The 72,089-nt window shown below is 45.8% G+C and overlaps 1 protein-coding gene across 1 annotated transcript; it reads right to left on the bottom strand.

The window, feature by feature from the left end:
* Positions 1 to 33,914: 33,914 nt before the first annotated feature.
* On the bottom strand, positions 33,915 to 56,075 carry LOC119386810 (alanine aminotransferase 2). The gene is made up of 11 exons (XM_037654084.2): positions 56,012 to 56,075; positions 55,080 to 55,207; positions 49,449 to 49,562; positions 47,482 to 47,611; positions 47,080 to 47,159; positions 46,076 to 46,209; positions 42,540 to 42,645; positions 40,935 to 41,000; positions 35,886 to 36,041; positions 35,525 to 35,637; positions 33,915 to 34,053 (listed from the first exon to the last, which is right to left on the bottom strand). The coding sequence occupies exons 1-11, from the start codon at positions 56,073 to 56,075 to the stop codon at positions 33,963 to 33,965; spliced, it is 1,182 nt and encodes a 393-aa protein (XP_037510012.2). The 3' UTR covers positions 33,915 to 33,962.
* Positions 56,076 to 72,089: the final 16,014 nt, after the last annotated feature.

Below are 72,089 nucleotides of genomic sequence, written 5' to 3'. Positions count from 1 at the left end.
CCTTTCTTTTCCCTGCGAAAAAACAGCAGAAGCGGAGTGCAGAGGAGAGCGTAGCGGCCCCTATTCTCTTTCACGCATGCAAGAGAGAGTGCGTAGTTAGCTCCATGCGTATACCCCCTCGCAGCATTGCTCGCCTTTGCGGCTGACGCTGTCGGCGCATGCGTATCCACCGACGCTTGCGCCGACAAGTTATAACCCGCGGGAGCATACGCTGAGCTGTAGCCAGAGATCTCATTTACGCGGCCCACACCGACGCGCCAATACTAATACTGCAGGCCGTCTATAAGGCGGCGATGAAGGGTGCACCTTTCTTTTATATACACCTGTCATAACTAACTCCTTTTCCAAGGCCTACTATAGCCGGGAGTTTTCCTGAGATTTGAAGCGTCCCGCCTACAGGGCATGCGTTAGCGAGGACTTGATTAAAAGTGTAGTACATTGTCCGTCCATGTGTTTGCCTTCTCGATGTGAAAGTAGCTGTGCGTTGTGGTCTCCAAACTGGAGAAAGATGGTTTTAAAGCCTTCGCTATTAAAGCGAGGATCACCAGCCTCTTCTTCGAAGTCGATATCAAGAGCAAGCAAGCGCGCTCATGTGAACACCTCATGCAAATTGCCTGCATCCGTGAGAAAACCAAATGATAATTGTCACCCGGTCATGCGTGCGTGGCATTCAAATTCAAATCAAATTGAAGGAGTGAAAAAAAAGCGCGATGTAAGCTAGCTGGCGCTGCTCGCTCGCAATACCACGGGCATACTTGTCATTATTTTTTTCAGGGCCTGCATTCGGTTGCATTAAAGTGACCGAGTCTTATATCAATGTTAGCTGGAAGAATAGCGCCTCTACAAGCCGCTGTTTCAATTTCCAATAAAAGAGCCAACGGATCCTGCAAGAATGTTACAGCCTGGGAAAGGAAACTATTGGACAAAAAGGTGCCACGGGCACTTGCGCAGCTGCACCCTTTGTAATGGATGTGCAGCTTTCAAACACTCATCTGGTGCAATTCTACGATTCTGCCACGCAATATTGCATGCGTTAAATGGCCCCTAAGCAGCCTCTAAAAACGAGTGCGTTATTCTGTCCTGGAGTTCCTCGCGTTTTCGGTGCCCTTCGTGACGCCAGAAGGGTGATTCACGTAACGTCATTAAGGTACAAACTGTCGGTTGTTTCATATACGAGGAATATTAGTTGTGAATTGTCTCCTACCCTGCTTTGTCATGCAGTCGTCCACCCGTTCTTTCATGTCTCACATGACTATCGTGCGCGACCAACTGATCTCACTTCGTCTCGTTCGTTTCCGACTGCGCAAACTGTCATAACTGCGTGTAGCCGACAAGCGCGAACTCCTGACCGGCTCAACGCTTAGTGTTGACGTTGTAAACGTATTTTATAAAGAAATAAGTGGCGAGGATGTGATATCGCCTGTCGGAAGCGTAAAGGCGAGGGAGAAATCACTCTCTCGTCTTTGAACTCAGAGTGGTTTAGGGGCCCTTTCAGGAGACTCCTCTCGCTACATGACATTCTTTAAGCGTTTTTTTTTTCTTTGCTAAGTAGTTTCAAGCACTTGCGTAGCTCCGTTGTAGAACACCTGCTTTCAACGCGGAAGGCCTGGGTTCGATTCTCACTCGGACTGAACATTAAAATTATTCTTTATTTGCATCTATCTCGAATTTTCTCTCCCGGACAACGCCGATTTCTCGCTCACAGCCAACGACGCCGCCGCCGACGCCGACACCGGAATTTCTGCGAAAGGAGCTTTTAACGCTATCGCGTTAAAACTGATAACGAAGGTGCATTGTCATATAGCAGACAACGCGGTAATTAAGCGATATTCTAATTTCTTATTGGTCAAGGGAAGGCATGCTAATACAGACGTGACCAGCACATGCTATTTCGGCCGCTGTCTGCTATTTAACGGCTCATCAGGATGGCTTTTTTTTTTTTGCCCAGTGCTTGTGTTTTTATGTTTTTCTCGCACAGGATAGCATTTATGTCATTACTTTTGTGTGTGAATTTCCACCGAAAAAAAAACTCAGTTGAAAGCCAGTTCCTGTCACCCCTCTTCGTCCGTTCGTTTCTTTTTTCTCGCTTTAAATTTCTTGTGCAATGAAGCACCAACTCCACCAAACATTCACGGTAAACGATCCTAACAATCAAGACAAGCCCGATGGAGAAAGTGTATGATCACGTACAAGTGTTCGCAGCGGAAACAAGATTCTCTATATAGTCGTGTATTTCAGACTGAATAACAGTTGACAACGTGCGAAGTGATGGAGTCTCAGCAGAATATGAAGCGTATTGAGGACAACCCCATTTTTATGCAAAGAACCAATAGCCGCAAAAGAAACATTGATGGGCAGGCCGGAAAAATATTTAAAATGCAGCATTCGGGGATGCTCTGATACGAGCAATAAGAAATGTGCCTTACCTCAGAAACAGTTTTCTCTCTCGGAACGAAATTCTTTCGGCCAATAATACGAGGGGCGCCGTAGTGGAGCGCTCCGGAAATTTCAACCACCTGGAATTTTTTGACGTGCACCTAACCAACAACCTTTAACGTGCATCAACCCACAACCTTTGAAGGTTATGGGTTCGGATCCCACCAACGGAATGGGTGATTTTGTCCACTCCAAGAAACGACGGAAAGGGTGATCTTCGTCCACAGTCAGGAAACCAAAAATGGTGGTGGTGGTTTTCACTGCGCCACCTGGGCACAGTAGGACATCTATACGCGTTTTAGGTGAGTGGCCGGGCGGAGTGGGCCACTGCTACACTGGAACGCTACCGTAGCGTTCCAGTGCGGCCGTACATGAGCATATCGTCGCCCCATAACTTAACATAGTGCCAATTGAAGAGCAATCACAGAACACAGACCATACTTTAGAAAAGGCTTGCAAAACATAAAAATACTTAAATGACTTGCAAAAAAAAAGCATAGAAAAGCAACAACATGACGAAGGGGGCATCATCATCGCTGTTTCGATGGCTTTGATGGAGTGGAACTGACTGCACTTTTTTTTTGTTCGCTTCCATTCATGACTGCCTCATCTAAACGACAGTAGGGAACCGGATTTGAGCGAATAAATGGTAAAAAGAATGAAAATAAAATGGACGCAATAGCTACATGGCACGAACCGAGTAATTTAGTATATTGTTGCACGTGGAATAATGCATATAAACGCCCCGCGAACTCTTTAAAATAAGCCTATTAAAGCACGCAAGTACGAAACTCATATAGCAGCCTCTATGCCATATTACTTTATATCCATGTTATTATTAAAAGCTGCTGAGAACTTATCTAAGAATAAATATTTGCTATACTGTCAGCGCTATGCGTAAACGATGTTTTCTTTTAGAAAATGCAGATTTTTAAAATAAACATGTTATCGCAGTAAGGCCCCTGTCACTTTCGCGCCGAAACTCTTCTTTTAGACGGAAATACCTTGCCGCAGCTAATTTCTCGTTGAAAAACTAACAAAATCTTTTAAGTAGCCCTGTTCATTATCGAATTGAGAGCAGTTGTTCATTTTGAAAAGTTGTGGGGCGTGACAGTTTATGGCATGCCCATTTTTTTAGAAACAAAGACAATTGCACGTAATTTCGGATGTTAAAAATCGAACTTTGAAGCTCGCTGGAAATGCCGACGCTATGTAACGTCAAACCGGATCTATGACACGTGATGTTCAAGTACAATTCAGGTCGTCCGAGGCTATATACGATATGGTGCGTAGTTCTTAATATACCAGGTGTATTTCCACTGCATTGCAATATGTCGTCATCATGACCATCATCAGCCTATTTTATGTCCACTGCATGACGAGGGCCTATCCTAATGATCCCTAACTTACCCTATCTTGTGCGAGCGGATTCCATTTTATATTCCCGCGAACTTTATTTCATCACCCCACATGACTCGCTGCCGCTCTCGGCTGCGTTTTCCGTCGCTTGGTGTCCATTCCATTGCTCTAACTGACCACTGGTCGTCTCCCCTATGCATTATGTGGCTAGCCCAGGCCCATTTTTTTAGCTTAATGTCAAGTAAAATATCGGCTACCTGTGTTTCTTTCCTGGTCAATTCTTCTGTCTTCCGCTCTTTTAGTGTGACGCCTTTCGTTTTCATTGCCCTCGCGCGCTGTGTGGTTCTTAACTGTTTCTCCAGTTTCATTGTTAAACTCCATGTTTGAGCCCAATATGTTAGTACTGCCAAAATGCAACGATTCTTTGCTTTTCGCCTTGTATAGGGAATTTCGTCTTCACGGGTTGACTCCACTGTTATAGTAACTGACCCCTACATATACATACTCTTGATGCCAGGATTTTAAACGCAGGTTGCTAATTTAGAACTCTTGTATCGGAAGGTAATTATTGAGAAAGTAATTTGTAAATTTTAGGTTCCTAGTGAGTTATGTGTTCCAAGTTTTTGTACAAGCAAGGCCCACCGCTTGTAGTAACCAAACTCACCTGCTGCAACTAAGGTATCTTTAGTGTAAAATGAGATTTAAAAAAATTTTGTACATACCAATAAACATAATATATTGTTGCATATTGTGCGGGCAATTAATTGTCCAGTCAAACAACGTTACCCAGTTTTTCTGTCGCGTTATATATTAAGTAACCACATAGCAAAGTCACAGTATCCCTTATTTTAACTGGGAATCTTCTAATCTGTTTCAAACGGGGCTGCAAAACCATAGACTCTTTCTAACAAACTACGCAGCAGGATAATACACAAAGAGAGAAGAGACAGACGAGCGCAGACTCACAGCTGATTTATGGAAAATACGTAGTAACCTTAGATAGTGTCTAACAAGGGTAACGTGTCATTGTCAAAGACTAACAACGTGATAAATAAAAAAACGAAACAAAAAAAAAAACAAAGGCCGTTATGGCTTTCAATCAAGCATACATGTGGAAGGTCGCATAGTCAACTTTGGCACGTGGAATGCATATACACGAACTGCTTGTCAGACAGACTGATCGAGGGGCGGGTAATAGACCCATCTCTCTTTCTCGTGATTTGAAAAGACTCTACTATACTCTGGCGGCCTATGTGTCCTCTTTCCCTGGAAACAACTGTCACATCATAAAATCTTGTCACATCATTATTTCTTTGTTTCCTGCCAACTTTGTCTTTGTTTCCTACCAACTCGCCCAACTTTCAACGCTAGTTTCATTGAAGCACGCGCACATAAGTGAATGTGCCAATTCATTTTGCTCAAGCGGCCCTTTCCATGACTCAAGGAACACAGCATGCTTCCATTTGAGGAGATCAAGTTCTGCACAATTCGGTGACGTCGTGAAGCTCCGAGATTTCTTGGTTCTGTAATAGTAGTACAGAAAAAAATTCAGCGTCAACTTAGCGGTACATCACGAGATGAATTCTCTGGCGTTACGTCGGGTGATAGGGCACCGACCTCGTCCAGCAACTCAGTATACTATAATAGAACCTTGTCACAATTGTAAAGCTAACTTTGCTGCTGTGCAGTTTGCCCAACTAATGACGGCAAGTCATTTACTGCAAACAACGTGTTCAAGCGCATTTTGCTTACGTTATGACGTGGAAAATGTAGCCTCGGCTCTCCTAACATAAACACGCATAACAGACAAGCCCCAGCACGTGCAACTAGGACCTCGTCTCCACTCTAAGCAAGACAGGTGCCGCCATAAGTTGGGAAAATATGCAGCGCAGGGAAGCGCACTTGCGGATTATGAAAAGATCTTAGTGATCAAAAATGCCGCCAAGTTACGAGGGGCGTTCAATAAAGATTTCCCCTGACTAACTTCCATTTATTGCAGGATGCTGAAACTGCGCATGTGTAATGACATAAGTCACTGTAGGTCACGTGCCAATTTGCAACTCTAAAATAGTAACGGTCTTTCTTTTAGAGGTGCTGAAGTGGTGTGAGGTGTGATAATGGACGCAGTGGAATACAGAGCAGCAGTCAAATTCCCGTACTTGAAAGGCCGCACTTCAAGGGAGACGTTCGATGAGATAAAAGAGGTTTATGGGGAGGATTCCCCATAATATGATGTAGTGAATAACTGGCATCGTCAATATGGTCTGATTTCCGTGGAAGCGGCTCCGATTGCGCGGGCGACCCCACTACGCTGTCAATGAATACACCATCCAGCAAGTGAAGGCCGCCATCTTGGAAAATCGCCGCATTAGCGTTCGAGACCTAGCCCAACATGTCAAGATTAGTGTGGGGTCCATGAAAAAAATCATTCAGGGCCATCTTCATATGCGTAAGGTATCCGATCGCTGGGTTCGCCGGCTGCTCACACCTTTCCAAAAGCATGTACGAGTCGAATGCTCCCAGGCTCTTTTGACCATGTGCCATGGAAACTAGCAGGACTTTTAGGGGCGAAGCTCCTTAAGGCGGCACCCGTTCGTCCCTCGTAGTCGTAGTCGTAGTGCGTAACCAGTCTTACGCTTTGACCTCCAAGGTGGTGCCGGTGGGAGATTTTTCCTGTGCGTTGTTGAACAATAAAAAATTCGCAGCGTGCGCATTAACTAAAAGCCGAATTCTTCTGTCTCTCATTCCCCATTAGCAGCCATTGGCATGTTCCAGTAGGAAACGTTAGTAGAAGTAGAAGTGTAAATGTTAGCTAAAAGCCGACTTCTTCTGTCTCTCATTCCCATTAGCAGCCATTGTTTACCTCCAAGGTAGTGCCTGGTGAGATTTCCCCTGTGCGTGAATAAACAATAAAAATTTTGTTCAAAACGCCGTTGATTGATGAAATAAACCAACGAAAGACGCCAGATGTTTTGTAAAAGCAAAACGAAAGAACGCCAGATGTTTCTAAGGCAAAACGAAAAAACGCCAGATTTTTCTAAAGCAATGGTTTTCTAAACAATGAAAATTCACAGCGTACATGTAAAATTAAAGTGAGCTGCAAGTCGTCATAACTCATCGAACCTTTAGTATAAACGCGCCCGATCTCACGTCGGTGATGATGTACTGGGCAGAATTCACGGAAGATTCACGGTTTACCGACGAACCTCCGCAGCTTCGCCCACTCATCATCATTCACTCCGTGGATATGCTGTGATTTTTTTCAGCAGACTGATTACACAGGATGAATGCTGGGTCCATCACTATGATCCGGAGACTAAAGTCCACTCGATGCAATGGAAGCACTTGGACTCACCGCCTCCAAAGAAAGCACGCACCCAGCCCTTGACGGGCAAGGTCATGCTCACAGTCTTTTGGGACCAGCACGGAGTAGTCTTGATGGATTTCCTAGTAAAGGGTGCCACGATTACTGGGGCATACTATGCTTCACTGCTGCGGAAATTGCGAGAGACCATCAAAAACAAGAGACGTGGCATGCTCACCAAAGGCGTCCGCCTTCTGCGAGACAATACCCCAGTTCACAACTCACATGTTGCCCAGACGGAAGCACGCTCCTGCGGCTTTGAAATTCTACCGCATTCCCCTTATTCACCCGACCTCGCACCATCGGACTTCCACCTCGTTCCAACATTGAAGTTATATTTGAAGGGCAAGCATTTTCCAGATGATGAGACTCTGATTTCTGAAGTTACAACATGGCTTTTGGAGCAACCTGTCGACTTCTACAAGTGAGGTGTTTATAGTTGCATAAAAAGATGGGAGAAGTGTGTGTCCCGGGGTGTCACCTATGTAGAGAAGGACTAATAAATCTGCAAAGTTTCGTTGCTCTCCGTCCACAGGAAGTGGGTCAGGGGAAATCTTTATTGAACGCCCCTCGTATATGCATTAGTCGGTCTCATGCGGTGTATGCACCACATCAGAGCAATGGCAAACAATCAGCGATGTGAAAACGCACCAAGCGTGTCAGCGCGCTGACTTGCACGAGGAAGATTCATGAGGAAATCAAGAGTAGAGGAACACATGCCAATCGTCTGAAGGCGCTTGCTTGCACCTGGGAGCGTGGCCTCCGCGATCAGCACCGGCAGTGACGCGCGCTGCCGGTGCCGATGGCGGAGGCCACGGTGGAAAATTCTTGAAGCTGTTCTATTCCGCCAGATCAATGCGCCTTTGGCGTGGTGGCTAAATCATCGAGCTGCAGTTGTAGAGTCAGAACTCAAGCTCACCCTTAGGAATAAATTATTTATTTAAGAACTGCACTTCACTGCCACCGCCGGCTTCAGGTCGACTCAAAGGACAACTATTCCGAGAATACGGTGCTGTTGCTAATGCAGTGAATATCCCTGTGGCGTGGGAATTTTTTTAGGTATTATTCCAGGAATATATATATATATATATATATATATATATATATATATATATATATATATATATATATATATATATATATATATATATATATATATGCGCGCAAGTAATTATATAGGAGCCAAGGGGCATGACTCTGGACAGCCTACAGTGCATCACAGCAGCGCCATCTCAAGTCTGCAGTAATGCCCTTCTTTAGGACACACGAAAGCGTCATTTTTGGAATACCGGTAGCCTATCTTCTCACGTAGGGCGGAATCACGTACAACAATTCCTTCCTTTTTCTGTCCCTTCTGCCTGAAGCTAAACTTTCGTCCCTACCAGCGCAAGCACGCGTGGGAACAAGCAAGATTTTCAGAGAAGCCGTGTTAGACACTTTTTCTGTTTACCGTAAGTCCCGTTTTATTTATTAGAAAACGAGTAGCATTGCGTTACACAATTTATTATCTGATCGGCTCATGACTCGATAAGCGCGCAGGGGTGCAGAGAGCTTAGTTGGTCTGCGAACTGAAGCGGGGGTTGAAGGTTGCGCCTGCGTCTCCGATTGGTTCGCTTCCAATTTGCTTATCGTGCGGTTGCTTCCACCTATTGCGGCAGCTTGAAGCGAGACATTAGAAAACGCATCTTCAGCAAAGAAAGGTCCGCGGAGCGATGCGGTACGCGCGAGGCTGGCTCGACGGCGTTATAATACAGCTAAAGCCTGAAAGTATTAGTTATGCTTACGCACAAATAAATTAAAGTTTGTTAGCAGCTACAAGCGACCGCTGCAAAAATGATCGGCAGTCAGCCATCTTCTATTCCGCTCGGACGGGGACACTGGCCGAATATTCCGTGAAAGTGTAGGTTCTGTTCGGCATAAATATACGCTACTTAGAACGTAATATTGACTTCGTGAGAGGTCATGTATTGCGACGTCACGCGGCAGGCCGGCGAATCAGCCCAGACCAAAAATTTCTGACGAATGGCGAAAGACTCAGGGCGAAGACGATACACGCTCATACTATATACCTAATTGCGCATAAGCCCTCGTTATTAAATGGGGCGTTTTCTTGACTTCCGTTGCATCACGTGACACACAAGCGCTGCGAGCATAGGCCAGAGGATTTCGGTTAATCATGGAGAGCCAGGGAGGTGTATGGAGTAGCTCTACGTTATTGCGCCCCCTTGTAGTCAAGGCGGCAGGAACACTTACTGCTGAATAATCAGACAACGTAAATCACTCCCCGAGAAATACTCCGGAAGAACGACAGCCTGTGCAGTAAAGAAATAAGCATTTTAGGTTCTGTATGTTGCCACGACGTGTAGTCTGCTCCATTTCGCTTGATACAAGCAATAAACAACTTATTTAACATCCGAGTTTAGAGAGGCGTGCTCGACTGATGTTTGCTGAGACTGAGCCGTACTTGTGTCGACATATTTATATTCTGACATGCTATGCATTCTAGGTAAAGACAATAACTTTTTCAGTTTTTCGTGCTAAAACCAAGATATGATTACAATGTACGTCGTAGTGGGGGACTCCGGATTAATTTTGACACCTAAATCTAAGTACACGGTGTTCCTGAATCTCGAACATATATAAATTTGGCCGCCGGGGCCAGGAATCGAACTCGCGTCCTCGAACTTAGCCGTGCGACACCTTACCGCTGAGCTACCACGGTGGATCTCTAGGCAAATACCACTATGGGAGCGAGACCGCATTACGTTATAAGCGCTCTATACCAAGCGGTCATATATATTAGCAATTACCTGAGAAAAACGTGGTGAAGCGTCAAGCTCGTAAATGCTCATATTTTAGTGCCCTTTTTCTTTAGTAAACCTTTATCACTTGACGACAACCGATAGATATCAGGCTCAGTGCATGTCGAATTTGGTTACAGTGATATCACGACTATCGAGCTTAGCTTCGTTTTATTATACTTTTTTAAAAGCTCACACGCTGTTGTGGTGCATGTCACGTGTTACTTCAGGTCTTTTAGAGCCTCTGAAATTTTAATGAAGAACTACTTAGAATCAATTTCTAGTTGCGGTGACTTCATGGCATGTGGTTAAGGTAAGCTGCAAATCTATGAATATGTGCAATGCGGTTTATTGCACTATACTCACGGATCTGCAAGGTTACGCATTTGGACGCTGAGTCACTCGCCTTAGTTGAATGTGTCTTCGAATGCGAATCTTACAGTTACTATTTTACTTTCAATACATTTTATGAGATTGCATTGTGTACTACCTACTCGCGATAGTATTTGCAAATCACGAGCGAAGTAAATAGAAACACAGTGCTCTGTAGAGGAGTTGCCTGTTCTGTTCAAGCATATTTCATAAAATCTGTTTTTCCTTTTCCATAAACTTTCGAAAAACTACACTCTCTCACAACACCATTACACGATCAGGCACTCTATATTTTATATATTTTAGCTTGCTAGGAAAAGTCGGAGGCTTGATTTCTGGTGCAGGAAGATTTTAATAATAATAATAATAATAATAATAATAATAATAATAATAATAATAATAATAATAATAAGTACCCAGGAAGAGCCATGAGGCCTCTACTGGCCCACTGGTTACATGTATATTCACAATGTACAGTAAGGAAAACACGATTAAATAAAGAACTCTTGATATAGGGAAACAATATATTGATTATAGTAGGAATAATAATGCGTGTTCTTGAAAGATCATAAATTGCCCCATGTCACGTACCATACATGGCCAGCGGACGCACTGATGTTAAGCGTTTGAATGGCGAATTAATTCCAACGGACTATACTTCATTTCCACATGCCGCCCACAACAACAAGAATTTGAGGAAATAATTACCTCTATAAACGCACATTATATCTGGAGATATCTGCAAGAGCTTTTCAACTATGGCAATACAAATACACAACGTATACGTTAATAAAAAATAACATGCAAGGTGCGTCTGAAAACTTCGGGGAATGTTCCCATATATGTTAGAAACCGAGCTGGTTAGCATAAGGCGCCAGTACATACGCCCTGAGATACATGTCAACAGGCGCCTACTATTGTGCAAATAACCGAAGTGAAGTAACGGTGCACGCTGCGACCAAGATAACGGAACAAGTGTGAGAATCCGTGTGATTGCGAAATGGACCGCTAAATGGAGCTGCGCGTAAACACGAAGTTTTGCTTCCTATTATGTGAAACGGTGACGGATACTCATGTAACGCTAGTTCTAGTGCAGGTGTTCAAACAGTGCGTCAAGAAAGTATGTGTTTGGGTTGTTTGAACACTCTAAAGACGGGAAGTAAGGTGTCGAGGAGACTTTGCGGATATCCGACAACGCGTGATCACGGTGCTTCGAGCGATTCCACAAGAAGCGTTCGCCGACTATTTCCCACCGCTTCGCAACCGATAACTGAAGTTGTAATTAATGCTGATTGCCTTTAAGGTCAATAAAGATATTTTGTTTGTGGCTTTTGTTTCCTTTATTTTCTGCGACCCTTCACTGAACTTTTCAGATGCACCTTCTTTATAAGCATCACATGGGAAATGCGCTTGCCGAAGCTATCTCCCTTTCCGTGCCGATATTGGTTATTGGTAGTCTGTTAAAGACCACAATAATTTGTGGGCTTACCCTTAACAAGTCTCCCATTGCACACAGCTCTCGAAGCATGCAAAGGCCAGTCAGGCAGTTGACCTGAATTCTTATTTGGGCAAGCGACAACTTGAGCTGCAGACAGCAGAGACAAATTACAACGCTGTTCCGACAGCCATACCCCACCACCACTATGCAAAGCGATGTGGTTGCTTGAGTTATTTTTGCTTCGTTTATTTTTCTTTATGTAATGGACTTTCAGGACATGGGCATTTGTGGACACAATTCGATAATGTTCCTGCTGTAGGTTGCTGTTCTAGCGCAAGGCTTATAACTATGGAATGAAAATGCGAAGTATGACTGAAAATGAAGCATTCGCTTCCTCAAATACACAGTAACCACAAACGGTTGCCTAAACATGTTCACAACATTACGATATATCCTGTTCACTCGCGCGAACTTGATATAGAAGTGCCATGATGGGCTACCATATAACAAGAAAAAAGAAAATACCAGACACAGTGAACGTGTCGCAACGTTTCAATAAGATTATTTTTAATAGCCTCTAAGTTAGCAGCTGCTGTGGTTTCTTGCTCCCGTTTAACTTTTGTTCCGAAACGCTAAAGAGAAAAACGGTTTTCCTAGTTTAGTAAACTGTCCTTTCGCAATACTAAAATGAACTACTCTTGCCTTGAGAAGACGCGTCATAGATTTAGATGGTGCCTGCTACGGCCTACATTGTTTTCAATCAGTAATAATGAAGTACATTTTCCTCTAAGAGGGCCAGAAACATAGCATGCCAAGTTTCTCAGGAAATTTAATAGAACCAATGTGGCAAAAATACAAAAAAGAAAAGAACACATTAAAATCCGTGGCGCACAGTTGCCAACATGTGCAGAGATTTCGGCGAGAATTATAAAAATGCAACATTGATCTTGAGCTTCCCTTTTCATCATGAACCTATAACTCACAAAATTAACAATAAAGTCCTCAAATAATAATCCATCAGTCTAAACCGGTTCCTTATTTCGCTTTATGGTGTCGCTTAAATGCCATTTAGCAACTATTTAATTTGACCCGTGATTTGTGATCATTTGTTTTTGCGATGGTGATTTGAATTCAAAAGATATTTTTCATTATGGGCAGAATATCGTTTTTTTTTCTTGTATATTCCGAATGAAAGGCGGCGTACACTCAATAACGAGTGGTTATTTTCTCTTGCTGAGGGAGCGCCACATTGTGTAATGTAGAGTAACGGCTCTGAACAAACTACATGTTTGGGAAGTTGCTGCAAGTGGAGAAGGAACGTATGCAAAAAAAAAAAAAACGTTGCTCAACTTCAAATACGTATACAAGCACACAGAACGTAAACAATACATATAAACTTGTCGGGTTACGTAGTGCTATGCGTTTTAGAAATAATAATTGTGTCATGTAGCCACATATTACGGAAAACGAAAGCACTACACAAACAGGACCCTGATACAAACGCTCTGCTCTTCCGGAAAATAAATCTGGCAGTCAGTTGCAAGACATCCTGCTGACCTCCTTTAAAAACATTTCCCGGTTTGAAATGGCTCCCCATTCTTCAGTGCTCGTCGCCATCATCGAAGAGCTGACGCTTCCTTTGAATCTCCGTGGCATTAATTGATCGCGATCTTTTTCAAGTCGACCGCATCGAGCTCTACTATGAATCACTCATCTGGGATGTATGTGCCGCCAGCATGTCTACTTTTCTACCGTGTGTGATCGTGAAGAAAAGGGGCGCAGAGAGGCGCAGCGTCGCACACGCTTAATGGAAGAGACTGATAACGAAGGCAGCAGGCAGCGCATTGCCCGAAGCATTCGTTCTACTATAGGAACGTTCTACAAAAAGTGTTACCAAAGAGCGGATCCATATTACATGAACCAACTCGAAGGTTGTGGGTTCAGATCCCAGCGAATGAAAGGGCGATCCTTGGTCCACTTTTATTCCTATTCCTTTTAATTTAGGTTAAAATCGTTACACTACAGTTTAAAAAAATGCACCCTACGCTTTCCTTGGCTTAATTGTATGTAGGCTTCATTAGTTGTGTCTGACAAAGAAACGAGCCCCTAGAGATATTCCCCGTCTTTCGTACCAAACATTCGCTGGAATGAAACATGTGAAGCGGGATAAAACATTTAAGTACTCTTCAAGTTCGGCTCATGTGAGATATACGAAGCGTCGCTAACTTCGAAGTCGCTACGTTTAGCTATTAGTGCGGGCGAAAGAAAAAAGCCTTCAGCTCAATGCAGCCGGTCACGATGGTCAGCTGTCCCATGCTGTACCCCGAAAAAAATAATAAGATGAGGGACAAGGTAATGATGCAGCGCACTTCCCAGTAGTTATTCAGTAGATCTCAACCTAACTACTACCAACAAAAGGTTCAAGAGCCTTACTCCATTGAGGCAACAGATCTACGCGAATTGTACTCTGTTCTCTGTAAACATCGCCTAAGGAAATAATCGCATAATGCTACACGAAGTGCATACACATATTGTTTGGAGGAGCTCTGTTCTAGCTGCCTGGTAAGGTATCTTAAACAGTAATGCGACGAATGGGGCTAGTTGGTTCATGTTGGCTTGGTGATGCGCTTACGGTAGGGCGACGCCACAAAGTATACAGGACAAAGTGTTAACAGACGCTCGTCCTGTTAACACTGTGTCCTGCGTACTTTGTAGCGTCTCCCTACCGTAAGCGCATCATCAAGTCGAGCCTATCTTAAACAACATGCTTTCATTCACTGGATTGAAAAATAAGTGATGTTATTGAATAAGATAAATATGAAATTTCCTTTCAACATTTTGTTAGGAATTCCACGCCTCAGCCACACAATCAGCACGCCGAGATTTCAAATCAAGTATACGTGTTTAAGTCGTTTCTGTACATCAAGCATCTCCCAACGTGTATATTGATTTTTTTTGTTTGTTTTTTGGAGACAAAGATGAGCTGCGGGAGGGGGGGGGGGCATGGATGGAGGGCGGCGGGGGCTGATAAATAGAGGGTCTCTTGAGAGGTGGTGTATAGCGATGGTGACTGGGCCGGACACGTATCAGCTAGAATTTTTATCAGAAAATGAAAACGGAGGGTGAGAATAAAGCGGCACGGTTGATCTTCATACTGTCGCTATAGCAGTGCTCACCTTAAGTTTATCGCTATATCTTCCTAGTACTGGCTCGTGCACAAATTTCTCCCGGGTGTTGTTTTTTCGCAGTCTTTATCCTAGTAATATTCTATTTGCTCACCTGCCATGGTGGTCTAGTGTTTACGGTGCTCGACTGCTGATCCGAAGGTCGCGGTATCGAATCCCGGTCGCCGCGGCCGCATGTCGATGTGGGCAAAATACAGTAGAACCACGCTGATACGTTTTTGAAGGGACTGTAGGAAATAAACGTAAGAGCCGGGAAACGCAGCAGCCGAAAAATTGGAAAAATATTTAGTGGTACAGAATTTTATTTCAATGCTTACACTTGAAAAACCCGTGCAGCGTTGCGTTGTGCGTTTACTCACGCCTGATCAGCACGAAAAGTTTTTAGAGGAACTGACGTCTGATATAATTTTAATAAATCTAGTGCGCCACCATGGACGGCCGACACGTGGCAAGCGATCACTTTTGGCGATACCTTCGCGAGATAGTCACCGGATGCATCAGCGTCACTGAGCGATAATGTAGCACTGCTGGCATAGTGTCGGACCACCGTGGCTCGTATATAGTAGACGGTCGAACGCCTCGAGAAAGTGAAAGCACTCCCAAAGCGATCGTCGAAGAAAATGACCCCTGCTCACTAACTCGTAACTTCCTCACAGGTGCACGAAATGGCGCACTCAGCCATGATGTGGTCGACGGATAGGATCGCGAAGCTAAGAACGGCGTCATCCACAAAAATGTAATCAACGTATGCGATTATTTTGGCAGAATTGAGCACACGCAAAACGACCAGCGCGACGAGTCCGACCGCGAACTGCGCAAACTTCTCGACAAATAGCGATGATGATGAGTCCACGCCAACATGACGGCGGAAACAAATGCCAATCTCGAAGGCCTTACCTTCGCGAGCGTCAAAAACAAGTCTAAAATCAATTACGTCATAGACGTGGTCTTTGCAATACGGAACTCTAAAGCTATGCTTTTGTTCGCGGCAACCAAAAGTACGTTATGCGTGTTGCTCTCATGCGGCTAATCTTTCAGTCAAGCCAGGTCAAGCTGCGTGAAAAGTCAACATGGCCGCTTTCTACCGTGATGTGAAAACCGGCTCCTCCAAGCTGGCCTCCATTCGCGATCCCGCAGCGGTGGCGCTGTAGTCGGAGGCGCCACCAGCTTGCTTTGTGGCAATGCACACACGTCGGCTGTTACTAGGTTTTCTCCGGTGGAAGAGCCTTATCAACGTCAACATTCAACAGTTTTACGAATTAACAGTGCACTCATGTCTCACTGAAGGATCACGACATTTGTGGGAACCTTTCGCTAGTTAACAGGTCTAATAGGCCAGGCAACCCTCCGTAATGCAACCATTTTAAATGCGAAGCATTTCTTAGCGAACTTCTGCGACTTTGACCGTATCTATCTATCTATCTATCTATCTATCTAGCCGCCTACGACTTTGTGCTCTCCTGGTCGCTTGGTTAATCGAATGTGCCCCAAAATTGGTATGGCGTAACATGACTGTATGACGAACATCTATGACAAGTCATAACATGAAAATCATGACACTAATGTCATGTACAGCATGATTTACATGCTACGCTCATGGTTCGCTGGCGGCCGTTTCGCTAGCTTGATATACACCAAAATTGGTATCTTGTGACGTGACTGTGTGACGAACATAAATAACACGAGTTAACATGAAAATCATGACACGCATGTCATGTACAGCATGACTTACGTGCCACGCTCATGGGGCGCTGGCGGCCGTTTCGCTAGATTGATATGCACCGAAATTGGCATCTTGCGACGTGACCGTGTGAAGAACATAAATAACACGAGTTATCATGAAAATCATGACACGCATGTCATGTACAGCATGACTTACGTGCCACGCTCATGGGGCGCTGGCGGCCGTTTCGCTAGCTTTATATACACCAAAATTGGTATCTTGCTACGTGACCGTGTGACGAACATAAATAAGACGAGTTATCATGAAAATCATGACACGCATGTCATGTACAGCATGACTTACGTGCCACGCTCATGGGGCGCTGGCGGCCGTTTCGCTAGATTGATATGCACCGAAATTGGTATCTTGCGACGTGACCGTGTGAAGAACATAAATAACACGAGTTATCATGAAAATCATGACACGCATGTCATGTACAGCATGACTTACGAGCCACGCTCATGAGGCGCTGGCGGCTGTTTCGCTAGATTGATATGCACCGAAATTGGTATCTTGCGACGTGACCGTGTGAAGAACATAAATAACACGAGTTATCATGAAAATCATGACACGCATGTCATGTACAGCATGACTTACGTGCCACGCTCATGGGGCGCTGGCGGCCGTTTCGCTAGATTGATATGCACCGAAATTGGTATCTTGTGACGTGACAGTGTGACGAACATAAATACCACGAGTTATCATGAAAATCATGACACGCATGTCATGTACAGCATGACTTACGTGCCACGCTCATGGGGCGCTGGCGGCCGTTTCGCTAGCTTGATATACACCAATATTGGTCTCTTCCGACGTGACCGTGTGACGAACATAAATAACACGAGTTATCATGAAAATCATGACACGCATGTCATGTACAGCATGACTAACGTGCTACGCTCATGGTGCGCTGGCGGCCATTTCGCTAGCTTGATATACACCAATATTGGTCTCTTACGACGTGACCGTGTGACGAACATAAATAACACGAGTTATCATGAAAATCATGACACGCATGTCATGCACAGCATGGCCTACGCGCCACGCTCATGGGACGCTGGCGGCCGTTGCGCTAGATTGATACACACCAAAATTGGTATCTTGCGACGTGACCGTGTGACGAACATAAATAACACGCGTTATCATGAAAATCATGACACGCATGTCATGTACAGCATGACTTACGTGCCACGCTCACGGGGCGCTGGCGGCCGTTTCGCTAGCTTGATATACACCAATATTGGTCTCTTACGACGTGACCGTGTGACGAACATAAGTAACACGAGTTATCATGAAAATCATGACACGCATGTCATGTACAGCATGACTTACGTGCCACGCTCATGGGGCGCTGGCGGCCGTTTCGCTAGATTGATATACACCAAAATTGGTATCTTGCGACGTGACCGTGTGACGAACATAAATAACACGAGTTATCATGAAAATCATGTCATGTACAGCATGACTTACGTGCCACGCTCATGGCGCGCTGGTGGCCGTTTCGCTAGCTTGATCTACCCCGGAATTGGTCTTGCGCGACGTCACTGTGTGACGAACATAAATAACAGGAGTTAACATGAAAACCATGACACGCATTTTCCTCAATGACATACAAGACGATGTATGCAGCTCTTTGCTGGCTGCTTCGCATTACATCGATTCCCACAATGCGTGGGATCTGCCGGCTTTTTTTCGTATGTTATTTCGTATGCACCACTTTTTACGGGTTCAGTGAAGACAAAATGCTCATCTTCATATCTCTACGCGTTAACGAGAGTAAAACAGGCAGCTTTTTCCAGCGTGGTCGTTATATCTACGAGGACGCTTTCTAACAACATTAAAACGCGCTAATCTGTGACACAATGTAATCACTCGTACTGTTAAATATACCTTGATCGTTCGAGTTTCAGTGTCCATTTGTGCCTTACCGTTTACGAAATGCTGAATTTGCATTACACTTGAGGTCGCGACGTCGCAGAGCCAGTACGTTCAAAGTTTCATAGAAACTGAGACAGCGCTTAGTTTCACGGCTTCAGCACAATTATATTAACACGAGTTTATGAGCAGTAAACTGGTGGGTGTTGTTTTAGGTTATGCATGGGTTCAATTTCTTTAGTTTGTTCTCGCTTTCTGTCTGGTCGAGCTCCTTCAAAAGAGAAAGAACACTCGTGATGCAAAAGATCTTGACCACTGATTTTGTCAATTCCTTACATTCTCGACGCAGCCAATTTCTGCAACACGCTTAAGACTGCCGCAAGCTGCCTGAATGCAAGCGCACTGGGCTGTACACATGTGTCAGCCTGTTTTACATTATTTCTGTTGTTGTGTTAAGTTGCATAGGGACTTTATGGGTGCTGCAGCTCAAAAAGATCCCATTATCTAATTATCGGATTGTGCAGCTGTCCTGCAGTGCTTGCTATGGGAAAGATGCAGGCATTTTTGCAAAGTGTCAGCCCGATGTAAGAATGCGCTTTGTAGCTACGTAGCCCGCAGTATACTACACAAGGTGCGCATCTCCGCGTTGCTCCATGCAGTGGATGAAAATGAAATAAATAAAATAAAACCGAACAAGAAAATGAAACGTCCAGATTAATGCATTTAGCTAAAAGCAATTACCGAGTTTTTAAAAGCGCCACAAAGCATTTAATCACTCGACTTGCCCGTGCTTGTCACACGCGCACGCAAAAAACTTTGCAGCACTTGGACGAGTTCCATACATTTACCTTGCGTCAAAATGTTTATCACAGTCGGATGCATTCTCCTGTACAGCTCTATCGGCCTTTCGGATGGCCCGCTCCCTAACTGCAAATCTGCCTGCATGCAGGCGCACGGCAAAGTGAGCACATCCTTAACCCAAATTGCATCCTAACCAAAAACACGGCCTCTGAGTTTTCATCGTTTTGTAGACACCATTCCTCTCAAGGCACACTGACACAAGGAACTCGTCAAACCACCTGGAACGCCAACGAAGCTGACAAGCTTTTGTTGCGAGTGGCCTACACTGCCGTCTCCCCCATGCTGGCCGGCAGCGCCTCCGACTGTCGCGCTATATCTCGGCCTAGCGAAGGCGTCGTGCAAGGCGACACCTCCCAATGGGCATTGAAACTCCCTCGGACATCCGAATAAAATCCGAACGTCCGCGTCCTAAGCAGTTGTCCAGGGGACATCCGATGGATATCAATGTCGGATTAAATGTTCAAGTCCGTTTGCTTTTCTCCATCGGACGTCCTCGGGACATAACGTGCAGGATATATCGCCAGTCGCGTATGATTTTAACTTGTTTCGGGCTTTATTTGCGAACTTCTGATTTTCGGTACTTATGAATCAAGGATATGTCTTCGAGGGCCATCATGCGCGCGATAGGTCGAATTTTCAACAGAAAATGTGATGTACATAATTCACTACCCCTTTCAAGTACTTAATTACAGCAGCCAAACCTATATATCGCTTTCAAAAACTCCTCGGTCATTTTTTACAGCGCACAAAGTGCGCAACGCCCGAGAAAACCCGCATGCTGCCAGTATATGGCCACCACGGGTGTTTATTGAATCGCCGCATCTGGCTCAGCGTCCAATTTTCAGCACAGCACAAAAAACACTAGCATTTTCAGCGCAGCCTCAGAAACACTACGGTCTTTAGAAATATGTATCAATATATTTTCTATTAAAGGAACGCACCATCTAATACATACGTATTGATGTTGCGCCTCAGATATGCGTAATATTTGCTTTTTGATCGAGAATGTTCACAAATATGAACCCCGCTACCAGTTCAAGATGGCTGGGCATTCAGAAAGTAGTTAAACTTTAGCAGGGTGGTTGAATATCGGTTGACAGACGGACACCAAAGTACCTGCGTTTAACAAAGTCTATCGTCTTTAATATTTGACGATATGGCGTGCAAATTAAGTCACGCCGAGGTGGCGACGCCCTTTAAAACAAATTACACACGCAAATCTTACTCGATCGTTGTAAGCGACGAAGCGACTACGGTTGATCTGCGGTTGCCACGCGCATTTTTTCCCCTCCATGGCAATGGAAATATAAATACGATAAAAAAGAGCTCCTGCGTCCGTTGAACCTCCGAATATCCGACCTAGACACCCGTGGGACACCCGCTGGATTGCCAATTAGTGTGCGCCTTCTAGTCCAGCGGATGTCCGCTGTACGTCTATCGGCTATTCGCGGATATCCACTGGACGACCAAGACATCCAGAAGTAGACATCCACTGGACGCCCGCCGGAGTTTAAATGCCCTTGGGCTCTGGTCAAAGGAAACACGGTTCGCTTTTCACACCTCCCCATTCCAGCAACTCTAACGTGGTCGCTCGGCCGGATTGGAGCGCACTTCGCGACATATCATACAAAACTCAGCAGTGAGGAACGTAACAGCGGGGTTTTACTATAATATATATATATATATATATATATATATATATATATATATATATATATATATATATATATATATATATATATATATATATACCTTTACCGCATAGCTCCAGATGTAAGTCGTAACAATGGCGCAAGCCAGGAATACTACCAGAACCTTCATTCTGACGCTAAAGCTTTGCGTGAAATAGCACACTAAAGGCAACTGCGGTATAGCTCGAGTAACTCCTGCCCTTATAGCCGGGCTATCGCACTTCGCCCTTGACTTTGGCGAGACAGTGTCTCTACAGCACTGACAGCTCGCTTCTCTTTCTTTCTTTTTAGCTTATGCACAAAACACCGTCTTCTGACCAGATCTATCGTCACGCTCTCCAGACCAAGCGAGTTCCAAGCGACACGAGACAGTGCGCGTTACTACGATACCACTGATAACGCGAGCAAGGTTAAAAAGAAGCCGCCGAACGGGAGCGTTGCTTTTATAAACGTTCCATGGGGCTCAACGTGAATATAAAAATTCACAATGCTGACATGTGCACACAAAACAATCTCAGATAATTAATTGTAATTAACCAACTTTTTACTTTTACTTGAATTGATAAAATATTAACTTTAAGTTGTAGGCCGTCTCAAATAACCTCAAATAACCCGTCAGCCGCGAGTTTTCATGCAGCGTCTATGAGAGAGCGTCAAGCCCTGTACAATGCGGCGAGGAACGAATGCAGCCGTAAGCTAAAGAACGCTTGGAAGCGTTCGAGTAAACTGTCTTGGGGCATCTAATAGGAGTATACATGCAAGGGATCCACTACGCCATAAATCATAATTTTTGTGAAGTAGGGAAGTGCCCACTACGCCACTCTTCGTCTTACTGCGGATAAGCAAGGTACCCGCTACACATCTGTGAGACATAATGTGCACTTTGCTCATGCTGCATATGGCTGATGACGATGAAGAATTATGGCTGAGCACTTTGTAGTGGGTGGGAACCTTTAAACCACACACTCGTTGCGCAATTAGCATTGTGTGGCGGCTGGTTGTTATTTTACTATTCTACCACGCTATATAACACACATTAACGCGATTACTCGCCCGACATGACGCCTGTATGGGCACCGTGCATACGTTAGGAGCCGCCACAGTCGCGCGCTACCTCCAGCGCCAAAGCGGCCACGGCAGCAGATTGGGCGGGATAAGGCAGCAGACGACGCAGGCGGCGGCAAGCCACTGCGTTGTGCTTTGGTGCTTCGCTTGAGGCGTTTTCTTTCCCGTTTGCTTCCAAAAGACGTTAGCGCATGTGCTTTCTTTCGCCAGACCTCGTGTACCCTCAGGCGAGCACGGCAACATAAACTGCATGAGCTGGGGGAAGACAACGGAGGTGACGAGCCCGTTGAACAAAACTGCGCACGTGTAACGTGGGCCGCCTCGCTCACTAAACGGTCACGCGGCATCGAACTCAGCGCCAGCTTGAAACTGGCGATACCAGCAATTGCACTATCACGGCCGCTGAATGAAAAAACGCTTTCTATCTGTGTGAACCTGTAGCGCTCAGGAAATATCGATAGATTGTATGCTGGGTGCGCCTCTTCGTTTGACTTGGCATTTCCTACAAAGTGCCTGCTGTATAGTCTGCTGTACGGCCAGGGTGTCTATTAGACCCATCGTTGCTGTAGTACAATGTAGCATCCATAAATTCTCACTCGCAAAGAAAAAAATACCCCATCTATTCACAAAACTCACTTTTGCCGTCGAACGAGTGCGATCCACCGTTCACGCCGATTCCGTTCATATTCTCTAAATGGAAACCGGTAAAAGCGCGTGCCCGGAGAACTCCTGTAGGTGTTATTGCACCCAACAACGCAGCAATTATTCCTGGAATTCGGCATTCCTACGAACAGCGCAACCGAGAACAGCGCAGTGCTATGCAGGATGGCCCGAGCTTCTCGGGCACACGAGTTTGCCCCGAACTTGCATTACGGTGGTCATGATAGGAAGACAGTGCGGAGCTCGCGATAGAAGCGTTGATAAAAACGGCTACAAGAACGAGGATGGCGTCACAAACGCATGCGCGGCGTTTGCGGCGGTTTTCAAAGGAATACCGCGTGCGTACGCGTCAGCGCCGCCACTCAGTCAACAATCTGACAGTGCAGCGACGTCAGCGTGATTGTCGCGCTATCTTTTTGCCAACTGATCATCGCGCCTCCCACGGGCGTGTTCGTGGGCGTTTGTCCTCTTTCGGAAAATTCTTTCGTTCCACCTGCAGCATGGGAATTTCCACTCTCGAAGGCAACAAGGGCGCACGCGCAGCACTCTGGTGCAGCTTGTTTCGCTTCTCTGGAATATTACAGATAAATAAACGGACAGGTTACTGCTATACTTACATTACACGTCTGAAGATTTTTCTGCAGTAGCGAATCGGTAGAAACAATGCCTCCACAAACAAGTAAATAGTAACCAAGTAAATATTTCTCGCCGAAAATCCCACCAGGGGCGCTTGCTTCATAGCTGTGAGTGGTACGTCGTGAGAGCGGTGAAAGTCAATGCGAGACATCGTAGCCACGTGATGATATAACCTTTAGTTCGTCGTGCGTGTGTGCATAGTCTGTACGATTAGGCTCATAGATGAATCGTGCCGCTCGCTGGCGTTGCGTCGTGAGCACTGTTCCTCGGCAAGAGGAAACGCGGTGGGCGGACCCGCTCTTCGCCGCGGGCGTCTGTCAATCAAATTGATTGACGCGCGAACTCGGGCACAAACTCGTTGATTCTGAAAAGGCCCCAGTTCAACTCGTAACTGTCATAGTGCCAGTGCGGTTGTCAAGTGTTTTATGCGGTGGACGCTACTCAGCAGCTTCTTTGCATATAAAATAATTTGGTCAGCTTGCGCTACTTGTGCGAAGGCTGGAGCCATCGGATGAGCTTGTGATCACCTACACTCTTAAAAAAAATGGAGTGACCCTCTCTCCTTTAAGGGAGAAACGGCAATGTCCCCAATGTTCGTCTTCAAATGGAGAAACCGTTCCTCCCTTTTCAATGGAGAAACCAAGGTCAATCTAAATAAGTCGCGAAAGTCGGAACGAAAAGTGGTCGGAAACCTATTGCGACAAACATCAACACCCGCGTGACAATTAAAGCGCTACTAGGTGAGGGGGGGACAATAATGAAAACAAAAAATTAATTAAGCGTTTATTTTCATTAGTTTTAAATTTATTTGTCACGAATTAAATTAGTAGATTACTTTAATCAAACTTTAGTCTTGGGTATGTGGTTGAGTGGCCAATTTTTTTCGTTTATTTTCAGAAACAGCGGGCACATGCAGGCAGTCTGGTAACATGGGCCAACGGTTTTGCGCATTTTGAGATGCAAATGGCGTCGCCCGTTTTTGCGCAGTAGGTTAGTGCCTGTCGTCCGTAGATATCTCCTCGCATAACCGTTGTTTTCTAGTCGTGGTACTTGGCAGAAGGTAATATAGCCCATCGCAGCCATCGGGAACCGTTTCAGTGACTGTGTTTTGCCAGCGCACGGCCGGCGTGCTGTCGCCCTTCGGGACGATGAGTCCGCCACACTACGCGAAGAAACGCTGCGCTGTCTACGGATGCAAGAGCAACACGTGTGCAAGGTTTGTGTGTGTGATGATGTGGATTGTGTGGCCCGTGACGGGGCGAAGAGGGAACGACAGTTCTGCTCTGTGGTACGCCTTGGAGGGGAAGACGACGAAAAGGAAGCGCGAGCGGGGCGTGCGGCTCGAGGAGTTGGAGCGCGACACGGTTGGAACGGCAGCCGCTGGTCGGCGGTTCGGGTCGCGACATCGCTTAACCAGGCGTCCGGCAGCCATGTGGACCTGGTGAGCCTGATTCCCGCTCTGTGCCCGGTGCTGACACAGAGACCGGCAGCCTAGTCTGTTCCTGGCCTGAGGTCCTGGGGCCCGAGTGGTGTCACGAGGTAGCCGCGGCTCATGTTGGCGACGGGCAGCTAACCTGCGCTGCAGTGGCCTAGTGATCTACCGGCCTGCAGTGCCATCATCACCACCACAACCACCTCGCCACGGTCAAGGCAGCGTGACTGTTGACTGCCCAAGGAGTACCGGTGACGACCGACCTCGCCGCAGCGGCAACAGTTCATAACGGCGAGTAGGACAGTTTGTGTGCGAGGCGCGTAGGACGTTAAGGATGTAAATAAGGAATGCTGTAGTGTGTTGTGTGTGAATCGTCAGAGTTATCGGTTGTGTTAAAGTCTGTGTTGTGTGTACAGAATCACCTGACTGCCGGTTGAATTATTTCGGATCCTGGGCCCACATTACACCATCACAGTGTGCACGTTGAATTGTTATGCTACTTCTGATTTCTGTGTTATATATTTTGGGGTAATATCCTGTTCAACTGCAATATTTCGCCAATAAAATACACCTTATTTATCAAATCTGTCTTTTTCGTCTTCCCGTTATCTTGCAGGCTTCCATTATGGAGCCGTCATAGTGATAAGAAAAAGAACATGCAGCTATAAAAAAAGTAAGAAGCGGTGCCCTGTCAAAAATTTTCATAATTTCGCGCCCATCGCGATAAAACGTGACGTCATTTCCGCTTCCGTTTGTGACGTCATCTTTTTCTTTTTTTTAAATTCTGTTTGTCCCCTCCTCACATAGATGGTTTGCTACCAGTTTACATATACCTTGGAGAAACCGTCAAAATCAAATGGCTGACGCCAAGCCAGTGAAGCGAGCAATAGATTTAGGCCTAGCGAGCGCATCGATTCTCGACTGATAAAGAGTATGCGGCACTGGCAGTCACAAAAAACGGTCCCGCTGAGCTTAATATCGAACGCTATGACAATAAAATCAAGCAGACAAACCTGTAGTGATGAAAACCTCGCGAAACGGAACGACGGAACTCGTACGTTTCGCTCGGACAGCCAGACGGCGTTCACTTTAAAAGAGACAGATACTGCAAAGGGGCTCTCTCCCGGACACTGTATACGTTAGGCTTGCTGTCTTTATTTGTCGAAGCGTCACACGGTGTAGCGACTTTATCCACGCGTTTGTGCCTCCAAAATGTACGTTCTGTCGCATCCAAGGAGGTTAAAATAAAATTTGCTGGAGTGGAGGAGGCGCCCCTCAGGTGAAGCCGCGCGCCGCCATGTTGCCATAGGCAGAAGGCGCGCCTTCCGCAACGCATGCTGCAGCGGCCGCATAGATGTTCCAGATGTTCTCTGGTGTGGTGGCGTCCGGACGTTGTTGGGTATATCGTGCGTTGCGTACGGCTATATAAATTGAGCAAAAAGGTACTCGGGATGAAGTTTCAGTTGTAAGCAGAACATTTCGAGCTTGATGAAAACTTATCTATATGCCGGAACGCATGCTGACAGCTCGCAATCTGTCTCTAATTTCACGTCTGACGTTCTTTCTTTTTTCCTAACCGGTTTCTTAAGGAACCAAATGTTAGAAACACGTCGGGGCAGGCTGTTTGACGGGAAGTCTGGAAGCCAAAAGACGGCGATCACATATGTTAGAGAGAGGCACTGGAATAGTTTCGACCGGACTAGGCTGCGACCCGGTAGCTGTCCGACTGTGCTTGACGCATTTGTAAAACACTTGCAAAACCTAGTGATACACATTCTTGTGCTTGTTGATACCACTGGTGCGGAGCGCAAATAGGAAAAGGACGCACCGTTTGCTTTTCGTTGAAATTATATAAATAGGCGACTCCCCAGATTTCGTTATCGGTTGCCCTGTAATTTCAGTGTTTCAGGTCGAATTGCTCATGACTACACTTACACGCACAAAAAAATTCTGGCGTTTTATGCGCCATAACAACGAAATGCTAATGAGTCATGCCGCAGTGCATGGCTTCCCACATATGAGAGCTTTCCTTAAAAAAACGAAATAGTATCGAAAAGCTACATATCTATTGAAATATTGTCGACTACAAGCTCAATGCCCTATTTGAAGCACGTCCATGCAAACTCAAAACTATTGGTTTTGGATGTTATGAGCTGGTCTTGAAAAAATAAATGGCTTTCAAGCCTTGATGAACATATCCTTCTTGATGAATATGCTTGAGTGGGGAGCTTTGGGCACCCACAATTACATTCCGCTCAAAGAAAGTGGCCGAACTCCACATATGCGTAAGACTCCGTCACATGACGAATGAAATAAGCAGGAAAATGAGTGCCAAGAAGTGAGGTGTGCTCTTACGAGTATGATTATTTTTAAAAACCAATCATACAGACCCTTCATCAGTGTGCATGCTTGCAAGGAAAACGCCAAAAGAATCGGAATAAAACTGACTGCATTCTTATCGGCCATTTGGCTTCTTATTCTTGACAACTTCTCCTTTAATGCTCGCCATAACCGTTAAAAACCACGGCGGAGAGACGCGATCAACGCGGCGGACGCGCTTTGGCTCCCGTTTCTTGCCTATGGCAAGATGGCCGCCGCGCGCGCAGCGCGGCTTCACTGCGGCCCATTGGCAAGTATACACCTTTTCACAGGAGCACCCTCGCACCCATGCTCGCACCAGTGCGCTGCAGGGGTCGAGGGTATGAAGTCAGAGGTGCAATCAGGAATAGATGTAAATCAAAGGACGGTGGGCCGCCTCGCGTTGGGCGCTCACGGGAAGACGACAAATGAGGCGGTAAAGGGTGATATGGGATGGACAGGCTTTGAAGTGAGGGAAGCGCAGAGCAAAATGAGATTCGAAGAGAGGCTGAGGAAAATGAAGGAGAGTAGATGGGCAGAGAAGGTTTTCAGGTATTTGTATAGAAAAAGCGTTGACACGCAGTGGAGAAAAAGAACTAGGAGGCTCACCAGTAAATATACGGCTGGCAGTGCGGGCGATATGGCAACAAGGAGCATTAAGCGGAAGGTCAGAGAGGCGGAGAGGACTTATTGGATGACAGCGATGGAAAAGAAGCCGGCTCTGAGTAACTACCGAAAGGGAAAAAACGAAATAAGGAGGGAAAGGTTTTATGATAATTCAAGGGGAAGCGCTTTACTGTTTGAAGCAAGGTCGGGCTGCCTTAGAACGCGTAGTTATAAAGCGAGATTTAGTAACGAAGAAGAACAATGTACATGCTGCGGGGGAACTAAGGAAACGATGGAACATGTACTGATTGAATGTGGCGATATTCACCCAGGTATACGTGTGGGCACGAGTCTACATGAAGCCTTGGGTTTTAGGGACAACAATGGAAAGCTGAACACGTCCGCGATAGAAATAAGTAAGAGACGGTTAGAGTATTGGTGGCAGAAAAGTAGAGATAAAGAACAAAAATAAATAATGGGGGAAAAATAAGGTCATTCTGCCTTAAGAGGCAGAGAGATGGACCGTGAATTTATATTTTTTGGTATAATAACATAGATTTAATCAATGTAGATAAGGTATTAGGCCAACATGAAACAAGGAAGCTTTTTTTTTTTTTTTTTTTCTTCGAGCCTGGTGGCAGACATGTCATCGCCCCGTTTTAAAGGGGACGCTCATAGCATCCATCCATCCATCCGTATGTTTTCAGTGTTGCCATCGCGCTTTGGGCTGCGCATGTATCTGTACGCTTGGTACGCTTGGATGTTGTGTGTGAATTAGGCCCTTCTTTGCGATAAAAAGCGATTGTCATGGCCGGAAATGGTGCGTATTCAAAGAAACGATCGTCTGGCCATCACTGTGTCGTGCACGGGTGCACGAACAATAAGCGGAAAAGGAACATTTACGGCGTGATTGTGTGCCCGCAGCACAGCACGCCGCGCGAGGATTGGAAGTGTGACATGTTCTCGCTGTATCACTTTCCGTCGTCGCCGGAATTGCAGAAGAAATGGGTGGCGTCGGCAAATCAGAAAAACTTCCGTGCTTTGGGCTGCGCCAGTGCTGTGTGTGTGTTGCTTCGGTACGCGTTTGTGTGACTGTGTTATGCGCCTGTGTCCGGTACGAAGTGACTACCATGGCAGAAAATTTACTGCATTCGCATAGCAAGTCATCTGGTCATCACTGTGTCGTGTACGGGTGAACGAACAAGCAGCGGAAGAGAAATATTTAAGGTGCAATCGTGTGTCCGCAGCGCATGTACGCCACGCGATGAGTGCAAGCGTGGCATGTTCGCGCTGCATCGTTTTCCTTCGTCGCCTGAATTGCGGCAGCAGTGGGTGGCTTCACTAAATAGTAAGAACTTGCGCGTGTCGCCCTGGTCACGCCTCTGTTCCCGGTATTTCGTTGGCGGCAAGAAAAACGACGAGAACAACGTTCCCAAGCAGCATCCTAGATAGGAAAGAAAGGTACGCAAGCCACTGATGACTCACCTACTAACTCGTGAGAATGTTGCGGATTCACACTTCATATCGTCCATAACACAGCGGCCGACACGGCTGCAAACTCCGCCTTGCCCGGTTACGCATGTGCAGCCTGCGCGCGCCGTACTTCAGCGGACGGCCTCTCGGAAACCCACGCGCGATGGGGCCTACTGTTCACGGCTTGCGACGGTGTCACATTCCCCTTCACCAGCACGACTTTTTCCTTCACACTGTGCGCCAGCGAATGACCCACACAGTCAAACTGCACGTAGCTGCGCGACTCCAGTGCCTCGTAGTTGCACACCTGGCAAAGACCCCACGCATTCGCCTCAACGAGATATAAACAATGTTCGCTCGCGGTATTTCTGGCCACTCACAGGTCTCCTCGACCTAGTCTTCGACGTCGTCGGGGTGAATGTAGGTCAACTGTATCTGTGAAGAAGGATTGTGCGGTGTTTACAGTTTACAGCTGACAATCTTACGCGCCGCGAACGAGTATGCGCGGAGGTTTGAAACTGATGGATAATCCGTAGACATGTAGTACGCCAATAAAGGAAAGCGGTAGACAGCTGTAAGAACGCTCTAGTTACCGATTATTAACACTTCACGCCGTGATCGACCTGGTACTACGCTGGCTGCTACTGGTACCGACGACGAAGCACTGCCGTTCGCAGACGCGGAGCTAATTCTTGCGTCGCACGGGCGAATGCGCGCCGCTGAACGGTTCAGACAGCGACGAATAAGTCAATGGCAGCGACGATACCAAACAAAACAGCTTAAAGAAACGAAAAATCAGCAAACACAGGCTTTAGCAGGGACCTCACACCAACAGATAGCGCGCGGGTTCGAATACGCGCAGCCCAAGATGGCGATTTCGCCAATCTTGCACGTTAGACGGCGCGCACTTCAATATGGCGCCTCCCTGGCGTGAGAATTTGAAAAGGTGTATAGGCGGCCTCCACTCCAGCAAGTTTTATTTAAACCTCCTTGGTCGCATCAAAACAATCCCGGGGCAGCAGAGCATAGTTTCGATAGATAGATGTTCAACTTCGTATAAGTAGGTGGAGCTATGAGAGCGCCGCGGCCGCGAAGTAGGTGGTATATAGCTGGCGCCATCTAGAGGGATTAAACAATACTAAAAAAAAAAGTTGTTTCTGATTGAGGCGACGTACGTTGATACTGCACACGGCATTCCCGGGGAGGTATGCCCATTCATGGATCACTCAAGGACACCGGAAAGTTGATACGCACACGTACACTAGGCAGACAGTACGCACATTCAATTCAATACATACACAATTCATTCGCATGTATAAACCTACAACACAAACAATTCACTACAGACGCATACGTACATACGCTTACACATAACCCTCTAAGAAGCGCTGGCCCTTATATAGTCACGGAATTACAGTGGACCATGGTGGCATAAAGATGCGTCATTTTTCTTCAACTCTTTACGATTTCATGGCTGCGTCGCAATATACGCCGACATTATTAAATAGTAGCTATGGCTTAGCCAAGCGCACCAGTTAATCTAAAGCCGCATGATAATGAACAATATAATTACAGAGAGTTGATTAAGTTAGTGCGAAAACGACCATATCGAGAACCGTTCATACCATTCCGACGACATTTTGAAGTAGCGCCATCTTCCGACAGCGGCCACAGATGAATTTTCTCTCTCTGATTTCTTTATTTTCAAGAGTTACTGTGTGAGGGCGCAACATCGGAAACATAGTTCAGATTCCGTCGCCTTCGTCCCTTCGTCCCGTCGACTTCGTTGAGTGGTTTGGCGTTAAAGGGGCCCTCCAACACTATTCAACCCCCCATTTTTTCTTTGCGGGTTGCGTGGACTGATGGCTGGGGATAATTTTAGGATAAGTCTAAGCACCGATATCAAATTATTTAGTATTTTAATCACGCGTCGAAGTCCCTACATCGCTGCTGACCGCATCAGCGCGTAGTGGCGCTTGCCAGAACTATTGCGGCCGGAAATGACGAAGATGAGCGCTGGCCTATGATTGGATAAATGTAACGTTAGAAGTAATAACGGCGTTGCATCAAAGTTGAGATTACTATTGTGTTTCGTTTTTCTTTTCTGTGCTTTTTCAATGAACTCCAAATAGCCGCCGTCGCAACAAAAAATATCACTACAACCACAAAGTGCGACAGAGGCGCCGGTTGCCATTTCGCCTCTGGTTGCTCTGGCTTTCTTTTTTTTTTTTTTTTTGCCTGCGCCGGTCGGATGTCCATATGAAACGCTTGCCCCTCTTCCTTCTTTTTGCGTCTGTAGGATGGATTTCACCTTCTCGTACTATTAGCTCGTTCAAAACGGGGTGTCGCCAAAGCTCGGAAAGCTCCCGAGTTTCGCCAAACTCGGGCCATCCTGCATAGCACCCCTGCCCGCGAAAATAACTCGCACCGTCACAGCGGGAGCGTGGAGCGAGCAGGGGTGCAATCGCGGAGCGATGTTTTATGCTATAGTATTCTTATCGTCCACCACCTGCGGCTGACTGACTCCGTTGATAACGCGGACGGACCGTCGCTCTGGTCACTGACCAAGCGCGAAAAACACGAAAAGTATAGTCATCGTAAAAGGCATAGTTCCTCGACTTCACCCCATTGCGAGCGCGTGAGATCATCCCGCCAAATCTGCGCTTCTTGCCGCTAGGGACACCTTCGCTCGGTCAGCGGAGTTACGTCTGCACGGAGCCTAAGGAGTTTAGAGCACCAGCGTGGCTCTGTGGTAGAATGCTCGACTTCCACGCAAAGGGTGGCTTCAAATCCCCTTCGATCCTGAATATTTTTTATTTACTTCATTTTTCCTTCTTTCGCGCGACAGCGGTTACGGACACCGGCGGCGGCGGCAGACAACTACGGCCCTGTTGTTGTGATCTCATAACAACTTTCGTGTAAAACACCAACGTAGCTTTCGTGTTGCCCCGCAGGTCGCGGCATCGAATCCCGGCCGCGGTGACCGCATTTTCGATGGAGACGAAAACGCTAGAGGCCCGTGTATTTAGATTTAGGTGCACGTCAAGGAAGCCCAGATGGTCGAAATTTCCGGAGCCTTCCATTACGGCGTCTCTCATAATCATAGCGTGGTATTTGGCCGTTAAACACCAACAATTATTATTAGCAGTAGTTTTCGTGTTGTGTATCGCACAGGTGCTGCTTTGCCATGAGCCAATGGGGTGCCGAAGCTCTAAAGTCAAGCCACGCTGCAAATGTATAGAGTGCTGCTTTCATAATATGATGCTCTGCTTCATAACGAGAACACTCCCAAAGGACGTGTTTTAGGTCTTCGTGAGTGTTAGATGCGGTGCGCATTGGAGTCCGACTGTTTCATCTTGTGCTTGAAGTAGTTTATATCGGTAGCGGGAGTCTAATCCGGTGAATCTATATGTTTCAGTTTGCCTTCTTAATCCTCGTGGCATATAAAAGCCACACGACGGGTCTATTCTGTGCGGCGCTACGTACTGGTTACTTGCGTCTCACCACATATAATCGCTTCAAATTCCAGGCAAACGCAGATACCAGCGAACTGGTGGCGTACTGCGCAAGCACGAAGGAGGGAAGAAAGACAGGCAGGAAAGGGTGCGTCTATGTTTCTTCGTCCCTCCTTCGCGCTTGCGCAGCACGCTACCAGTTAGCTATGAACCAACTGTAGCCTGCAAGAAAGTCTTATTACAGCAGATACCAGAGTCACTGTATCTATTCCTGAAAAAAAAAAGATTATCGATTTTCTCAGATGTAGCGTCGTGTGCGGCTCTGGCACTTATCTTCTGTCTCACTTATCGTCTGTTTTGGTGCATTCGGAAATGTACACGTATTATAAGCATTCTAACGAAAATTATTCAATCGCGCAATTTCGAAACGTACCGGAGGTTATCAACGCGAGCTTTCTCGGCAGGTATGTCAACAATCAGTGGCTGATTTACGACATAACTCTGTGCAGCGTTAGCTCCTGGTCCAGGACGAATTTTTCGGCGACTAAGAGGCTTTATTTCTGAGAAATCCGTATGGGCTTCCTTGTGGCTTCGTGCTACAAATGGGTGGTTGTTAATGTTCACGTTTATTTATGTCGATGTTGTGTACGTATATATTCACTGCGCTGACCTCACTCGCGGTTAAAATCTGAGTCAGTCGGTACAAAGGGCACGGAAATGGCTAAAGAAAGTTTTGATACGTACTTCTTAAATAAATCAATCGGCATTTCTTTATCGCTTGCTGCCACTGTAAGAGAGGCGGCGAGAAGTCATTACACCATCGTATACCTAGAGAACATCAGGCCAACTGCAGCACCGGCCTATCCAATGAATGAGCTCTAAGTAGGCAGATACGTAGCCACTGCATGTGATAGTAAAACCACTTTGATGTGCCAAAACACAAACCATTGTATAAGTCACGAAAAGTCGTTCAGCACCCGCATGCACAAAAAAGCTCGAAGAAATGACCATTTGCTCGAGACGTCGTGCCCGGGAAAAGCGTTTGTATATTGGGCAACGCACTATTATGTGGTAATATATGTGGCAAGAAATGTTCTAAATACTGGCTCATTTTTATTCTCTAGTAAAAGTAAAGTTTATTGATGTATACCAGCTCCACTGATATTCCTATTCTAGGAGTATTCAGCCATCAGCTCTTTCTGAAAGCATTCCAGCCGATCAAACATTTCCAGCAGCTTGTCCTTTGGCGGAAGTATTGTGATCCTGTTAATCAGAGGGAAGCATATTATTAGGTACAGCGAAGTTGGCAGATTAAACGAGGGCATAAGAACTATCTAAATTGAGACCATACTTTTCCTTGACTTTGTTTAGGATGACAGTGCATTGCATAAAACAATATTTCAGCGCGTTGTCTTGTTTGCTTCAGCATTAGAGATGTAAGCTCAATATTTGAAGAGATATCGGACTTGACGGACACGTTTCATCACTTTGTACCTAGATCGCCAGATGGGTCATGTAGCGTTATGACTAGTCCAGATGTCTAGGAAAATTGTGAACTACGGAAACAAGAAGTCGTGCTCATAATTACTTGGAATTGCTGATAATTACCGTGCTTATAATTGCTTGGAAGCAATGAAATTGACGAGACGAACTAAGAAACGACTTATGATAACGACCGCTGAACAAATCCTTGAGTAGCCAGGCGTGCGTTTACAATCGGCGAACATGGCCAAAATCAAGATTGCCAAGGCTCAGTGCGTGGCACTCAAATAAAGCCAGAAGCTTTTGAAGCTATTATTAGATGACACTTGAAAGCCCTGGCTGGCTCTGCATGTCACGTTTCACATCCAAATCTTTGCTTGATCAATGGAGACTTAAATATGCAAAAAAAAAAAACCATACATATTCGTTGACATCTTCTCAGTCATAAGTACATTACCAGCAAAAAATAACAGTGTTAGAGTTATAGGTACCTCGAGCAGAAATTGAACCCCGTTAGAGTTACAGTTACGGCAAGAATTCACAGTGCGCGAAATTTTTGTTAACGGAAATTCCGTGTCCTGAATTGGGGTAAGCACGTTCGGTAGGGTAAACACGGCTCAGCGTGGCCGCGCTCTGCGGAGCATCATTGCATCCGGCGCGGCCGCGTATCGAATCAAATCGGCGCAGGCGCACACGAACGCACCGCTCTTTCTGTACTACAGCTAAGCAAGATCGGCGCCACGGCCATAAGCGGCGACCTCCAGCGCTTAGCAGAAGACGCGAAGTATCACCCGCGGGTCCCTGTGTACACGCGCCGCTAAAATTCGATGTGCGGCCGTGCCGGGCGCCCTGGCGCTCCGCGGAGCGCAGCCACTCTGAGCCGTGCTCACACTAAGAGTAGACGGCACTCTACATTATCTTATAGTGACTGTACAAGCATGGATGATATTACTGCGATCGACTTAACGTTACAGCGTTTATGTAGCGGTGCGACTTACATACGAAGTAATATATTCAAAGTTCGTGAAGAAAGTTAGGTGGGAGTTATACGAAAGTGCAATATTTAATGCAGAAATTCGATAGACAAAAGCCGCATCGGTGACTATTCATTGTCGAAATTCTTATCCGCGCCCATATACTTAAGTTTCTTGAGGTGCTCTCCTGTGAGCAGTGTATGGCTTGCGGAAACCATCCGCCTGTTCTACCTTAGTGCGCGGGTTGCTGCAGGTTTGCTGCTGGTTATGCTACGCACCTCATGTGAAATTTTCCAGGCAGCCTCCCGAAAGCAGAGCTCGGCGTAACGCAAACGCCTTTCCTGCGTAGCAATTCCTCGGCGTAGAACACGTCAGCCTCCATTTTCCGACGCTGCGATTACAAACGAGGTAGTATTGCAAAATGAGACCGTCTAAAATATTCACCGTAAGAAATGGCCATTCAATATTTACGTTGTTTACTCGCACCAAGACCCGGTCAGTTTTGTGAGATCGTGAACTGAGATCGAAAATCAGAACTCTGTATCATTTATACAAGAAATAACTGTGGCATAACTGTGGCAGACCTCCATGTCTACTTCGCATACTTGGTGTGCTCACGCAGGCGTTGCTGTTTCTTACCTGCGCTTCTTCAATAGCCTTGGCTGGAATAGTCATGCGGGGGTAGGCAGCCATGGACCCCTGTACTGGACTGCAGTGGATTCCGACAATTGCGTTCAGCCTCTCTTCCGCCAACTGAGCACGTTCAGCTAAAGAGTTCAGAATGAAGTCTTTTTCCTGCAAGAGTCTCGTTGTCACAGTGTAGCTAGATGAAATAATGGGTGCATTTCACGTAAATGCATAAGAAACGCCTACAAAACGATAAAATGTATATAATATGTATTATTGGACAGTTATGTTCAACCACTGGTTCAACTTACGCCACTTGCGTTCAACTGACTCATCTTCCAACGCGCCGCACTGCGTGGATATATGGTTGCAATCTCAGAAATATTTCTCACGTATTTTTTGAAAGCGCATTATTTCAAAGAGGGGATGACACTTTTAAAATGTTCCCTGTCTTAGATAAATATACGCAAATATAAAAATATACTGCAGTGGAACGCCAGAAGAGAGATCGTCCACCAGTGGTCACAATGACACAATCGCCTCTGTAGCGAATGAGAAAGTTATCATGTCAACCTTGACCACCCTTATCGTTGAACTTTACTCGAGCATTCAAAAGAGCAGCTGTTGGACACCACCATATGTCTTACATTTAATGCCCTATCCATGCAGTCCAATGTCCTTCTATTTCTTTTTTATATAATAGAAAGACTACAGATAAGCATTTATTTATTGTATGCATATATACAATAAATAAATGCTCATCCGTTGGTTTTTCATGGTATAAAAAAGGAAAAGAAGGACATTAGACTGCATGGACGGGGCATTAAATGTAAGACCTCATAGTGCCGAACAGCTGCTAGCTTTTCTGCCTCGGCTTAGAGCTCGTTTGCGAAGAAGACCGGGGCCTGACTGTTATAGCATTTTTATAAAAAAAAGTGTATTGTCTAAAAAAAATGACATTTATATACCGGGTGCTTCACGTAACTAGAACCAAGGATTAAAAAAAAAAAAGTGGGTAACCGCAAGTTCGCAACTGAATGAAACTAATAACATATGGTTTGTCATCATATGGTGCTAGTTAGGGTCGCCGCCGTCATGCTGCGTATAAGTATAAGTATATATATATATATATATATATATATATATATATATATATATATGAATGAGAACTAACAGACAATAACGCCAAGGAAAGTACAGGGGGTGTTATCTGTAGTATTTAGAATATAAATGTGAAGAAAGTAAAGCGGACGAAAAGATTACTTGCCGCCGGCAGGGACCGAACCTGCGACCTTCGAATAACGCGTCCGATGCTCTACCACTGAGCTACGGTGGCGGTCATCCTCCCGTCCACTTTCTGGGGTATATATGTTGATTTAAACCTAGGAGTGTTAGTCAGCGCCAATCGCAGCCATGGCGGCGAGTGTGGAACACTCTTTTTTTGCCTGTTGGCGACACGTAGCACGTGATCTTTTTACGAGCTGGCAGCTGACCAATAATCCCTCGCATACTACCTCAAGGCATTACGTCTGCCAGGACGAGACCCTCGCTATGAATGAAGGAAAGCAGATGATTTTTCAAGGGCTCGTTTATCTTTGTTAGACACAATTCGAAGGTCGCAGGTTCAGTCCCTGCCGGCGGCAAGTCATCTTTTCGTCCACTTTACTTTCTTCACATTTATATTTTAAATACTACAATGTCTGTTAGTTCTCATTAATATTGTGTAAAAAGATCACGTGCTCGTAAAAGATCACGTGCTACGTGTCGCCAACAGGCAAAAAAAGAGTGTTCCACACTCGCCGCCATGGCTGCGATTGGCGCTGACTAACACTCCTAGGTTTAAATCAACATATATACCCCAGAAAGTGGACGGGAGGATGACCGCCGCCGTAGCTCAGTGGTAGAGCATCGGACGCGTTATTCGAAGGTCGCAGGTTCGGTCCCTGCCGGCGGCAAGTCATCTTTTCGTCCACTTGACTTTCTTCACATTTATATTCTAAATACTACAGATAACACCCCCTGTACTTTCCTTGGCGTTATTGTCTGTTAGTTCTCATTAATATTGTGTCTAACAAAGATAAACGAGCCCTTCAAAAATCATCAGCTTTCCTTCATATATATATATATATATATATATATATATATACATATATAAATGTCCCAAAGAAAGATAATTCCGAAAAAAGCTTCCGAAGCACGGAATTGAACCAGCGACCTCTCAGTCCGCAGCGCGTGGCGCTAACCACTACGCCACCAAAGGCAGACCGTTCAGGTAGCTAACGGCGAGCGTTATATACACACCCTTTCCCGCAGTACTCGGAGACGGCAGGCGCTTATAAGCGTTTCTTCATTACCAGCGAGATGGCGCGGGGAGCGCTGCAGGCGCACTTAAAGGCGTCGGCCTGCTCGCTCGCTTCGAATATTTGCGCAGAGAGAACCTTGCGCTTCCGCTGTCTGCTCGCGCGGTAGTAGCTGCCGGGTAACGCCGTTGCTTTTCGCCCTACAGGGCGTGGTCGCTATCGTGCGCTTATCTCAAGGAAAGAAGAGGACGGAGAGGGAGGGGTGGAGCGGGGGGTTGTATGTCTTGTGCTTTCCCGGCGATGTCCGCGCTGAAGTCACAGAGCGTACGAAGGCCACTTCGCTCGCTGCAGCGGCCGCGTTTGCGAAAGGATCGCGCTGTTCAAACAGAAATAAGCAACAATTGTGACACTTAGTTCGCGCTCGTCCTGTGTGTACCTGTTCGTTAGTTTCGAGCGTCCTGCTTTATGTTTGAGCAGTGCGCTACAAGTGTCGAGCTGTGACGCATGATAGTTCGCACTCGTCCTGTGTGTGTTCTTTTCGTGCGTCCTTTACGCTTGAGCGAAGCGCTGGAAATTTCAAGCTGCTTTCCGTTCTTCGCGTTACATTCCAATTTGTTGCTATCGCATTCATTGCTTCGCCGTTGCGGCGAAACTGTGACTTTTTTATATTGCGCCTAATTAGCTAAATAAATAACGCCAATTATGCAGAATCTTTAATATTCACCTTAGGGCCAAGTGTGTTTTCGTTACATTATAGAGGGCATTCCAAAACGACGGATTCTATTTCTTGTGGCAACGCACGCACTCACCAAACGCCTTTCCTGTGCCTCCAGAGCGCTAGGTTTCGACATCAGGATGTTGAATCAATATTGTAATTTGCATGCGACTTTTCTTATTTCTCAGTAATGAATATGCCAGAAATTGTGAAGCGCAACAACTTTTCTACATAAAGAATAGCCGTGAGGTTGCGAACAAAAAGTAAATTAACAAGTTTTAGTTAACGAGCCTTTTTGATTTAACATTATCAACGAAAAGTATTTCCGCCTCGACGTAGAGTTCCTCTGCGAACATGTACGGTGTCTTACTGTCATATCATTTTTAGAAACCGACTTAGCATTTTTTATTTCACATAATACGTGTCTGAAGCCAGCAAAAAAGAAGGATGAGCGACATAAACCGTTATAGCCTGCAGTGAGGCCGTCTAATATTACCAGAGTCACATCCTGTATTCACACATCGGGCCTTTAAAGGTACTGGCAGCCATTTTTTGATGATACATGTATTCTCTATTGAAACGGAAAGCTTCCCTTCCACAGTGTCTGATCATAGAATATATAGTAACGCAGGAAAGGCCGTGAAATATTTGTTATCGGAAATTTCCGGTGTGCAGCGCCGGTGAAGTCGTATACGCAACACATGCTTCAAACAGTGGTAGGTGAGAGTGATAGCGATATTGCGTGGCGGTTCGTTACGCTGCGCATGCGTTCATGCTGCGCGCATGCGAAGCTGCTCTACACTGGTTTCCGGTTCCACTAGTTGCTGAGAAGGAAGCGCAGCTTCTCAGCCCCAACTCTTTTATACCTCGTAACAAGCATAAAGTAGAGCGGCGATGCTTGATAATATACAGACTGAAATCTTAAACGCGAATTACAGGGCGCCTAAACAACAACACAATACGTACAGCAATCCGAACGACTCTTTCACGCAGTCCCAAGGCTTGTTCACCAGGCAGCGCGGCATATCGGTTTTTGTGACCTTTAAGCAGAATTTTAAAATACAAATGCCATGCAAATCGCGGAAAGAATGACCAATTCTGTCACTAATGACGGTCTTTCCATTCCTACTAGGATCTAATCACATGTCCTGTCCTGTTGTCAGTCCCTTTAGAATATTTTGATTAGTGTTAAACCTAGCCTATCATTCAGTCACGACATATACGCGGTGCTTGGCTCTACATATCGTGCATCGATGCGTGCATCTGCTACTCGTCACATACTTGAAGTAAATAGACACTGTTATGTTGTAGCTCGTCATCCTCTAAATCGCTAGCTCACTTCTTCTTTTGTGTTGCTGTGTTTTTATATGTTTACATCAACAACGACCTCACATATTTCTCCACGCCTTACCTTTAAGTCAAGTCCAGAGTAGGAGGGCGGAGGCGGCATGCTTCCCTTGATAACCTCTTTGATTTTCCTGCCAATACGCCTGACGTCTACGCCTCTCGACGAAGAGACAGAGTCATCGCTATCATTGATGTGTGATGCATATTCGACGTATTCGTATTTTCGTGGGCCTTTCATGTATCTTACGCGTCGGATGGCTAAACATTTCTCCACAACCGAAAGCACAACTTGATTAATGAAATTACTCGCTCGCAGCGGCACGAAATAACAATATTTACTGATGGTGCGGTGTGGTGTATATACAAAGCCCGATGCTACGCATGCCTCGTGTTACAGTCGCTAAAACTACTTATTCGGTAGATTATGTGGAGCGATGCATCGTAGGTTAGTTGCTAAGTGCAGTCAGTCGAGAGCTGAAGAAATAACGTTCCTAAATGGTATGGTGTACCGAAAATTCCAAACTCTTTCAAACGCCGTTTTACGTCATATTCCATTATCCTTGTTTCCCTTTGTTCTCCGAGCCGATTGAGTTTGCCTTGCGTCTTTCGGGTCTCACATTTCCAAAGACTCCTCTCGAATCGATGCTGTGGAGCTTTTCTCTTTCTCTATCTGTGTTTTAGGTGAAGAATAAAACCAACCTGAGAGTACAACTCATACGAAGCTCCGCCTGGACACGGAGGCTTGACCAGACAGTCTAAGGCAACCTGTGACATAAAGACCAAAAACGCTTAATCAACAAAATATTTTAATAAACTGGCTTAACTGGTTCGTCACGCGCACTAAGAAGTGCAATATGAGCTCTTCGAGCCCGAGTAAGAATCCACGATATTAAACCAACGGGGAAGGGATTCTACTGTAAGGTGTATGAATACGAAAAAAAAACCAGCCATCAGCTCCAGTCCGCAATGTCTAGTAAAACGATAGCCACATTGTGGAACCCTAATTTCCCCAACGAGAAACAGAAAAAGAGAAAATAAAATAAAGCCGCTAGATTTTTGCATCGTAGCAGAATGACCTATAAGGGCGTGCACTATAGATGGCTCTCCTCCTACACCAGATTATCAGTCGCGCAAAACTACACGTTTCACTTTTCACAGCGTTCTTTGTGAAATGCACAGGCTAGTTCGTTCGATATTTGGATAGTGAAGCTGTCGAAAAGATGTACGAGATGCACGACTGCGCATGTTTTCTGGTATGGATGGCCTCGGCGATTTCATCAAGAGCAGCGCGCCCGTGAAATCGCCGCGGCCTTCCATATCAGAAAGCATGCGCAGTCTTGTGCTTCTCAGGCTCCTACCTCTCTCACTGATCGGGAGTTTCTTTTCCCTTGATAACAGCTAAGATCACCACTCACATGCTCTTATTGAATTCATCATCGTCCTGTGGTTCTTAGCTGGGAGAGTTATTTTCATATGCTTTTCAACAAACATTCAGTTGAAAGACAGCGCTCGTGTCCCCTGGTCTCCTCTTTCCTCCGTGTCCTTTTGCGCGGTTGAATTATTAACTAAACATTTGCTTATATTTTGCGCTAAACAAGCCCAACAGGTTTTGCACTAGCTTCAGTGTTAACCTTTATTCAAGGCTCCAAATCGCTCTCACTTGGAGTATAGACATTTCCTCTCGGACAGTCTCAACCGCGTCACCTCACGATAACAATATCGCTGTAATATTCAAATTCATGCAGAATATGGCTGGCTTTGATATGGTTGTAGAAACACGAAAAGGAAATAGTGAAAGCGACGGGACATTCCAGTAAAAAAAGCGGATCGCCACATTTATTTTCGCTATTGAGTAATGCTGGCGGATGTTGGGAATCACCATTCGTAATTAACATACGTCCTGAAGTTATATGAAATATTTTACGGTCCAATGCTAACAAGTGCGTCGACTATAGTCCTCAAATTGCGATACTTAGAAGTACTTGGCATATTCTTTTTTATCTAAAACTATATTGAAAGCTACCTTGCTAAGCCATTTTTGTTTTTCCTGTGCGCAATGACAAGTCACTTGATGAAATAGCATTTCAACGAACTTACGAATAAAGCGAACTGTTTCCAGATTCCTCCGTTCTTAAGATGCCCACTGTAGGGCCTGTTCACACGAATGAGCTAGAAGGAACTGTTTCTTGGTGTCCTCTGAAGCTTTGTGGAGTGATACCAGACTCTATTAGAATACAGGAATTGGAGTACAACCAGAGTTCTGCCTGTTTTGCACAATAGTAACCGTTCTTTAGGCCACGCTACCTGAGACAACATGGGCGGCAGGGATTCCATCATGGCATGTTCCAGGTTGGCTTGGTCAACAGAGTCGAGATTGACAGCCTCGAAGTACCCTGCCTGTAACCCGGGCCTGTTGGACAGGACAAAAAGTTTTCGCATTACAAGTCGATCCTCCGATATGGTTATTGTTGTCATCAGCCATGTCATTGCAGCACATTTTTTTTTATAACTGGAACCAAATCGTATTAGGAACACCATGATTGTTCACCTATGGGTAAAAGCCTTCTTTAGAAGAACGTTACGTAACGTAAGTGTTGCTAAGGAAAATCAATTGTCTGTATTTTGTAGATAGATATTCTCGTTTCCTATTAATTTATCATTTCGTTATAATTTCAGAGGAAGCCAAACAGCCGCTATCACATGCTGCTGATCATTTGGTGTGAATGTCAATAAGAAAATTAAGTGTAAGTTATGGCGAATCGTTACAATGATACATATTTTGCAACCTTGCAAGTGAACCTTGTACTTTGCTTACTAATTATATTGAAGAGCGCATTGCTCATTACTACGGTGACCACAAGAGCTGCATGAGACGCGCAGGCACATTTAAACGTTTATACGTTATTTAAGTTTGTAATAGAGGTGTTTGAATTTTTTTACACTCTATAGCAAGGTGTCAATGCACCACGGCGATTTTTAAAATTTGAACAGCCACAGGCCCCGGTGTAAAGCGTTTACTGACACAGCACCGGCTATCTGGCGCTAATGCCCCCCGTTCAGGACTTACGACCACGCGGGTAGCAGCACAATGTAAACGAATATTACACAGGCATCGCCTGTACTCAAAACGCGCTCCCTAAGTGACACTTCTCGTGTGGGCAGAAGGGGAAAAAAATGAAACGTGATCGGCAAAAGTCAAGGCTTCGCCTCGCCTCATCCCTCCACACCAGTGTAAAATAATTTTCATGCATTTCCAATCTTTCCGAGAGCACTCCTTTCACAAGGGCAGAAAACGAAAGGAGTTTGGGCCAGTATTAACAAACTACATCTCAAAACCACCCGCCAGGGTGGTCTAGTGGTTATGGTGCTTGACTGCTGACCCGAAGGTCGCGGGATCGAATCCCGGCTGCGGCGGCCGCATTTCCATGGAGGCGAAATGCTAGAGGCCCATGTACTTAGATTTAGGTTCGCGTTAAAGAACACCAAATGGACAAACTTTCCCGAGGCTTCCACTACGGCGTCTCTCATAGCCATATCATGGTTTTCAGAAGTAAAACCCCAACAATTATTATTACCTCAAAAACATTTTTTCTCATTTACTCGTAGCTTGGGAGCGCGCTAATAATGTGATATTGACACGACCGCTGCGGCAATGGCCAATCAGAGCAGGTGCTTACGTAATAGAGACAGAGAGAAAGATAAAGGAAAGACAGGGAGGTTATTCAGAGGAAGCCTGTGGTTTGCTACCCTGTACTTGGGAAGGAGAAAGGGCATGTGAAAGAATGAAAGAGAAGGAGAAGAATGTGACGACATCATGCAGGCTACAAAACCAAAAGAAAAAAAATGTCATGACCGTAGCACCGTCCAAGTACTATACACAGCAACATTGTCTGCCAACAGTCACAGTTTGTCATTCAGTCCGTTTGCTTGAAGAAGCCACAACAACGCCCTCAGAGCGGCTTGTGTTGAAGACCGCGTAGGCCAGGGCCCTAGGATTCTGTTCTCCGTGAGAGTGCGGTTGTCCTGGCCTAGTGTGGCTGAGAGCGCCGCTCTTTCGGAGTTGAAGCGGGTGCACTCGCAGAGAAGGTGCACAACTATTTTGCTGCACCGGCAGACTTCACATGACGGGCTCTTAGACATTCCAATAATAAAGGAATATGCAATTGAGAAGGCTACACCAAGCCACAGACGGACCAGCAGGGTAGAGTCACGTCATGATAGGGTGGATGGGATACGTTGATCAAGATCAGGGTCCAAGGTATGCAGCCGTGCACTTGTAAATGTCGCTGACTTCCACAATTCCAACGTTAGACAACGGTCTAGCACACGAAGTTATTTTGCGGCATCCGATCTTGAAAGGGGAATGGCGATACTGCTGACGCCGTCGTGAGCAGATCGGACAGCTGCGTGCGCTTGGCCATTTCCCTGAATGCTGCAGTCACTAGGCAGTCACTGGAATAATACTTCGTGCCCTTTTTCTATTGCTTCATGGTGAACTTGCCTGATCTCCGCTACGAGCTGCTCATGTGAGCCACGATGTAAAGCGGAGGTTAAACTTTGGAGGGCTGTTTTGCTATCGCAGAAGATAGGCCACGAATTAGGTGTCTGCTCTATGAGAAACTGGATAGCAGCACGGAGGGCTACTAGTTCAGCAGCTGTAGTTGAGGTTGTGTGAAACATCTTGAGCTGTATTGTGATAGACCTTGCCGGAATTATGAGGGCGGCGGCTGAGCTTGTGGTCATAATTGAACCAGCAGTGTGAATATGGGTGTGAGCACTGTACACCTCATGTAAATACAGTAGTGCGGCCTGTTTAAGGGCAACCGATGACATTCTTCTTTTCTTCGTTACTTCAGGTATGTTAAGGCGCACTTCGGGTCGATGTAGGCACCATAAAGGCGAGGGTAGTCTTGCTGCCGGCTTATAGTTCAAGGGCGAAGAAGTACTATGGGCAGCAATAATGTGGCTGAATGTTGTATGCGGTCTTTTTGCAGGTAAAGATGCGAGATGGTGAAAGGTACCCGGGCAAGGTGTCGAATATGCGCCGTGAGGGTATCAGTGGTTATATACGTTGACATAGGATGGTCTCCTGCAATGACAATTGTTGCCACAGTAGACGCACCTTTCGGAAGACCGAGGCACGTCCTTAGAGCTTGAGCTTGCAGACTCTGGAGTGCATGTGAATTTGTTTTACAGGTATTTCCCATCACAGGAAGACTGCATCTCGCAAAACCGAGAAATAAGGCATTGTAGAGTTGCAGCATAGACCGTACTAATGTACCCCACGACTTTCCATCCAGAAACTTGAGAAGGTGCGCTATGATAGTCAGCCGTCTCTTTAAGTACAAGACGTGTGGCGTCCATCATAAATCGCGGTCAGTGATTACGCCTAAAAGGCGTGTTAATAAAGGTCATGAGCAGGAACAATACAATAATTGTGTTTCGATTCTTTTATTTACGTACGTCGTCAATAATCGGAGCGGCGATCCACCTATATTTATATCAAAATCGACCAAGTGTGTCGAGAAAGGAATAGAATTCAGGTAAAAAAAGAGAAAATTTTCATTAGACTGACTTGCTATGCTATACCGCATCTGTCCCCTGCATGCCTGATATAGCATATATTGAAATAAGCATAATAATATGTGCCGTCCCGCGAACACATCATTCTGTTATCTCACTGTGGCATGTGATGACACCCTGTGCTCTGCTTTTAGATTTTAGCGCACGATCGATAGTGGCCGTTACGGCTCCACTGGGCACCAATGCTTCTTTTTTCTTCAGACAACACAGCAAAGACAAGGCTAAGAGTCCAATTGTTAGAAGAAAAGAAGCCTTACTCTGCTGCGAAGCCCTTTGATATTGAATTGAACGCCACCAGTTGAGTCCGGGAGTACGGAGTTCCCATGGAGTTCATGACTTTTCTGACACTGTGAAATGGACACTTGCTGGTGTAAGCATTATGCTCAAAGATCTGAAAGCAAACGAAGCACGAAGTACACAGCCTTTTGGCATTAGTGATCCGGCTCATTTAGGTCAGAGGCCAACTCAGTAGTACATCTGTGCCACCACAAGCGGCCCTTTATTCTTGTTAAAGTTTCTTATTAAAGGCTCATTACATTGCATTAAAAACTGAGCAGTGAATTCGAATATATGAAGTATCCTACGTTGACCATGTTGTTCATGACATAATGAAATGGCCTACATAAGCTTGAATCAGATTGATTCAAACAATTACTTTCATGTGATGTTTACGAGGACGATGAGCAGGAGGGCGCAGGTTCGATTCCCTGCCATACTGACACCCTTTAGAAGCGGGCAAAACGCGAAAATGCTCCTTTGCTTTGGTTTAGGTGCGTATTAAATAACCACAGGTTGTCAGTTAAATCGGAGTCCACCATAACAGTGCGTCTCGAAATGATATCGCGGTTCCGGCACGTAAAAATTTAAACCATTTTTATGCTCTTTGTTCTCATTTGGAGGGGCCCAGCAGAGTTGCCAGGTGTACAAGACAAAATGTACCTAAAAATGGTGAAAACTAGCAAAAACCTAACAAACTTGGGCCAAGAGCAGTAAAAGTAGCCAAAAGAAGAGACACTTTTGTGAAAACAATAATAATTGTTGCGGTTTCACGTCCCTAAACCACGATATGACTATGAGAGACGCCGTATTGGAGGGCTCCGGAAACTTCGACCACCCTGGGGTTCTTTTACGTGCACCTTAATATAAGTACACGGGCCTCAACCATTTTCGCCTCCACCGAAAACGCGGCGGCCGCGGCTGGGATTCGATCCAGCGACTTATTCCGCGATAGTTTTACAACATAGTAGTGAGCTGAACTTACCTCATCAGCTAAGATTATCAGCTGATTCCTATAGGCAAAGCGAATGATATCCTGCAGCTGCCGCTCAGATAACACCGTGCCTGCAAATATGAAGTTCAATGCTGTTTAGAAGAACATTTGTTTGCACAAAGATACCTGAAATATCTCTCAGATAGTGGGGAAAGTCATTTACGGAGGACTCTTTTTTTTTTTTCAGAAGTGTACTGCAGTGTGCGTCAGAAAAGTGCAGACGCCTATTGTGTGAGGTATTTCCCTCCGTATGGTCCTTGTCTGTACCTTACGATTACGCATGCGCGTCCCTTCTCTTCCTCTAAATGCACTCAATAAACTTCAGTTGTAAGCGATCGCCTGCCCTCCTTTACTCAGCTCAACTATACCCAACTCATAAGAAGTATAACTCACTTGGTGGATTCGCAGGGTTAACAAGCAGGAAGCAGCGAGGCACGCAGCGACTCTTGACTGCATCCAGAGCCTTTTGCATATCGGTGACGTTGTGCTCCCAGCCTCGATCTTCATCGAGGTAATAGCACGCCTGTGGCATCGGTGCATAAAGGGTAACAAGATAGGCTATGAGAAATTTATATGTCTGTTCAAACAACCCCCTTTCCTACGCACTCTGTCCCTGCATACGGATGTGCAAAACGAAAACGTTTGTTCTTCTTTCATATTTCGAAAAAACCTTGCCACAAGGCTGCTAGGATAACCAAGGGCGCTGTCCCCCAAAATGCGTGTATTGAATGTGTGTTTTTTTTACTTGCCGCGACGATAACATAGATACTTGTCAGGGGTGTTTTTTTTTATTCACTGACAACGGAAGCTGTGTGCATGGTTATTTAATTTGAATGCAGACGCCATCGGGGTACAGACAATGATCCTGTGTTCTTACAACCTAGCAGAACAACCCAATGAAGCATATGAAAAAGAGCAGGTATTCCTTCAGAAGTTGTGTAAGCCTCTACGCTTAAGAGTGTAATTGTTCATTTGTTTTGTTTACTAAAATGCGAGCGTGTAACCAACATTTATGCATACATTTTTGGCAGCACAGCGCATCCCATACTAGCTAGATCTTTCCTGCCCGATGGTTCCACCAACGATACCGAAATAATTATGAGGATTGTGGACATGTCACTGAAATAATGATGAGCAGTGTGCTCGTACCGTTTACAGAACCTCGTTGCAAGTAGTCGATGTCCGATCGATAAAAAAAGAAAGTGTTCCTATTACTAGTGTGGTTCACATTAATGAAAAATAATAGCAATAATAAAAAAGTCACAGTTTCGCCGCAAGGGCGAAGCATTGAATGCGATAGCAAGAAATCGAAATGCCACACGAAGAACCAGAAGCAGCTCGATACTTGCGGCGTGCCGCTGGAGCACAAAGGACGCCCTAAATGAATGCACAGGCATGCACAGAGCAAGCGTGAACTAACAACTGTCACAGTTGTTACGTCTATGTGCTTGAGCAACACGCTGCAAGTGTCGACAATGGAGAATCAGACGCTTGCCTGCTTGCTTGCTTGCTTGCTTGACCCTTAATTCTTGGCTCTTACCTACTACGGGGGATTGGCCATGAAACCGGCGGTTAATATAAGTGGGGAAATTTAGAATTCAGACGCTCTTAGATATTTCTTCTTCTTTTAAACTGCGGCTCGTGGAGTGACCGTCTGCGTCTCCTACCACAGGGGGCGTCTGATGCAAGGTGTGCCCGGTGTTCTTTGTCTTTTTTTTTTCCTCCCACATCCCGAGTGGGTACAGAAAATGACCACTTTGTCGTGCGCGTCTCAAGGCCAGTATTTGAAATGAAAGAAAATTAGGAGCGCTGCGTCTGCAAGTGTCGACAATGGAGAATCAGACGCTCTTAGATATTTCTTTTTCTTTTAAACTGTGGCGCGTGGAGCGACCCCTGCGTCTCCACCACACGGGGGCATCTGACGCAAGGCATGCCCGGTGTATTTTGTTTGTTTTTTTTTCCTTCCACATTACGAGTGGGTACAGAAAAGGCCGCTTTGTCGTGCGCGACTCAAGGGCAGTTTTCAAATTGAAAGAAAATTAGGAGCGTTGCGTGATAGAAAACACGCTCACGCTCCTCTGAGATTTGCTTACCACCAGCAGTACATGGTAATACAAATAGCTCGCCGTTATGTCGCCGGCCTATGCATGGCGTGTGGCTGAGTTGTCTAACGCAGCGCGCTGGGGAGCGAGGGGTTGGTGGTTCGAATCCGCGGTCGAGTGCTTCAGCTTTTTTTTCTTTGTGCCTTTTTTATATATATACATACATATACATATCCGGGACATGACGGCGTCGACAGACGGCGACGGCAAAAATCAGCCGAGAGTGTCCGCATAATTGCTATCGTAATAAAAGCTTACCTCACAATACCCTTGATCCTGCAGCAGAGTGGTATAGCCCATGTACTGGGGCACACATGTTATGGCACCAGGAGGCTTTCCGTTGAGACGTCGTTTGAGTACTTGAAGCACAATCTGCAATATACGGCGCAGTCGAAGATATCGGAAGCGCAGCGCTCGTTAATACGAGGTTGATACTCAGCGTTATGGAACTAACACGGCGAAGAGGCGGGCAAGTTTCAAACGTTACAAGCAGGAGTATTGTCATTGAATTCTGCGTAGCGCCGCCAAGAAATTTATTTAAATAATTATAAATAACCCAAAGAACCAAAACGCTTTACATAGCGTCATAACAAGTACATTTAGGTCGTTAATGACCTTAAACTCCTAGTGACAAGTGAGCGCATTTCACTGTCCTCATGAAGAGATGCTGGTAGTCTTCGACTCTATAGGTCTCCCATAGACAAACCATCACGCTCGCTTTTACACGAGTAAGTTATGGCCATTTTCAAAGGGCTGCGCAATTCAAGACATGAGTGACGTGAGTGTACAAGACATGAGCAAGCTTAGTGAGTTATTTGATCGTAGAATCGACTATGCATGAAGTCAAACTTTGTTCGATTATTGCGTTTAGACACATCTATCAGCCTCAGAAGCGCTGGCCTCAGATACGTTGCCACTTGGCCAGTTTCGAGAGAGAGGCGGTTTTGCCTTCATGGTGCCGCCTGTAGTTTCAACCCTCGGTTTTTTTTCATTCGTCAATAAATGGGCACATGCACCGCAATTGTCTTTGTCTTAATATTATTTATAACGAACAGCTGAATTGCCACACGTAAATTTATTCCTAACTCTTTCTTTTCATAGTCGTGAAAGTACCGTGTTGTACGATGTTCCTAGACTAAGCAGACCCACTTTGGTTTTTTCCTTTTTTTATTGCATCCTTTTTCTTGCTACGCATAAGACTGCAATTGATATACTTCTCGCCAATGCGTCTTCTCTGAGGCTACGCACTCACGGCAATTGTAGCGTCAACAGAAGCCAACGCATTCCGCTCGTCAGGAACCACATGGGTGCCCATTGAAACGTCCCTCTAGCCCGCCTACCACATACACATATATGTCATCAGTAGACATATCCGAACTATGGTTAGTGGGCGATTGATTTTACCTGCTGTTATGACTGGAAGTCGGTAGCGACGCGCTGACCATGAGAATCGGCGGGCGAGGCGTTCTCACACTGCTAGAACACCTGCATCCTTCCTGGAAACGTAATTCCCGAGACGGCAAGCGACCGACAATGGGCAGAATCTCGACCTCAAAGTCGGGGACGGCAAAGCCAGAGACAATGGGCCACCTGGGCTTGTATTGGCGTGCTGCGAAGACGACCTGACCCGTATGTTTAGACAGGAGTCGCCGCAAACCCTCTTCTGCCCTTCGAGGAAAAGAAGAGTACGAAGAACGAGCCCGAGGAACCTGTCGCCTTGCTTCCCCCATAAGCGTGCCGTCGACCACCTGACCCTTGCTGTTTCAAGAGTGCAACGACCCCTCAGCGACAGTGAAATGGACTGTGCCATGGTGGGTGGGGTCGTGTGTGTGATTGGTGATCATCAAGAAGGAGCGAGCCAGCCTCAGGGGTTAAAACGACGGTGCTAAGTGAGAAATGGGGCTCTGAGCCCTCGGTAACAGGCTCATCCAATTCGCTCGCGCTGAACTCTGACCTGGTCACGATGTAAATCGAGTGTACAAAAAGTGCCAGTAAACTTGTTATTGTTTTCCCAACTTGCTAGCAGCATTTCCTCAACCCGGAGACTCGACTACGCTACCAAACGGAGTCCGGGTACGACGCTGCCCTATCGTAGCAACAACCTGGTTGCCGATGAGGGACGGATCTAAATACCGGTCGCAACAACTGGTTGCCATGGTGGGATGGATCCAAATACCCAGGCACGACACTGCTGATGTAGAATTTTGCAGTCAGACAGAAGTTCAGGGGACAATGGAGGCTTGAAGGGATGAGTAAACTTTGAAAGGGGAATGTAGCTGGAGCCAATTTTCCACAAGTGGATTTGTCTTTGCAAAGGCAGCAACTGCGATTGTTGCGATTGAACGAAATTGCTGCCCGGATGGAGACAAGGGCACCTGTAGAAACGGAGGCGTTCAACAATTTCTCATCAATTTTGCAATGCATTTTGAGTTTCAGTCATGCGGTGTTATTACTAGACGTATAATCGTCACTTCATTTTTATTTCGTTGTAATTTTACACATTGTATAACTGTAACAAAAGCACGCTTTCTCCTGTTCTTATCTTATGCCTGCCGCCCATCTCCTCAAGTTCCTGGATTCGCCTCGCTCATGACAGGCTTTTTCAATTTCAGGTAAAAATGACCAAGGACATGATGTCTTTTGAAGAGTGAGTTAGTTTATAGAGATAGTAGAATTAGGACTTTAATTAAGTGTCATTGTCTGATAGCTAGCTGCTTTCCACCGGCTCCTGGTAACCAAACACCCCTGACAATACACTCGCGCCGTGCGGGCGTGGCAAGACCCACCTGCAGGCGATACGTCGTTGCACGCCGACTGAACACCGCTTACTTTTACTGGTCAAGGTCCAAAAGGGGTACCTGCCGTTAAATTTTCACGGTTAATGGGCCAAGAAAGACCCCTGACCGTACCGCAACTACCCGCAAACACCTAACTGCAAACATCTAACTGCAAACAGCGGCGACGGCTTGGTGCATATGACCTTTGCTATCGCTCCGTGCTAGACAACCGTTAATATTCGTGAATGTAGCATAGAAGTGCTTCTTTCGTCTAAATGACTCGCATGTCTTTTCCAGACAGCCCTCTTCAAACCGCTATGTACCGGTCAATATCTCGAGGACAAGATATTGCGTGCAACTTGGAAAGTTGCATCATTTTATGCTTGTAGAGGTGCTCTTTGAGGCACATTTAAGACATTTGTTTCCTGGGTCAAGAACATTCCCGAAGCAAATTGCTTAACTATCGTTGTGCGCGTCGGCGTGATGGCTTTATAGTTGAGCACTTTTGCAAGCAGGAGACTTGACGATCTGTAGTAAGTCGCTGTAACTGTCTCTGCTTGCGTTGGTGCATGAGAATCCGTCAGTGCTCTCCGCCGTGGCGCGCATCGCGTCATGTGACCCTGGTTCACCATCCGGTGCACGCGATGCAACTAATAATAACTAAAAATTCGCACACTATCGGAACTGCTTCTTGCTATAAACGCACGTAGGGAAAATGGAAAATGGAAAACAGTACCACGGAGCAGATAACTCCGCCCTTTGATTCTGTTCTTTGCTTTGTGTTCTCGCTCTTCCAAATTCTGCTGCTTGATGAAATGTGGAGCATTTACCCTAAAAACTATATTCACAAAGTTCCTTCGTTTAAATGCAAAACATGAGAAACTCTGCTTACTTCGAGAACTACAGGAATTTTGCTCGCATATATCTGTGTGTTTTAGAATGTGCCCTTGAAATGATGGAAAGAGCAACGGAAACTGATCGGCTTCAGTAGAACAGCACGTTACGTTTTACTAATCTGATATGATAACATCATTCAGGCTGGCATTTTTGTGCTTCCGGCGAGGTGTACGAATACGAACTGATATGAGTGCGTCCTTAAAAGCCCCTACGGGAATGCACAAATTTATTTAGTACAGCTAGCAGCCGCTATATCTTGAAATCGTCATTTTTTTTTAATGAATTACAAACTAAGGCATTCAATCATGAAAAGAGACTTCCCAGTGACTACAAACGGCTCGGAAACCACAAGTATTCTTCAGTGAGGGCAACAGAGACCAAAAGAGAGAGCTAGAAAATAAGCGGCACTGTTGTTAACCAGAAAAGCGTCTGCTTGTCAAACCTACGCTGAGGGAACGGAGAGCGAAATAACAAGGAGCGTAAAGTGAAAAGAGTAAACGTGCGCTTGTGCGCGGACACAACTATGTAAACGAAGAGACTAGCAAAAACCAGCCGTTTCCAAAATGAATAAAAGACCTTTCACTGTCTTCTTAGCCAGTGACCGGTGTGGTCGAGGCTCGTGTATTCTTTGTGTGATGAGTGTACGATTACCCAAAGTCTTGTGAGTTGTACTGGACATCAGCATCCATTGTATTCCCTTTAGCTGGAGCAAACTATAGTGGACTTTCTATCAATATGTCAAAGTTACATAACTTTACTAAGGAGAAAGCCTCATATGGCTCACGGGTAAAAAAAAAAATGAAGGAAGCTTGAGCTTCGCCTTCGAGAGCAGAACGCGACAGCGTAATCGGGCCCCCTGGCTCAATTTTACGCTTCCGTCACGCAATATTGCGTGCGTTGAGGAGACTCCTCCCACTACGTGACATTCATAGTGTTCTTTTTTTTTTTCGACGCAGTTTCAAGCAATGGTGTGGCTCTGTGGTAGAACCCCTGCTTGACACGCAGACGGCCTGGGTTCGATTCTCACTCGGACCGAAGGCTTTTAATATTTATTTTATTTGCATCTTTTTCGATTTTTTGGTCACGGACAACGCCCATTTTTCGCTCACAACCAACGACGCCGACACCGACACCGCAGTTTCTGTGAAACGAGCTCTTTGACGCTATAGCGTTTAAGAAGTAATCCTGAGACAGGCACGGCGGTTTCGCAGTGGTAACAGCACTCAGCTGCTGACAGGAAAGACGTGGCTGTGGTGGTCGCATTTCGGTGGAGGCGAAATGCTTTAGGCCCATAGTACTTTGCGTTGTCAGCGCACATTATAACACCACCACGGCGGCCTCATAATCATATCGTGCTTTTGCCCATAAAATCCATGAAATTATTATTATTATTATTATTATTATTATTATTATTATTATTATTATTATTATTATTATTATTATTATTATTATTATTATTATTATTATTATTTATTATAAAAATCCGATGTCCGGCGGCGGAAACAGGAATGATACCAAAAGTCAGGTGGGCCGATCCAGGTGGTGGTGCAACGCAGCGGGAGGCGCAGAAAGCTTCAAGGAATCTGGAAGCTGCGACTTAGTAAGGGTATGTCAAGCCACCCGAAGTGATAATTAGTGCATAAGGTGAATCATCTCATTCAAATTAGGGTGAATGAAAGGAAATTTAAGTGAACTACCGGTGAATCACTAGCGCATTAAAGTGAATAAAGGTAGCAAGGGTATGCAAGTGAATGAAATGTTAAAATCAATTACAGTGAATTAAACGTTAAAATGAATTGAGCTGAATAAAATGCCCATCGAATGTAAATTGGCACCTCAGCGACCAAGTCTTAGCGTGTACAATTAGATGTGATGTCTAGGTGACCAAGGAGAACACGCAATGCGAAGTAACATGCAATTGACTGAGGACATCAAAGTAAATTAATGAGTTTCGCGAGAGGCTATAGGCTTTCGTCTGTGCTCTCCTTAGCGCTTGCTAAAGGAACTGTAAACCATTTTATGTGAATAATAGTACTGCGAATAATAGTATGCGAATAATAGTACTGCAACAATGAGGACGCTGTTAAGTGCGGTTACTTTTGTGACTCACTGCTTCAATAAAGAAACTGACATTTTGTAGAAGTTGCAATAATGCGCAAAAGAAACACTTCCGCAAAGAAATGAAATAATTTTACGGAAAATTGTTTTAACTTACTGAAAAACCGTGAAGCACTCCACTTGTAATCCACACGTTCTCTGTTCTGGCTTCAACAAGATCTCTCCGACTTATGTAATCGGCGATATGTTGGCGAATCGCCGGATGACCTCGGAAAATAACTGAGCCTACAAGGACGCAATGGGAAACGGGTGTGTATTGACCGCTAAAGCGCAGCAGTATTTACAAGCACGCCACTATAGCGTGTATAACACTCAATACTAACTGCGTTATGCGTTTTACCGTATCCAGTGAAGGTGTATGAATGAGTCAGCATAATTATCGAGGCACACTGTTAGGAAACAGAAGCTTGTCATGGTCACTAAACAATTCTTACTGTATACTGCTTGACAAATACGTTAGAATCGCGTAACTGCGACTAGTAACAGTAGAGTCAATGACAATTACTAAGTATAGAAGATAGTAACCGTTACTAATAGTGCTCCTGCACGGGGTGCAAAGCCTTGTAAGCGTTACGAAGCCAGCTAAATTGTCATAACCAAAGTGATCTTGTATCTGCCTCTGAAAACATGCGGATGAAATTAGAGCAATAAAAATGGGTGGGTGGGGGGAGGATGTATTCACATTGTCATGTTTCACTTTATTTATAATTAATTTTACGTAACATTTGGACAAACGACGTCAAGGTGCGTGTAACTTGTTATGCAGCAAGCCCACTCTCAAGCCTATATTTGACTTCACCAGAGTTTCGAGGACTATATAAAGCTGGTACCTGCGTGCACTAATCTGCTTAGAAATAAAAAAAGAAGTTGTAGTACATTTGTATATCACAAGGAAAAGATTCTTTCGGACACGTTCCGAAGATCACTCTCGCCGAGGTGATGGTAATTTAACAAATCGGGTAACAACATTAATGATGACTTGTTGATAATGTACGCAAAGCAAATAGTGGAGCGAATATTGAATCTTACCGATGGAGCCTCCGGGACAATGGTCTAGAATTTCCCTTGCCCTCTCTACGACATCTTCGGGCATGTGCTCAGAAATATAAGGAAATGCGCATAGACTTGTTACCTGTAAACGAGTCAGAGTGCGAAGGTTTTTTTTTTTTCCTAATTACCTAAAGATACGTCGTTATGTACCTGCTTAAATGATTCAGTCATTCTTAACGGCTTAACACGTACCCATTTGATATTCTCAAATAAATAACGGGTCCATGGAAAGCTTTTCCGGAATGCTATATCTTACGAGGTTTTACACAACTATCAGAAGACAGCGGTTAAATGACATGCACAGCTGTTCATCATACACGCATACCAGCGGTCATCACGTGCTCTCGGTAGCATTTCGTGCAATCAAGCGCATGAATTTGCATGCAGTAAGCCCCGGCAAAATAAATGTGTAGGTGACATGAAGTGTACCTAAACTTCAAGGGCTTTTCGCGATGAAAACACTTGCGACGTGATAATGAACCACACTGCAGTGGGGGACTCCGAATTACTTTAACCACCTGGAGTTTGACACCTGCAGGCGTGTGTGCACTGCGCGCCCACTGAATTTCGGCCGTCGTGGCCCAGAATCGAGCCAGTTCGTCCCCAAGCTTCGTTGCACACCACAACAGCCGCTAAGCTATACGACGGCAGGCTTTAAGATTTATAAGTTGAGCCAACTGACGAAGAGCAGCATTTCGCTGATTAGGGTGCATTAACTATTTTGTTAATTTGTGCGTTCCATGTTTCGACTAGTTTCGACTTGTTGTGGAATCAGCATTTGTGAAATATACCGAATAGCATGCGGCTTCACTCAGTGGCGTACCAACTTGTTGCGAGGGTGGAAGGGGGGGGGGGCAAGCCTCCCTCACTCCGTCGGCCGTAATATATATATATATATATAAATATACAGGGTGCTTCAAGAAATGTGTCCAACCTTCTCGAAAAATCAGGAAAATGCGATATTTGATTGCTGCCTTCAAAATTGGTTTTTCTGTAGTGGCAGGGATCTTAAGATGGTTAAAGAAATTATTTGAAACTGTAATTAAAAAAAAGTTCAATTAATTAACTTTTTATTTAATGGAGTTAGGTCGTTGTGTCAAATGGGAGAATTGAAGTTCTTCGTGCGAGAAACCCAACCCAACTTTAAGATTTCGAAAAAGTGCCATCAAGTAATATTTACGAAGTAATGAAATTCAACCAAATTCAATGGCGAAACCTAAACAGAAACATGGAAGAACGCAAATGCCATATTCTTCTGAGACGTCCAAAATGAGTGAATGACTTTTTCTGTAGTGCTAGGCATCTTAAGATGGTTAGAGATATGACTTGAGACAGTAATTAAGAAAGTTAAATTAATTAACTTTTTAATTAGTGGAGTTAGGTGACTGTGTCAAATTGGGGAATTGAAGTTCTTCGTGCCAGAAACCCATCCCAACATTGAGATTTCGAAAAAGCGGCCTCTAGTAATAATTACGAAGTAGTGAAATTCAACCGAATTCGATGGCTTTTGCTGTTGAAAGCCGTTGCATTTCACTGAATTTCTTTACGCCACAACAATTACTAGAGGACGCTTTTTTCGAAATCTCAAAGCTCGGATGGGTTCCTCGCATGAAGAACTTCAATTCTCCCATTTGACACAATCACCTTACTCCACTAATTAAAAGTTAATTAATGTAACTTTCTTAATTACTACCCTAAATAATGTTCGTAACTACCTTAAGATTCCTGCCCCTACAGAAAAAGCAATTCGGAAATCCCCGAGCAAATATCCTATTTTCCAGATTTTTTTAGAAGGTTGGACACATTTCTTGAAACACCTTGTGTGTATATATATATATATATATATATATATATATATATATATATATATATATATATATATATATATATATAGAGAGAGAGAGAGAGAGAGAGAGAGAGCTTCATGCGCATCCAATTTGATGGGAGTTTTTATATACAGAGATGGCATAGCCTTGTATAGTATAGTATAGGAAGAGGCGAGAAAGAGAAGTAAGGGTGAGAAGGAGGAAAAGAAGGAGGGAAACGCCACCAGCTCCGCTGTTCCCTCAGTCGTCGCACCACTAGTGCGTAGCTTCCCTGATTGCTTTCCATCCCGCTCGGAAGCTGCGCAAAGCATGAACATCGTGATGGATCTTTTCGCATCTACTGCTCGAAGGAATTTCGCTTCTGCGCTGCAGCACTGGGAAACATACAAGTTTGGATTACTTGGTGGGTCGTCCTTTACAGTATTCTTGAAGAACGAATCCTACATGCGGGCAGAGGAAAGGAGACATGTATGACGTTCACTTCCACCTCTGTGTTTTTAGCTACCGAAAAACACTCATGTGCTTCTTGCCACAAAATTCCAAGCACAGACGCATTACTGTCATATAATTGCGCAGAAGTTAGTTCAGCGTGGCTTTGAGGAGGCGGAAGGAAGTGTTAATTTCAAGGGCTCGTTTTCTTTGTTATACACAATATTAATGAGAACTAACAGACAATAATGCCAAGGAAAGTATAGGGGATGTTTTTAGTAATAAATGTAAGGTAATTGTGAAGAAAGAAAAGTGGACGAAAAGATAGCTTGCCGCGGGCAGGGACCGAACCTGCGACCTTCGAATAACGCGTCCGATGCTCTACCAACTGAGCTACCGCGGCGGCCATCCCCCCGTCCACTTTATAGGGCATATGTGTGCATTTAAACGTGGGAGCGTCAGTCAGCGCCGCCAGTAGCCATGACGGCGAGTGTGGAACACTCTTTTTCTGCCTGTTGGCGTCACGTAGCACGTGAACTTATTACGAGCTGGCAGCTGACCAATAATCCCTCGCATACTACCTGAGGCGGGTCACATTCGGGTAGTCTAGTTTTTCAACCATCAGGGATACTGATGACACGTGTATTCACACGTTTTCACATGTATCTTGCCATCTCAGTCTCCTCTATTACTTAAGTGACTGTATGTGAGCCATTTGTACCTACAACTACGGAGCCTCCAGAATTTGGTGCTTGCGTTACATAGCTAAATTACGTTCTGTATCCTGCCTACGCCAATACAGAGCGGTTAGATCACACTATATATCGGTCACGCATTTGTTTATAGCATTCAAGGCGGACTTCACCCTATTCGGATGCATGAAACAGAATACTTGAGGCGCGTGTAGAGTACGCAGACGCGTAACTGTGCGCGAAGTGGCTAGATTCTGGTGAATAAAAGGCATAGAACGCGCTTTGATGAAGGAGAGTATGAGACGCTGCCCTTAGCACGTACACGCAGCTGGCGAAACGCCACATAAAGAGTATGCAGCCACATACGTAAAAGCTTACGAGTGCTATGTTCTGGCCTAGGTCTTCTCGCTCGGCAGATGGACAAATGGGTGTGGGCTGTTTATTTCTCGTCGCTTTAATGTGTCTTTGCTATGGAGCCTAGAAACAACAAAAACTGCAAGGAAGGACACACGCACACATACACACACATGCTAGAAACAGAGGTAAAAACGCTGTAAAATGCTGCAGGTAACTTTGGTTCATTCTTAAGCAAACGTAATAAAAAACAAACAAAAATCTGCGCCCGCAGTCCTATACTATATTCCTACTATAGCTTTTTTTTAAATTAGAATTCAGTGTACACATCGTAAACCTGGTATTATTGCAATGCGAAGAAGAAGGACGTACTCTGCATCCACAGACAACAATAACAAACACGTACTTTGTGGGAAAGCGAAGTTTGTATGGTTTCAGTGATAGTCCAGAAGTCAGTTTTTACTTTACCTGGCGAAGAAATGTGATAGGTTTTAGCCCAAGCCTGTGGCCATCGCTGATGTCACCTCGGATGAGGTAACGAAAGTCGAACGTTTCGCCCTGCGTATAAAACAATAAATGTTAATCATGGTATATCTGAAAAGGTGGCGTCTCGTTTGTTTCTGGTCAACTGTAAGGTCAGGAATAAGGCAACGCCTGCCAGCGCATCTGCAAACGATATACATCGTAACAGTAGAGAGAAAATATACAGGAATACATTGGCATATTGAACTATATAGCCCCTATAGCAAGCATGCATGCTTCCGTATTCTCTCAGGCGTAAGCAAGAGCTCGCTCCTGCATGCAACGTAAGACAATAAGAAAAAAAAAAAATGTCAGGCGCCCTCGTCATATCGGGAAAAGCAGGGCAGGCGAAGCTTGTCGCATGCGTGCCTGACCCATCATAACTTTCTTTCTTTCTTTCTTTCTTTCTTTCTTTCTTTCTTTCTTTCTTTCTTTCTTTCTTTCTTTCTTTCTTTCTTTCTTTCTTTCTTTCTTTCTTTCTTTCTTCTTTCTTTCTTTCTTTCTTTCTTTCTTTCTTTCTTTCGCATTGCGCAATGCCCCCTCCTAACTGTCTCCTTCCTCCATGCCGGGAATAGAACCTTCGCTTCATTTGTTACATGCAACAACGACGGTCATATGTTCATATCCAGACAAGAGTAAAATGTGGCAAATTGAAATGACAACTGACCTGGATAAAAGATCATAGTGCCATGTCAGAGACGGCTGATCGCCGACAAGCCCACGATCGAAAGCATCAATCCGCTTTTTTCCTTTTCCTGTGCTGCCATGTAGCGTCTTTGTATAGTGTTTTCGTACGGACAGGGACAACCGGTATCGCCACAAGGCCTCCGAGATTATGAGGCATTTTGCGACTTTTCCGCTAGGGGCAGGGCGCATGCGCCGTGGTATCGCGAAAAAGGTGGATTATTGGAAAACGAAGCGTACAAATGCGCAGGTGACCTTTGGACCTTCGAGGGCCGCATTTCTGTACGCTTGCCGGCGCCGGTTTTTTTCGCGTACGACGCCAGAATCTTTGACTTATGAAAGCAAAGTGAGGAAGCAGAATATTATCAACGCTATTTCACTGTTTTGCATTTGCAGCGGCTGAAGCGGTGGCGCGGTGGCTATGGTTTTGCGCTGCTAGAATGCGCAGGGCTTAAAGCCTCCCTTCATTGGAGGGGGTCCCTTATAGGGCATCGACCAATATAGAGCGGGCACGCTCACACACACACACACACACACACACACACACACACACACACACACATATATATATATATATATATATATATATATATATATATATATATATATATATATATATATATATATATATATATATATATATATTGGTCACTGACCAATGTTAAAACAAAACACAATGACGTGCCGGGTTCCGTACGGATCCCTTGTTCACAATGGAATGACGGCTGAGCAGCAGGTTCTTAAAGGGCCATGATACCCCTCGGGCCTTGTCGAAAAACGAAACATTATGCGGAAAGCAGACACGGCTGTGAACTGCTGAGCCAAATATTGCAGTCGTGCGCGCCGCGTAATGGTTACAAGCGGAGCGCGAAGTTGCTGTTTTCTCAGGCGCCCTTTTTAGATGCGAAGCAGCTCTTTGACTAGCCTGTGTAACGCTGTCCCTCCGTGCGTCCGTACCAACGCGCCTCAACGCGCTCCCCTCGCCGCAGGTGTTGGAGCGGTGCCAAATAGGTCATGCCGCAGCTGCGCGTTGATGTCACGCTCCCCTCGCAGTGTGCGCTGACGTCACTCTCTCCTTCGCCTGCCGCGCGCTCGCCGCAGCGCCCGCAGCTGCCGCCTCGTCCGTTCGGCGCAACACCTGCCGCTACCGCCGCTCGCTCCGCTACCGCGACTGTCGATCGCTACACCGCCGACTCGTCGGTTCACGCGCAATAAACTTGACGCGCGCCTAACGTACGCGTTGAAACATGTATTCAGTAATGTGACTTGTTGGGCGAGTTGGTTCATTCTTACGGTAGAATAGCGCAAATACCAAGACGAGAGAAGATGGGAGACGAACAAGCGCAAACTCTTCAACTGATTTTATTCGAAAAGCACACACATATATAAACGAGCAAGGTCATAGTCACGAGTCACCTTAGCAAACAATAAACTCGATTAGTGGCAAGCGTTCAAGTAATCTACCTCTGTGACATGCAACGTGATAGATGGCCTCGCTACGCATGCCTCACCCGATCTGTTAATGAAGAAAGCCTCCTCAATTTCTCGCGCAACCTTCTCTTTTAATCTTGAGAGCACCTTAGCTTCTGATAGCAAGGGTGCGCAGCCGCACTTTCTGCAATGTAAAGACAGATTAGAACAAGGTGTTCCCCTCAATGAAGTTTTATGATCTAACATTCTGTTGTTCACACATCGTCCCGTCTGGCCGACATATCATTTGCCACACGATAACGGTATATGGTATACTACCCCTCTGCCACAGTCGACCAATTTATCACGGTGCTTGATGTTGCACCCGTGGTCCCGCTTGCTCTGGCAACTTCTTACCAACGGCCGCGCATACACGCCCAAGCTTGTCTGCAGCAGAAAAAACCACACTGCATCCGAACCTATTACCCACTTTTTTCAACCTATGGGATACACCGTGAACATACGGAATGCTTACAAAAGGTTTCCCTTCCTTCTGCTTCACTTGACTTCCACCCCGCGCCTCCATTTTCATCTTTTGCAAGATCCTTTCGCTCAGGACAGCCAAATGACGCTCTGGGAACCTAGACTGCCGGAGCCTCTCTATCTGCCGTGAAAAACTCTCATTCATGCGATGAGGGCACGACTTTATGAGTGAAGCCCTTAGGAAGGCCATCGCAACACCATTTTTCACTATTTTAGAGATCCCCGAACGGGAGTCGATGATAGGTTTTACACTGCGGGGGCGTACATCCAACATACGTGGCTTCCTCCAAAAAATATGCTCAGATCTAAGAACTGTATGCAACCGTTATTGGGAACCTCACATGTAAACCTCAGCCCGGACCCCAATTCCTTGAACACCTTCAATACATCTATCCTAGTGCTCACACACCGAACGTCCTCTACAAAAACCATGTAATCGTCCACGTATCTAAAGGTCTAAACCACAACGGATTCCAACGCGGTCTCTAGGCCACGGTCAACCACACTCAGAAAAATTTCACTCAAAACTGGCGCCACAGCCGACCCAATGCAAATCCCCGACTTTTGAGTGTAGTAGCCCCCTTTCCAACCAATAGCAGTCGATCCTAAGTATACAGATAGGAGCTCAAGGAAGGAACTCGTCGATACGCCGCACCTATCTTGAAACTTTTGTTCGTCATTATCTTCTTGAATGCAGTTCCTGACGCACACCAGAAGTCTGTCATGTGGCAACGAATAGAAGAGATCCTCCACATCCACACTGAACCCTGACAGCACTTTCGCGTATCCTTCCATCAGAAACTGAGTCACTTTCTCTGAATTCTTCACCCGGCAGGGGTCCACCAAACAGAGAGAGGATAGGTGCTTCTGCAGAAACCCTGAACACTCGCGCTGCCAAGTCCCGCGCTCGGACACAATAAGGCGAAAAGGGTTCTCCGCCTTATGTGTCTTCACGGTGAAAAACATTTCTACCACATTGCCTTTCACTTTCTTCACCGCAGAGCACAGGCTATCGAGATTCATCTCTTGCAACAGGCCTACCGCTTTCTTCTTAACGTCCACAGGCCTACCTTCAAAGGCCTTTAGATGCTTTTTCACCGCTTCCTCGGCCTTCGCCTGGAATAGCCCCTCCGGCAGAAGAGTGTGCCGGTGTCATATCGACTGCAAGCCACAGACCGCAATTGCCTTTCCGTGGGTTCGTGACAAACACGCGCGTCCTGGTCGACTATTTCGTCGAGAGAAAGATTAGGCCTCTGGTGGCAGATAAAGAGGGGACCTTCGCTCTTCTGCCGGAGGGGCTATTCCAGGCGAAGGCCGAGGAAGCGGCGAAAAAGCATCTAAAGGCCTTTGAAGGTAGGCCTGCGGACGTTAAGAAGAAAGCGGTAGGCCTGTTGCAAGAGATGAATCTCGATAGCCTGTGCTCTGCGGTGAAGAAAGTGAAAGGCAATGTGTTAGAAATGTTTTTCACCGTGAAGACACATAAGGCGGAGAACCCTTTTCGCCTTATTGTGTCCGAGCGCGGGACTTGGCAGAGCGAGTGTTCAGGGTTTCTGCAAAAGCACCTATCCTCTCTCTGTGTGGTGGACCCCTGCCGGGTGAAGAATTCAGAGGAAGTGACTCAGTTTCTAATGAAAGGATCCGCGAAAGTGCTGTCAGGGTTCAGTGTGGATGTGGAGGATCTCTTCTATTCGTTGCCACATGACAGACTTCTGGTGTGCGTCAGGAACTGCATTTAAGAAGATAATGACGAACAAAAGTTTCAAGATAGGTGCGGCGTATCGACGAGTTCCTTCCTTGAGCTCCTATCTGTATACTTAGGATCGACTGCTATTGGTTGGAAAGGGGGCTACTACTCTCAAAAGTCGGGGATTTGCATTGGGTCGAGTGTGGCGCCAGTTTTGAGTGAAATTTTTCTGAGTGTGGTTGACCGTGGCCTAGAGACCGCGTTGGAATCCGTTGTGGTTTAGACCTTTAGATACGTGGACGATTACATGGTTTTTGTAGAGGACGTTCGGTGTGTCAGCACTAGGATAGATGTACTGAAGGTGTTCAAGGAATTGGGGTCCGGGCTGAGGTTTACATGTGAGGTTCCCAATAACGGTTGCATACAGTTCTTAGATCTGAGCATATTTTTTGGAGGAAGCCACGTATGTTGGATGTACGCCCCCCGCAGTGTAAAACCTATCATCGAATTCCGTTCGGGGATCTCTAAAATAGTGAAAAATGGTGTTGCGGTGGCCTTCCTAAGGGCTTCACTCAAGAAGTCGTGCCCTCATCGCATGAATGAGAGTTTTTCACGGCAGATAGAGAGGCTCCGGCAGTCTAGGTTCCCAGAGCGTCATTTGGCCGTCCTGAGCGAAAGGATCTTGCAAAAGATGAAAATGGAGGCGCGGGGTGGAAGCCAAGTGAAGCAGAAGGAAGGGAAACCTTTTGTAAGCATTCCGTATGTTCACGGTGTATCCCATAGGTTGAAAAAAGTGGGTAATAGGTTCGGATGCAGTGTGGTTTTTTCTGCTGCAGACAAGCTTGGGCGTGTATGCGCGGCCGTTGGTAAGAAGTTGCTAGGGCAGAGCAAGCGGGACCACGGGTGCAACATCAAGCACCGTGATAAATTGGTCGACTATGGCAGAGGGGTAGTATACCATACACCGTTATCGTGTGGCAAATGCTATGTCGGCCAGACGGGACGATGTGTGAACAACAGACTGTTAGATCATAAAACTTCATTGAGGGGAACACCTTGTTCTAATCTGTCTTTACATTGCAGGGAGTGCGGCTGCGCACCCTTGCTATCAGAAGCTAAGGTGTAAAGGTTGCGCGAGAAATTGAGGAGGGTTTCTTCATTAACAGATCGGGTGAGGCATGCGTAGCGAGGCCATCTATCACGTTGCATGTCACAGAGGTAGATTACTTGAACGCTTGCCACTAATCGAGTTTATTGTTTGCTAAGGTTACTCGTGACTATGACCTTGCTCGTTTATATATGTGTGTGCTTTTCGAATAAAATCAGTTGAGAGTTTGCGCTTGTTCGTCTCCCATCTTCTCTCGTCTTGGTATTTGCGCTATTCTACCGTAAGAAACATGTCTGTACGTGTCACCTCTCTCTCGCTTCACCCTCTCCACCGCTCGCAACGCTCGAGCGCACATCGAGTGTTATAGTCGCGGGAGAGTTCAACGTTGACATCAGCGGCGGAGGAGGAGAATGGCTCGTCGATTACATGCGTGACGTGCACTCGCTGAAGTGCGTGTCGACGGAACGGAAACTACCCACCACGATAAGGGGAACGTGCATCGATCTGGTGTTTGTCAACTTCGACGTCGAATGTCTGCAGGAACCTCTCAGCGTGCACTTCACCGATCACAAGGCCGTGGTAGTGAAGGCGAAACGCGCGCCAGCTCCGGTCCAGCGCCCGTGCCCACTCTGAAGAAACGACAAGACCTACGCCAGCCATCGCTTCAAACGAGTCTTCCAGCGCTCACCGCAGCACCCGCGTCAGCGCCGTTCAATCCGTGACGCCACCTGTGCGCAGCGCTGCTGCTTCGCATCCCATCAGGGTTCCCTTTGGGAAGATGGAGTTAATTTTTTTATTGCGATAGCAATTATATGGACAGTCTCGGCTGGATTTTGCCGTCACCGTCGTCGCCGTCATGCACCGTATATATATATATATATATCAAAGTCCTAAAGAAAAATAACTCAGAAAAATACTTCCGAAGCGCGGAATCGAACCAGCGACCTCTCGTTTCGCAGCGCGTGGCGCTAACCACTACGCCAGAAAGCGCATGATCCTTCAGGTAGCTAACGGCGAGCGTTATATACACACCCTTTACCGCCGGCAGGACTCAGAGACGGCAGGCGCTTATAAGCGTTTCTTCATTACCAGCGAGATGGCGCGAGGAGCGCGACGGGCAGATTTAAAAGTCGTCGGCGAGCTCGCTCGCTTCTTCTTATATTTGCGCACGGAGAACCTTGCCCTTCCGCTGTCTGCTCGCGCGGTTTTCTTGTGGTGAGGGGAAGAGGGATGTTTCGAGCTTTCACAGTGATGTCCGCGCTCATGTTACGGAGCGTACGAAAGTCACTCGAGCTCAAAGGACGCCGCTAAAACGAACAAACAGAAGATGAGTGCGAATTATCAAGTGTCACAGCTCGACACTTGAAGCACGCTTTTCCTTCGCTGCTTCGGCCGCCTTTGCAACAGGAGCTCTGTTCAAACTGAGAGTATCCATTGGCGAGCCTCACTTTGTATAGCATTAGTTTCTTGCTATCGCATTCATTGCTTCGCCCTTGCGGCGAAACTGTGACTTTTTTGAAACAGAGGCCGTTTCTCACTCTCGTCGGTGGGCGGGCGCCTGTCAGCTGACGTCACGTATCTGTTTCTCCGCGTCGCAAAAGACATAACATCCTTAATGGCCAATATTCGACATGAATCAAGAGCGGTGTTTGGATCAGATGCACTTGTTCCCGTTGACATTACATGTGTATAATGTTGTTGTAGTTAAATAAACAGGTTGCAATATGGAAAAACTTCGTTGCGAGTTTTCAAAAAGATGACTCACTTTCGGTAGAGGCCAACTGTTGTCTGCTGAACTCAGCGCCAGCGCACGTTCGAGCATAACCTAAATTTGGCCGCACTGCCTCTTCGGTATCGCAGCCTCTTGCGCCTCGCTTGTTTCGATTAGTTTTGAACGTCATAACTGGCCTCAAATCTTACAAAACTTGTGTGTGGCGTTGAGTTCTAACCCCACAGATCTCGTGCTGACTTGATCAGTGCGTGCACAGATCGAGTTGCAAGCAGGTTCTTAATTAACTGGCCGGAGTTCGACCACTCGTGAACCATGAAGGTTGAATTACAGCTGAGGGTTTTAACACTATTATTCTTTTGACAGAGAATGCACACGATCACTTTACCTTTGGATAACGCACTTCACGTCGAAGATATCCTGAGGATGCGCCTATATAATTGCGGATTCAGCGGTAAGGTTGAAATAATACAACCTGAATTCCACTGTCAACTCACTGAGATTACTTTGGCTTCCAGTCGTTTTCAAAGAACAACCATGGGCCTGTGTTTACGCTTACGTAAGGCCACTACATAATTTGTGTGGCGTCATACAGGCCAAAGTGAACACCTTCGGCTACGAATTCTTCGGTTCGTCGTGTCGTGTCGTTAGAAAAATTGTTAACGAGGAAACTGTTGTTCGGGGGACGCACTGTCACTGGAACTGGGGGCTGGTTAAGCACAACGAGCGGAAAAGGAGGAGATTACCATACCGCCTTACCGTATTTGCGTACCGTATTTCCGTAACTTACTCTATTGTCACAGTATCGCACTCGCAGTGCGGCATGTTGCACTGACGCCAAACCACGCATTTCACGTCCAGCGGCGAGAGCAGGAACAAAACGCGCGCAAACGGCCGACACAACTGGGCAGTTCAGGAGCGGCGTTCACAAGGCAAAGGCAATCTCATTACGGCTTCGCTTCGGCATCCCGCACGCTGCTGAGGCCAGCCTACGGTAGTCTACGCTGGCAATTCGGAACTTAAACGACTCTCTTCTCGCGTTTCTTTCTTTCTTGCTTGCTTTCATTTTCCTCCGCGCGCGTGCGTCGCGACGCTTTCTCCCATCTCGCTTGCATTCCGACGCATCTGATTTCCTCGCTCTTGGTGACGAGCAGCGGGCCGCAGCCGCCCGAAGGTCGAAGGTAATTTTTTATCGCTTCCGCGCCTTCACAGCGGCTGCTTAAAAAGAATCGCATTTTTTTTTTTTTTGCGTCGGGCTTTCTCCGCACAGGATTTTATTCCTTGCGTTGAGCACGCCACCTTTGGCCAGTTCGTTGCCATGCCAATCAGCCACATGGAAGGCTTGCAAGCTTTTCCTTTTATTTTATTTTGATTTGATGGAAAAACGACATAAGCGAAGTCATTCTGTGGTCCAAGTGCTGCGTGAACCAGAGTACAACAATACAAAGTGTGCTCTCTGCAGCATTCCGTACGACAATGTGTATCAGTCGGCGAGACGAAGACATCATTGATTAGTGCGTTCATGAATTTATTAAGCATTCTGAGAAATTTGTGGTTTCTTATGACAACATACTTCTTCCCCCTGCACAGCTGCACGCATGCCCGCCAGCACTGAAGGCATTGTAGAGAGCTTCGGAAGCAAACAAAAGGAAAACATGACAAAGGAGGTGAAATGGGAGTTTTTTGTTTGTCTTGTCCGTGATGAATGACATCAGATCGTGAATTTACCTCATTTCTCACACCTTTTATCCACATAATTTCTTCAAGAAGTAAAACTGAAGAGGCAGGACCTTATTACACTCACTTCATTACACCCCTAGGGAATATGGTCCAGATGCAAGTAGTACTAAGGAAGATTGCAGCCCTTAAAACGCCCAATTAGGCTAGTTTGCGTTTGCAGTGTACCACGCGCAACCTCTGTTTCCCACGGTCAGTGGCAGCTGCCTGTTCCTGAGTTGTAGACCTTAGTGGTGCGTCACTATAAGGGTCGAAACCCATTTCCCGTGCCGTACGTTCAATCCGTGCTCGGAGCGCGTGATCCGTCGGCGTGCTTGTACGCCGGCTGCTGACGTGCGCGCACAATCGAAAACAAGCCGCAGCACAGAGGACGTAATCATGCGCGTTTCCGAGCCATTAGGCGTGTGACTAAGGGAAACACAGCGGATTAGACGACAGTATAAATGCAAATAGGTCGCGTCAACGCCTAGACCTCAGACGCGATACGTGCACCACGCCAGACCGCGCAGTGAGAAGAAGCCGACCGGAACTATGAGTTCGCCAACGTATACCGATTCGCAGTCGCGGCGCATGGGATCTTGTAGACCGCACCAGAGAAGCGTTTCCGGGGGAGAGGATCCTTCACATTTAGCAAGTCACCCTTAGCTTGCTTGCTGGCACATGCGCGATCTGCACACCAGGTTTTCTAAACACACGAGCTAGGGCTTTGCTTACGTCTCGCATGTACGGAATTTTTTAACAATGCCTTTGCCTGACGAGACGGTATTCCGTCGAACTCTCGACTATATATATATATATATATATATATATTCCGTCAAACTCTCGACTATATATATATATATATATATATATATATATATATATATATATATATATATATATATATATATATATATATATATATATTGTATTTATTCGAATCTAAGCCGACTCCCCCACTTTCGCACATCGTTTTTTCGAAAAAAAACATCGGCTTAGATTCGAGTAAATACGGTGTTATTTTTTGTAAACGTCAGTTTCGTTACAACTTCTACAAGCCTCAGAAATTGTATTTGGGAAATCACAGGATAGTGAAGCTAATTATCTCTTGAATTGAACAAATGCTTATGAAGTTTGAAGTTTATTATTACGACGTAAGTGCACAACATACATACACAGCACGGATTTGTTGCACAATAAATATAATATTCCGAGTGTATTTCGGGCATTTATTTAATGTGCGGATCCAATCAAGCAATAAAAATTGTCAGTTTCTAAAAGATTTTTGAAAGATAACTCGGTTTATAAAGTGTTAAAGATATATGAGCTCGAAGCAAATTACCCCAGGCACTGCAGCGCTATATTTTATTTTCAGGCCTACTTGCCTAAAAAGAAAGGCAAAATGCATGGGCCTTTGGTATTGCACCACGCTCGTAATGCGCACCTAAACGAATGAAAATTGACTGGTAACGTAATTGAGTGGTGACGCAATGTGAACCCACACTAATTCACAAGCAAGTAGCTTCACGCTCAGGTGCCTCGTAAAACACTACGCTAGCATACTGTTTCAGCAGCTTTGCCAAGAAGCTTAGTCGAACAATGTGGTGACCCGTCATGTGCAGTGTCTGGAGAAAATGCATGCAGAAGTTCAACGATACCTGTTTTCCTGTTTTGCTCGCGCCACATCAACCGAATAATCGAGATGAAATCATTCTTCGTAAAATTAGAGGTTTCAAATTTCCCCGCACAAGGAACTACTGCCAAAAAGTCAACCCCTCCTCTACCGGCCAAGATACACGGGCTCTAGGAGGCCCAACTGCGAACCAAATATGAAACTCATAGCAGATGGCGACCCAATACCCGCGGTAGATTGCATTCTAGTCTCAGGCCTACGCGTACAGTACAACGAGTACAATGGTGAAACCATAAAAATACTTGAAAACAGTGTCAGGAAAACAATGATGCTCATATCAAGAATAGCGAACAGCCACTATGGCATGAAGGAAGCCAATCTAATTCGTTTCGGACAGGCTTTCGTTGTTAGCCGAATAACATACGTAGCTCCCTATCTGAACCTTAGAAATGAGGAAAAAGCCGAAATTGATGCCTATATTAGACGAGCTTATAAACAAGCCTTTGGACTGCCCACAAGAGCAGCTAACGACAAGCTCATAGCACTAGGAGTCCATAATACACTTGGCGACCTCTATTTTCCCAAAGAATAGCGCAATGCGAAAGACTAGCTCAAAGCCCTACGGGAAGGCAAATATTCAGTAACCTCAGTTTAAAGTGCGCAACACAACAGCGTGTTAAGACAAACATGCCACATGAAACTAGGCCACATCTTTACGTACCACCACTACCGAAAGACAGGCATCCTAGTACAACAAAGAAAGGAGAACAGAAAGCCCGAAAGCAATTAAAAATAGATTCTTACACTTAACGGACGCTGTCTACGTAGACGCAGAGGTGTATCGCACTCGTGTGGTATGGTCATTGCACTCGTAGACAACGACGGTGGCCTAAGGGCTAGCGGCTCGATTCGAACCGGCAGCGTGGAAGCTGCGGAAGAATCGGCTATCGTATTGGCAATAGCTTCCACGCAAGCGATGAATGTAATAAGCGACTCCAAGGCAGCGATCAGAAATTTTGCCAGATGGCGAATCTCACCGGAAGCCCAAAGGATCTTGGTCAACTTTCGAGACCAAAGAAAAATCCAAAGTATTTGGTCGCCCGCACGCTCCCCGTTTCCTGGCAACGAGGCGGCTCAGACCGCGGCTCGACGACTTACACGCCAAAGTGCAGAGACGTCCCCACTAGGATCGAGAGGAGATCGCATGATTGACGAGCAAGAAATTACAAACCATTATCGAGTGGAAAGCGCCCGGTATCCTCCCGCGCTCCGCACACTTAACAGGCAGCAAGCGGTGGCCTGGCGCTTCCTTCAAACAAACACGTACCCGAACCAGGTGGCCAGTTTTACCTTGGTCAATATTCCAACAGGGGTAAATTATGTAAGGAAAGGGCGGACCTACATCGCATCCTGTGAGCCAGCCCAAAGGCGGTGCAACAGGGTCGCGCAATAACTAATGATGAGCAGTGGGAGACCATGCTGGTCAGCACAGATCCAGCGGAACAGCTCTGGACAATCCAACGGGCCGAGGACGCCGCCAGGGTCCAAGGGCTCCTGGCTGACGCCTAAGCACCACCGAGGTCGCCCCCCCCCCCCCCCGCACCACCGCACCACCGAGGTCGCCGAATTCTTATAATAAAATTTCATCGTCCTCCTCCTTCAGCGCTTGTGGAATGGGTGCTGCAGTGCTGCAGCTGACCTGTCGAGGGATTAAAAAATGAAGGGGG

Source organism: Rhipicephalus sanguineus, chromosome 1 (assembly GCF_013339695.2).
Source record: "Rhipicephalus sanguineus isolate Rsan-2018 chromosome 1, BIME_Rsan_1.4, whole genome shotgun sequence".
Classification (NCBI taxonomy): domain Eukaryota; kingdom Metazoa; phylum Arthropoda; class Arachnida; order Ixodida; family Ixodidae; genus Rhipicephalus; species Rhipicephalus sanguineus.
This window is presented reverse-complemented; position numbering and strand designations above follow the sequence as displayed.

Bases quoted from the DNA above. Each gene is read 5' to 3' on its own strand.
- LOC119386810 (XM_037654084.2), bottom strand. From the start codon at position 56,075: ATGCCCGAAGATGTCGTAGAGAGGGCAAGGGAAATTCTAGACCATTGT. The intron at 47,612-49,448 runs GTAAGCTTTTAT...CCGATGCCACAG, and splicing joins AGGATCAAGGGTATTGTGAG to GCGTGCTATTACCTCGATGA. The intron at 36,042-40,934 runs GTTGGTTTTATT...AGACTCTTGCAG, and splicing joins CGTATGAGTTGTACTCTCAG to GAAAAAGACTTCATTCTGAA.